The 72,089-nt window shown below is 34.7% G+C and overlaps 3 protein-coding genes and 1 long non-coding RNA gene across 7 annotated transcripts in view; 3 read left to right on the forward strand and 1 right to left on the reverse strand.

Annotated features, from left to right (window-relative positions):
* LOC115217458 (glutaminyl-peptide cyclotransferase) overlaps positions 1-14,155 on the forward strand; it is an 84,251-nt gene extending 70,096 nt beyond the window's left edge. Inside the window, exons 5-7 of the mRNA XM_029787163.2 lie at positions 583-685; positions 3,075-3,206; positions 13,851-14,155. Of these exons, the coding sequence (XP_029643023.1) occupies positions 583-685; positions 3,075-3,206; positions 13,851-14,035 (420 nt within the window). The 3' untranslated portion in view covers positions 14,036-14,155. The remainder of the gene's footprint in view (positions 1-582; positions 686-3,074; positions 3,207-13,850) is intronic.
* Positions 14,156-23,066: 8,911 nt separating this feature from the next.
* On the reverse strand, positions 23,067-42,939 carry LOC118765435. The gene is made up of 4 exons (XR_005001298.1): positions 42,926-42,939; positions 39,734-39,746; positions 32,835-32,841; positions 23,067-23,216 (listed from the first exon to the last, which is right to left on the reverse strand). It is a non-coding gene; the product is annotated as an uncharacterized LOC118765435 (long non-coding RNA).
* LOC115217257 (rRNA-processing protein UTP23 homolog) lies at positions 40,226-49,983 on the forward strand. 4 transcript variants are annotated; one of them, XM_029786898.2, is made up of 4 exons: positions 40,240-40,582; positions 44,497-44,729; positions 46,561-46,706; positions 49,565-49,983. In XM_029786898.2, the coding sequence occupies exons 2-4, from the start codon at positions 44,513-44,515 to the stop codon at positions 49,940-49,942; spliced, it is 741 nt and encodes a 246-aa protein (XP_029642758.1). In that variant the 5' UTR covers positions 40,240-40,582; positions 44,497-44,512; the 3' UTR covers positions 49,943-49,983. The 4 variants fall into 4 exon arrangements, with proteins under 4 accessions (XP_036363398.1, XP_029642758.1, XP_036363396.1 ...); XM_036507503.1 differs by having other exon boundaries at positions 40,493-40,618; XM_036507504.1 differs by lacking the exon at positions 40,240-40,582 and adding an exon at positions 40,631-40,831.
* Positions 49,984-59,485: 9,502 nt separating this feature from the next.
* Positions 59,486-72,089, forward strand: part of LOC115217369 (nuclear export mediator factor NEMF) — a 139,622-nt gene continuing 127,018 nt past the window's right edge. The window contains exon 1 of the mRNA XM_029787042.2: positions 59,486-59,656. Coding sequence (XP_029642902.1) covers positions 59,601-59,656 — 56 coding nt within the window. The 5' untranslated portion in view covers positions 59,486-59,600. The remainder of the gene's footprint in view (positions 59,657-72,089) is intronic.

Below are 72,089 nucleotides of genomic sequence, written 5' to 3' on the forward strand. Positions count from 1 at the left end.
ATTGAGAGCTTTTGACTGGGTCAGTCAAAAGCTCTCAATTCTCAAGAGTTGGAAGCGGTTATTACAGCAAAAGTCTAAGCTGAAGTTACTACTTCAAAAATGGGAAAATCACTTTCTCTAATTTTTTTTCATTCACTACATCATCTCCATAATTGCTCTGAATGTATTTTGCTGCTGCACTCACATTGACACCTTTATCAAACTTGTAGAGTAGAGCATGTCTAATGTGTTCTTTAGTTGGGATGAATATCGAAGAAGATTGTGAATAATATTCTTTTAACATGGAAGAAAATATAAATTACTCATTGTTTCAGTCTATGATTGATAACAAGAGGCATTATTTTAATAAATGTTGTCTAAAATTTCATCTGATATTTCATAAATTCACTTCTGTTCAGTCTACATCTTTAAATCATATCTTTATTTGCTTATTTCTTGTTTAACTTATTCATGTTAACGGATCCACTTCTCATCTTTTTAGTTTTAAAAAGTGTTTCCAAATTCTTATTAACATTGATGAGTTTATCTAATACTGAATTGAACTGAAGTACTTCACTTTTCTGTTTTATTCTCTATTTTTAGACACACTTCATTCTTTTGGATTTGATTGGCAGTTCCAATATAGTTTTCCATAACTATTTCCCTCAAGAAACAGACAGACTATTTCAAAATCTTGTAAAAATTGGCAAGTACATCAGTTATTAAATTGATTTGGTTATTTATATCAATTTGGCCATACCATTTTATTAAATTTTAAAAATCTTTTAATTTTATGTAATTTGTTCATAAAGAACTTTTAAAATCACATGTGGACTAACTGGCACACTACGTTTACAACTGTACTGTGTATATGTGACCTTAACATTCAGTTTAATTATTGGTCCAGATTTTAGTACAAGGCCAGCTATCTGGAATGCAGTGGGTATTCAATTACATCAGCCTCTGTATTTTACTGATACTTTATTTTATTAACCCTGAAAGGATGAAAGGTAAAGTTAATCTCAGGAGTGTTTGAGCTTAGCACATAAAGAGCCAGAAGAAATTCGGTAAGAATTTTGTCTGATGCGCTAACAATTCTGCCAGCTCATTGCCTTGACCTTCAGTAGGCACATCTTGGTACTTCACATAATCATCAATCTAGACATGGTTGAGTGAACAGATGTTTACACTACATTTGGTGGTTTGTCATAGTTTGAACAACAAAGCATTTAGAAGAGCAGTGTGTTTGTGTGAAATTCTGTTACAAATTGGAAAAAACTTTTAGAGACTTTTCTAATGTTACAACAGCTGTCAGATTGAGAAGGGTATACACCGAAAATGGTCCCAAATCTAACAGCCTTCTGCAGTAACTGATGACTTTTCTTCCTTAATAGAACAGAGTTCTGAAAGTGTTATGTTTCAGGCTCTTACCCCCACCACTGCCTTTCTGCTCTTACAGACTATCCAACCATGTCATTTTACTCTCTTGACCCTCCTCCTGACAACTGTATCATACATGTATCTTACTACTCTGGCTGCCCCTTCCCAACTCTCTTCTGCATATCTCTATCTTCCCCCGCTCATTTTTTTTTTTATTCACTCACCCTTTAACCCTACCCATTTTAGAAGTTTGCCCCCATTCCTTCTTCTTCCTGTTAGTACACAACAATGTTGGTCCTTCATCATCTCTATTTTGAGGTGCAGCATCTTAAGATCATTTTCACTACTTTTTTCCAAATCTTCCTTGATCTTCTTTTTACTCATAATCTATCCACTTTGAGTGTTTGGCACTTCTTTACAGATGCCATCCTTGATAGGCCTCACTTTCTTGTATAAGCACAGTCTTTGAATTTATTTGTATTCATTCATACACATTAATCTTTGTGCACACTCTTTCACACCCACTTCTACCTTGCGGGGCCACCTGGACCATTATCACCATTATCTCTTGCAGCTCCTATTGATCATTTTCACTTCTTCTCTCGCTTTCTTCTGCTAGATGTGAGTAGCCATATAGATCTCTACAAGATCCCGCTCTGTACTCCACTTCTTACAGTAATCCTTCATCTTCTAGCATAAAGCTTCCCCCTCCCCTTGAATTTGTACTCTTGCAAACTGCATGGCAACTTCAGTAGTGCTGGTGACATGAAAAAAGTACCTGGTCCATGCTGTAAAGTCGTTGGTGTTTGGAAAGGCATCCAGCTGTGGAAACCATGCCAAAGCAGACATTAAAGTATGATGCAATCCTGCAATACAGCAGATCCTGTCAAACTGTCCAAACCATGCCAGCATGGAACATGGATATTAAATGGTGGTGGTGGTGACCGCGGTTGCTGCTGACCGCGGTTGCTGCTGCTGTTATTGTAACCTATGAAAATCTTTAACTGTTTTGGTAAAGTAGTCTTCTTCAGTACTGCTTGTTACCAGTAATTCTGGCCCTTCATCATCTCATTTTTGTGGTACATCTTGAGATCATTTTTCACTCATTACTTTATTCCATATCTTCCTTGATCTTCTTTCACAGATTCTATCCACTTAGAGTGTTTGGCACTTCTTTACAAATGTTATCCTCCATAAGCATCACTTTCTTGTATAAACAGTCTTCTGTCTTTCACATTACATCAATTTTTCTTATATTGAAGTTGTTTGTGCTCTGTCATTCATACACACTAATTACACATCCAGCAAAGTATGTTTGCCTTATTTCTTTCTAATCTTCACAAATCCTCTGCTTTCAAAGTCAGTGTCTCAATACCACATAGCATCATACTTCATACATGAGCATCTTACAATCTACCCTTTACTGTGAGAGAGATACCCTTTGCACCCAGCAGATGTAATAATCCCCTGAACTTTCTCCAGCCTGTCCCTACTCTTGCTGGTATGCTGCTGATATACTTACATCTAATGATAATTAGATCACTGAGGTAACAAAAACTGTTGACTACTTCTAATGATTCTCTGAATACTAGAGGGTGTTATCTTGAGTCTATTTATGTGTTGGGGATTAAATTAAGAAATGTGAACTTTTAATAGTAATCTTGTAATTCTTTTCTTTTAATTACAATATATTATGATTTTCATCTAAATTTTAGAGCACTTGCTTTTAAGACGAAATCTTCAATACCGTGACCACTACAATATGTATAAGTCAATGTTCTCAACTGAACTATTACAATTCCCTCTGTATGGCATACAAGATGATCATGTGCCCTTTGCTAAGAAAGGTAAGTAGATAAAAGTTATAGACTAAATTTATAATAATAATAATAGTTTCAAATTTTGCCACAGGGGCAGCAATTTTGGGGAAGGGGTTAAGTTGATTACATCAACCCCAGTCTACAACTGGTATTTATTTCATCAACCCCAAAAGGATGAAAGACAATGTCGACTTCAACAAAATTTGAACTCAGAACATGGAGATGAAATGACATTAAGCATCTTGCCTGGCATGCTAACAGTTCTGCCAGCTCACTGTCATCATCATCATCATCATCGTCATCATTCTTTAGTTTTTAATTCAGTTTACTTTAGTTTATCATTGTATTCTGCTACAAGGAATAATGATAGATTGACTCCAGAATTAAAATAAATCATATTCATTCTTTCAAACGAAATTTCCTTTTTTAACAAAATAAACTCTGGTACAACTAGTGAAAGGTTTGTTTTGTTTCTCTAATTATATTTGTTTCTAAAAGTTTATAAATTCACTTATTGCGTACAAAATTAGGGTGTCCGATCAATTCTTCATCATTTAATTTGACCTGGGTCAATTCATTGTCAGTCAATTCGAGATCCTAGGAAAAATGGAAGAACAAATATCTGAATTAAAAAACGTTTATGTTAAGGTTTGCTGTTTTACATATTTAAGATTGTGTGCAATTGCTTTTAGCAAAATAACTTTTTTGGCTTGGATCATGTTTTTCCACATTCTTTTATACGCTCCAGAAATCCATTATGGGCTGCTTTTTCAAAATCCATAATTATATTATCAGGTCCCTCATTCTGCAGTAGTTCATTTATTTTGGCAAAAAGTCTACTATATGTGTCTTGACTTTTGTCAGAGAGCAATGCTAACAATCGTGGGGCATTAAAATTTATCATTTTGAATGTGAAGTATATATAACTGAAAAAATATACTAGAGCAGAACTTAAATGTTCCATCTGCCACTCAGTTCTTGTGCTGTTTTAACTGTCGAAGTGCTTCGTCACTAGCAAATATTACTATTCGTTTTGAATCTTTCATCCTGCTGTCATACTGTAAAAACATTTCACCATTGTCAAGGTAGGAGTATTCACTTGGAATGGAAAATCCAACATTTGTAAGTGCTGTGGCAGGTTAGTTGGAATCAGCTTGCCTCCAACGTCTATTATTCCTATTAAGCTGTGCAGATGGAGGTATTTGCAACAATGTACAGTCGTTTAAATTCTGAACTTAACTAGCGATAATTGAGCGAGGAGATCATGAGATGAAATCGATTTTACTTTAATATTTGAAACTATTGTCCTTACATTTACCTCTGCAGCAGTTGAAGCATGATTATAGATCCCAGTCTTCTTAAGCGCGTTATAATTTTCATCTGTATGAACTCTCGCTTTGCACACTTGTGTATATCTTCGCACCTCCAGTATATCTTCAATCCATCTGCATTCTGCTTATTTTTTGTGTATATATAATTTTCTTGATCGACCACTTAGATTTTGCCTTTTTCTGAAGTTATGATCTTGCAAGTAGTCATGTTCTGGACAATTGTATTGAATAAATTTAATTCGATTTGCTTGAAAATATTTGTTCGTAAACTGTTCAGTGCAGATAATACTTAAGAGAGAGTGGGGGTGGAGTTAAAGAAAGGGAAAAATAATATCTAAAACTGTCCAACAAATTTAATTCTAAAATGATTGTTCTAAACTTTCTCTTGAAAATCACATTTAAGATTATTTGGGGATGAATTGATTAACGAGAAATTGACTGGGGACCAATTAACTGACGACAAAATAACCAGGGATGAATTGTCCTAGTACTCAAAATTAGTACGCTTGTTAAAAAGGGAAATATATATATATATATATATATATATATATATATATATATGTATGTATGTATATGTATGTGTGTGTGTGTATGTATATATATATATATATATATATATCATCATCATATGTCTGCTTTCCATGCTGGAATGGGTTGGACAGTTTGACTGAGGATTGGTAAGCCAGAAGGCTGTACCAGGCTCCAGTCTGATCTGGCAAGATTTCTACAGCTGGATACCCTTCCTAATGCCAGCCACTCTGAGAGTGTGTTTTTACATGCCACCAGCATGAGAGCCAGTCAGGTGGTACTGGCATTGACCACTCTTGAATGGTGCTTTTTACATGCCACTGGAATAGGAGCCAGTCAGGCAGTTCTGGCAATAATCATATATGCATATATATATATATATATATATATATATGTAATAATAAATATTAGGGAATAAATCCAAAATTACAGGGAAAAAAAATCAGATTTAGGATTAAATCCAATTTTATAGTAAAATATTATATAATATTAATTCGAGACAAAACCACTATTTTGCAAAACAAACAAGGAAAGACTTAATCAATACATAAAAAATTTTAATATAAAGTAAATAAATCGCCACTACAATTGTTTCATGTCTTCAAATGACATTCGTCAGGTGGATTTCCGATCTAAAAATATCAATATTTTAAAATATAAAATTAAAATAATATAAATTTATCAATGAAAGAATATAAATATATATAATCTATATGTAATATAATCAACATATAATCTAAAACAAACCCTATAAACAATTGAATATAAAGATACCTATTATTAAAGTTCTCATATTTAAAGATGTACAAAAAAACAAAAAACAAAATAAACTATATATACACACATGCAATGGAATTTGTTGAACATCAATGGAATTTGTTGAACATCAATGGAATTTGTATCCTTGTGGTACCAGTGCCGGTGGCACGTGGCACACAAGAAAACCATCCGAACATGGCCGTAGCCAGTACCGCATCGACTGGCCTCCGTGCTGTGGGCACGTAACAAGCACCATCCGATCGTGGCCGTTTTGCCAGCCTCATCTGGCACCTGTGTCGGTGGCACATAAAAACACCATCCGAGCGTGGCCGTCTGCCAGCCTCGTCTGGCACCTGTGTCGGTGGCACACATAAAAACACCATCCGAGCGTGGCCGTTTTGCCAGCCTCGTCTGGCACTGTGTCGGTGGCACATAAAATCACCCACTACACTCTCGGAGTGGTTGGCGTTAGGAAGGGCATCCAGCTGTAGAAACACTGCCAGATCTGACTGGACTGGTGCAGCTTTCGGGCTCCCCAGACCCCAGTTGAACCGTCCAACCCATGCTAGCATGGAAAGCGGACGTTAAATGATGATGATGATGATGATGATGATGCTCATACACATATATCTAAGTATAAATAACCATATCTAAATACATACACTAACTCACACACCTATATATATAACTCTATACATACACATAAAAAACATCTAGGCAACGATAAATTAATAAAATAGCCAAATACTTCAACACATTACTTATTCATACTCCCTCACACACACATACAACCCACATTCATAAACAATATACATATACCCTCTCACACATACATATACATACGTACAGAACTCGATATATACACCAATATATTCACACCCACACCCATACAGATAAATAAATTACACAAACAAACACACACACACATTCACACATACATAGACACTCAAAGGAAAACAAAAAATTCATTGCGCGTGGTAAGCGAACATTATTTAAAAATTATGAATGGAATATTATGGAATAATATTTTAATCAACGTAAATAGACAGAATTTACTCCAAAAATCATTAATAAACCAACCATGATAAATGAATCCCTTATATACATATAATGATAAAACTCCCTTTACCATACACAATAATACCTATATAGCAATCCCCATAAACCTATACATTCACACACAGACACACACGTAAAACACACACCCACAACATATACATATACCCACTCACACATACATATACATACATACAAAACTCGATATATACAACAATATATTCACACCCACACTCATACAGATAAATAAATTACGCAAACAAATACACACACACATACACATTCACACATACATAAACACTCAAAAGAAAAACAACATTTCTACACATAACACGATATATAGAACACTCCATAAGTAACCAGATTAACATAAGTAACAATATTAACATAAGGAGAAAAAAATACATACCTTCTAGTCAGTTTTAATTTATGAAGTGAATTTAAACTCTAACCGTTATAACGTTTACAAAATTACGTTACCATAGAAACCGAACATATTTATAAAAATTCTTTGCGCTTGGTGAACGAACGTTATTTAAAAATTATGAATGGAATTATAAAAATTCTTTGCGCGTGGTGAAAGAACGTTATTTAAAAATTATGAAATGGAATAGAATGGAATAATATTTTAATCAACGTAAAAGACAGAATTTACTACAAATTCTTTAATAAAACAACCATGATAAATGAAACTCAAATATACATATAATGATAAAACCTCCCTTTACCAAACACTATAACATACCTATATAGCAATCCCCCTAATCTATACATTCACACACAAATACACACACGTAAAACACACACCCACTACTTATACATATACCCACTCCACTCACACCTACATATACATACGTACAAACCCGATATATACACCAAAATATACACACCCACACCCATACAGATAAATAAATATATATATCCATAAAAATGGGTGCAATCCCACACACATCAATCATGCATGTATACAAGTGCATACACAAGCACACACTTTTACATAGCAATCATGCACTCCCTCATCTACACATGCACTTATACACGCGCACATGCACACACACCCATGCACATGCATATTCACGGACACTCTCCTAAACATCTAAATATACATATAAATGGCTACAAACAATACCCAATAAAAAACTACCATGATCAACATACCAAGCTATAATACATGGGGACTAAATATACTAAAAAATTCTTTAATAAAACAATCATGATAAACGAAATCCATACATACAAATATAAAGATAAAACCCCCTTACCAAATACACAATACACACAAATACACACACATATATACACACACCCACAAACATAACCATATACACACTCACACATACAAATACATACGTACAAAACTCGATATATACACCATATACATTCCCACACCAATAGATTATTAAATAAATACATATACAAACATAAATATATATATATATATAAAATATATATATATATATATATATATACATTCACACATATCATCACATACACAAATATATAAAATACTCTCTCTCACAAAAGTAAACAAATATTTAATAAATGTATATATGAGTGTGTACACGCAGACGGGTGCAATCACACGCACATACAAACATGCATGTATACAAGTGCATAAATAATCACACTCAATTACATAGCACTCATACACTCCCGCATCTACACTTGCACTTGTACACATGCACACATGCATACACACCCATACCTACATATTCACGGACACTCTCCTAAATATCTATATAAACGTATATTGCAACAAACAATACCCAAATAAAACTGCCATATCAACATACCAAAAATAATACAAGGGGATTGTAAACATTCACACATACATACAAAACTCAATATATACACCACTAAATACGCCCAAATCATCCATAAATAATATATATCCACGTATATACATATAACATATACATAATAAAATAAATAAATAAATAAATAAGTAAATAAAATAAAAGAAATCTAATATAAATAAATAAAGTTTTAACTTACCAAACTCAATATACCATAAACTGTTATATATTAATATACATTAATAATAAATTAATGAAAACAAAGAAATACCAATTAAAGACTAACTATAATTAAAGCCTAAACTACATAACTAAAAATATATGGTACTCTAAACTAAAATTAATATTAAACTAAAGTAACCTATAATAGGGAGCTATTAATTATTTATCATGAAACTTATTATATAGGTAAAGTAACCTATGTCTGCATTTTATTTTGCACTCTTCACCTGTATTAAGTAAATTATCATACTTATAAAATAAAATTTCTTTAAACTCATTAGAGCATAAATAACAACAATTCGCTCCTATAGTATATGATTTAGTTTTACAAATTATTTCCCATGTTAAACTATAATTAATATTTTGTGATTTAAGTCTCCAAATGTACTTACTAAGTCCAATGGAGTTGATTAAGTTTTTATTTTTAAAAGAATTCAGATGTTGTGCGATTCTTAATTTTATTTTAGAGGAAGTAGACCCTATATAAACCGCTTTTGGGTAATTATTATTCTTAAAGTTATTATCATGTAATGTAACTATACATTTATACACTACATCGTTAATATCACATTTATTATTTAATTTACATTTAGATTTATCTCTACAAGTACAATTAATATATGTCTTATCTTTATTATTATTATCAAATAATTTATTTTTATAAAAATTATTCAATTTAAATTTATTAAATGAAGAAATAATGTTACCTACATTATTAGTAGTGGAACAACCTACTCCAAAATTATTACTAGAGAAAATGTTTTTATATTTACGATTATCTCTAATAAAAAGTTCTATAATATCTAAAATCTCTTTGATAATATTCGTTTTTACTTGATCACCATAAGGAACTATTAACCAAATTTTATTCTTATTAACCTTATTACTATCATTGTCATTATTATAATTATTATATTTATAATTCTTTATCTTATTAAAATTATTAACAGAATTATATCTATGTACAGCATTTAAGGAATTATTAATATTATTAATTTTATCAATATTATTATTATTATTATTAAATTTATTTTTATTATTCTTATTTTTATTTTTATAATTTCTAATATTTTTACCACTAATACTAACAAAATTATAATTATTATTATTATAATTATCTCGAAAATAATTAGTTATATCTTTATCTTTAATATTATAAAATTTAATATTCCTATTATAACCAGCCCCTCTAAGGGCCTCATTATAATAAGTAGCATGTTTATTAAAAATCTCTATATCATAAGAGAGTAATGAAATACGTTTACTTATATTATTAATCAAAGATTTTTTAATAGAATGTGGGTGATTACTATTAACATTTATATATCTAAGGTTCTCATTAATTTTATGAAATGGTTGTGTTTTACCTGTAATTAGATTAAAATTAACATCTAAATAATTAACATTATAATTCTCCTTATATATAGTAATACTTAAACCATATCTTTTAAAGAAACTATATAGTTTTTTCTTATATACTTCTAGATTCCTATTAGTACAATTCTTTGTAATTAGTAGAAGATCATCTCTATATAAACCACCCTCTATCTTAAGATTTTCTAATTGGAGTTCAGATAAAAGAAAAATACCTACTAAATCAGTAGCTTGTGCAGAATCTGGTGCTCCCATAGGTATATCAAAACAATCTCTAGTATCATTCCTAGCCCATAACTTATTTTTATATTTAATGAGCGATTTCCTAGCCATTTTAATTACATTAACTTCTTCAAGTGACATTCCCACTTTATTCATTGCGAAAATAAGGGCTTTATTAAACACAATTTCATTAATAGAAGAATAATAATTATCTATATCTATTTGAATAAATTTATAACGATTTTTATCTTTAATATTATTAAACCATTTCAATGTATTGTTATTACTAAACCATAATTTTAAATAATTAAGTTTATTTAATTTATTAATATATTTATCTAAAATAAATTTACTTAATTTACCTAGGTCAGATTTACATGGGCAAATTAATCTAACTTTAGGGTCTGAATAAAAATTATCTTTATGGTCTTTAAGAGTAATTCTGGGGTGTAAAGGTACATAAGGTTCAGTTTTATTATCCAATTCATATTTTAACATTACTAATTTAGAGGCCTTATTAATATTATAAAGTATATTATCTGGAACAATTTTATATTTTTTATTATTTCTTTCCCTAAGAGTTTATCATATAATTTAACATCTAATTTATATAAATTCCTAGTTTTATCAGATGTACTATAATACCATCCATATTTCTCATATCTTTAATTCTAATTGCTAAGTTTCTTAAATATTCATTATTTCTATTGGGTATTTATGAATTCAATATTTTTTACTACCTTCCATATATTATCTTCTAGTAATTGTAATTCTTTATTAAATGGAGGTTCCTTTCTAGATTTAAATTTAGAGGTAAAATTATCATTCCTACTATCATTATCATTAAATAAATAAAAATTATAGTAATAAGCTTTCCATTTAATTCTAGAAATAAAACCTTTAACATTATTAATAAGTTTCAAAATAAATTCCTTTCTAGAAGGTATAGGAATATCTTTCAAAGATGAATCCCAAAATAGCGGTTCTATCTTACCTGTAAATTCCATAATTTACGAAATTGAGGTATTACACTCAATATACAAAATTATCAATATATTAAATAATAATAAATATTAGGGAATAAATCCAAAATTACAGGGAAAAAAAATCAGATTTAGGAATAAATCCAATTTTATAGTAAAATATTATATAATATTAATTCGAGACAAAACCACTATTTTGCAAAACAAACAAGGAAAGACTTAATCAATACATAAAAAATTTTAATATAAAGTAAATAAATCGCCACTACAATTGTTTCATGTCTTCAAATGACATTCGTCAGGTGGATTTCCGATCTAAAAATATCAATATTTTAAAATATAAAATCAAAATAATATAAATTTATCAATGAAAGAATATAAATATATATAATCTATATATAATATAATCAACATATAATCTAAAACAAACCCTATAAACAATTGAATATAAAGATACCTATTATTAAAGTTCTCATATTTAAAGATGTACAAAAAAACAAAAAACAAAATAAACTATATATACACACATGCTCATACACATATATCTAAGTATAAATAACCATATCTAAATACATACACTAACTCACACACCTATATATATAACTCTATACATACACATAAAAAACATCTAGGCAACGATAAATTAATAAAATAGCCAAATACTTCAACACATTACTTATTCATACTCCCTCTCACACACATACAACCCACATTCATAAACAATATACATATACCCTCTCACACATACATATACATACGTACAGAACTCGATATATACACCAATATATTCACACCCACACCCATACAGATAAATAAATTACACAAACAAACACACACACACATTCACACATACATAAACACTCAAAGGAAAACAAAAAATTCATTGCGCGTGGTAAGCGAACGTTATTTAAAAATTATGAATGGAATATTATGGAATAATATTTTAATCAACGTAAATAGACAGAATTTACTCCAAAAATCATTAATAAACCAACCATGATAAATGAATCCCTTATATACATATAATGATAAAACTCCCTTTACCATACACAATAATACCTATATAGCAATCCCCATAAACCTATACATTCACACACAAAGACACACACGTAAAACACACACCCACAACATATACATATACCCACTCACACATACATATACATACGTACAAAACTCGATATATACAACAATATATTCACACCCACACCCATACAGATAAATAAATTACGCAAACAAATACACACACACATACACATTCACACATACATAAACACTCAAAAGAAAAACAACATTTCTACACAACACGATATATAGAACACTCCATAAGTAACCAGATTAACATAAGTAACAATATTAACATAAGGAGAAAAAAAATACATACCTTCTAGTCAAAGAAATTAAAAAAGGAAAATACGCACTCTTTACATAGTTTTAATATAATTTTTAATATATCGACCGGTTTCGCTATCGCTATTCATGATATTATGTTTTACTTATTTGAATATTTATTTTCTTACGAAGAAATTTTGTCCATGTCGTGTGTGATGATATTTATGAGTGAATGACTTCACAAGTAGAAAAATAAGGGGTGGGGTAATTGGTTATCATTATTATTGTTATTGTTGTGGGTAAGTGAGATAACTGTTCAGCTTTCGGTAATGGGAGGGGAATATATATGTACAGACAAAAACAGGTTTTGAAAAACTTGTTTAGTGAGGGGATTTATGCACAGTGATGTAATTGTGAATTGAAATATGTAAAAAGATAAAAGTTGGTTATGCATGCATATTAAGACATGTTCTGTATTTTTCAATGAAAAAAGTTTCTTTATTTAAACATTCTTGTAGAGAGATTGTGTCTTTGCACTGGTAGAAGAGGAATACTGAAATTTGGTTTGATGCTATCTGCACATTTTTCTATATGTTCACTGAGAGGAATTTGCCTGTATGGCAAGAAACAGATTTGCTCTTTATGTAGAGTGGTTCTCTTTCTCAAGGTCATACTCGTCTGTCCAATATAGTTGTATCCGCAACCCGAGCAGGTTATTACATAAATTAGGTTCTAAGAGGTACAAGTGAAACTAGTTTTAACCATGAACCTCTGTCCTTGTTTGAAAAGGAAATCCGAGCCTTCAGGTAGGTTGGGGCAGGTTCCACAGTTTGGGCGTCCACATTTTTCAACTGTTGGGTTTGTGGTTGTTTTATAAAGCTTCGCATTTGTTAGTAGTCTCTTTAGCAATTTGTCTTGCTTTTTACATTTGATGAGTTTGTGTGTTTTCAGGATGTCGTTCATTTTTGGATCTCTAGTTAGTAAAGGAAGATTTTGCACAATAGTGTTGAATGCCTCACTGTTTCACATGACTCAGCTCTTTTATAATATTGTTTTTTTATTGTTTTTCAGGTGTGAAAATCCTCCATTTGATTCCATATCCATTTCCAAGTATCTGGCATCAACCAGGTGACATTGAGAGGAATCTAGATAAAAGATCTATTGCAAACTTTAAAAATGTATTGACTGTATTTGTTGCTCATTACTTGAAACTTCCTTCCTGGCACAGAGAATGTTCATCCAGGTTTGAAAAGTGACTATTCAAACAACCTATAGCAACCAATGGCAAACGGACAATGCACACATCATTCATCAATGTCTAAATTCAAATTTGATCAGTCAGAAGATCTGAGTAAATGTGAGTGACAAAACAAGAGCCCTGTAGCATACATCTTTGGTTATATGTTCATTTTCAGTCCTTTCATAAGTATTTGTTGAGTTTGTAAAAATGTTATAACTACTTTTTTTATTAGAGGTTTTCTCTCAAATTATTTCCATATAATTTCTTTAATCCTTTTGAGACCAACCCACTTGAAACTGCCTCTGGCTCTGTCTTGTTTCCAAAAGTTCTAAATTAAAATTTACCACCACACCTTAGTCACAATTTATGTTCCTAACACTAGCTTAATGATAACTAAGTTATTTTATTAAATTCTTTGTTATATTTAAAATTAATTGAAAGAAACACAGAGTATCTCAACAGAAATATGGTAACAAAAGGGTTAAGCAATATTTTAATCTAGAAATATTTTTATAAATACTTTCTTATTTTATTTTTCCCTTTGATTTTTAATTCTTCATCTGTCAGAAAAAAGAAAAAAAATTGAAGTTTGGGCTCAGTTGTACAAGACAAATTCATTTCTCTAGTCAAAGTAGAAAACAAAAATGAAACACAACTAGAATATTTATTTCATTACATTTGTCAGTAGAATTAAATGAGTTTTGATTCTCTTAAAAACAAAATAGATGGATCCAACCTACATTTATATTACTGTAATAAAATATTTTTATGCCAAGCAATATAAATTTTAAATATTATTAAATTTTATCTTCATTTTTTTTCTCTCTTTTATTAATGTTTATGTTGATTAGAAATGGTGGAAGGTAGAATTGTTTCAGCAGCAGATAAAAATAAATACAGAGGAACAGCAACTTTCATTTTTTGAATCAGTTCCTCCAGCTTATCCACCTCCACAGTAGCCACCAACAAAGTCAACAAATGTATGGAAATAGGCTGGATGATTGAGAAAGTACGTGTGTAAAGGCAACACTGCACCTTATACTATTTCCCACTGTATGTCAAAGTATGCAGTATAGTACATAAAAGTCAGGTTATATTTAATACAGTAGATCTGTTAGTCATGTCTTGTCAGAGTTATTGACAAGAAGAAAGTGATGATAAGTAGCAGAAATGGATATGTAGCAAGAGGTGAAGGGTGACAAATAGAAGTGGTTCAGAGGAGAGAGTGATGGATGTGTGTATAGGTAAAGTGTGTATGTGTGTGTGTGTATATATATATATAAAGTTAATCCAAACATGAAAACACAACAACGCGAGGATGTGGAACAAATATAGTATTATTGGACACTCAGGAAGGAAGGGAAGAAGGAGGGTTTAACGTTTCAAGCGGAGCTCTTCATCGGAAACATAGGGAAGACAGAGGAAAAAAATCGCCAACGAATGGTAAGGCAACAAAAGAATGAAAGAGACCTCGATATTATGTAAATAGAGGAATTCATCTGTAAATATATGTGACAATTATTCGGTAGCCATGATAAATCTCCAAGTTTCGAATGTTGGGGCGGAAACCAACGCCGGCATCTCTTCAGCTATCGGGCCATCGGAAAAACTGCTATGAAAATGACCGTTAAACAAAGGGAGATTACTGTGTGATTGACCGTTATTAAGACAAAAGAGCTAGCTATTAGAATGACTGCTAAGTGAGGGGAAGGAGTAAAGGTAAGGGAGTAAAAATGTTCATAGTATTTGTGTAAGTGCACATGTCCATACATACACATGTGTGTCCACATGCCCATGTACATGCGCCTTTTAAGTATATACTCATCCACCCACATGCTCACCCACACATTTGCCAAAAAATATATACATACCCACGTACACGCTCACACACATGCGCGCACAAAAAAGGTTCATATACACTTCTATATACGCACATGCACAAGAAAAAACAGAGCTAAAGGCAAAATACAGAAAAATGTGTAAAAAATAAGCACATACCCATATATGCACATACCCGTGCACACACATCCACACGTGCATGCAAAAGATTCCATATACACGTCTATATAGGCACAGGAAAAATGCAGGATGGAAGGTAGAATACAAAAAAAACGTGTAAAAAGTATATGAGCAATAAGCCTATAAAACAAAAAAGTATAGAGAGATGAAAAGCTTGTACATGGATACAATATAGAAAGCAAGTCTTATCTGTGATCTTGTGGGGACCAAAAGCGTAACAAATATACAGCTACAGACATATGCGATCTTATTGGATTATTCCTACTCGATACATTTGGCAAGACTTTTCCTGACGTATACTTCGCCATTTACAAAGATGATGCCCTCGCCTTAACTGCAAATACCAATGGACCAGCACAGGTTCGGTTTTGGAAGGACATTATCCATTTGATGAAAAATTTCGGTCTTAGCATAACTGCAGACACCAACCTGACAGTTGTCCATTTCCTAGACATATCCTTAGATCTAAATAAGAACATTTATAAGCCTTATAGGAAGCCCAACGATAGACTTAGTTATATTAATGTGGGTTCCTGCCATCCCCCCATAGTGTTTAAAAATTTAGTAAAAAACATTAGCAAAAGAATTTCTAGCCTCCCCTTCGAAAGGGACATTTTTGATAGCATTGCCCCAGTATATAATAAGGCTCTAAAAGATAGAGGATTTAGCGAGGAAATAACCTATACACCTGCCACCAGTCCACTAATTAAGAAGAGGAAACATAGGAATAGGAAAACTATCTGGTTTACACACCCCTACTCACCCGAAATGACCATCAATATAGGCAAGTATTTCTTAGCACTGATAGATAGACATTTTCCAGTCAACCATAGTTACAGGAAGCTCTTCAATAGACATAACTTAAAAATCAGTTTCAGCTCAACTACTAATTTTAAAAATATAATCGCACATGACACACAAAAACCACAATATAAAACCAACTGTTCATGCAGGGGTAAAAATTTGTGCCCACTAAATGGAACTTGCATGTCTGAGACCATCATTTATGAAGCCACCGTGGACTCTATATCCAATAAGGACACGGTTTCGACGAAGAAATACGTGGGCCTTACAGAGGGTAATTTCAAGGCCAGGTTCAATAATCACACCTTGAGCTTCAGGCACTAGGATAAAAGGAAAACGACCAAATTATCCAGTCATATATAGTCTTTAAAAGATAAGGTGTCAGTTACAACATCCATTGGAAGATCTTAGCCAAGTGTAAGCCCTACACCAACGGCAGTGGAAAGTGCGCTCTTTGTGATATGGAAAGATGGCTCATCTGGAAAAGCAGCTTAGACCCCCACCACATGTCTGAATTCAAGAACTGAACTTTTTGGATCATGTCCATATGTGGCTAAATGTTTGTTACATTTTTGATCCCTCTAAGATCACAGATAGGACTTGCTTTCTATATTATGTCCATGTACAAGCTTTTTATCTCTCTATACTTTTTACTTATATTTCTTATATATTTTATATATATTTATAGAGATATTGTTTTATAGGTGTATTGCTCATATATTTTTTACACATGTTTTTTTCTGTATTCTACCTTCCATCCTGCATTTTTCCTGTGTGTATATAGACGGGTATATGGATGTATGCGGGTATGTGCTTGCATGAGAGTATGTGCGTATATAGACGTGTGAACCTTTCTTGTGCATGTGTATGTGTGTGCCTATATGGATGTGTGCGGGTATGTGCATATATAGACGTGTTTTACTCTTATTGCTTATTTTTTACACATTTTTCTGTATTTTGCCTTTAGCCCTGTTTTTTCTTGTGCATGTGCGTATATAGACGTGTATATGAACCTTTTTTGTGTGCATGTGTGTGAGCGTGTACGCGGGTATGTATATATTTTTTGGCAAATGTGTGGGTGAGCATGTGTGTGTTTCAAGTGAGGGTAGATGAGTATATACATATAGGCACATGTACGTGAGTGTGCAGGCGTGCATGTGTATGTATAGACATGCGCACTTATGCGAATACTATGACCATTTTTACTCCCTTACCTTTACTCCTTCTCCCTCACTTAGCGGTCATTCTAATAGCTCTTTCGTCTTAATAGCGGTCAGTCACACAGTAATTTCCCTTTGTTTATTATTGTTCACATTTCATCTTATGTCTATTGTCTAGAAGTCAGAGGACACACATGGGATGGAAGAGTTACTGAAAAGGTCGTCACAGGTGTGTGACAAAAGATTTCCAGACAATGTACGTATAGGCGCAGGAGTGGCTGTGGTAAGCAGCTTGCTAACTAACCACATGGTTCCGGGTTCAGTTCCACTGCGTGGCATCTTGGGCAAGTGTCTTCTGCTATAGCCTCGGGCTGACCAAAGCCTTGTGAGTGGATTTGGTAGACGGAAACTGAAAGAAGTCTGTCGTATATATATATATGTATGTATGTGTATATGTTTGTGTGTCTGTGTTTGTCCCTCTAGCATTGCTTGACAACCGATGCTGGGGTGTTTACGTCACCGTCACTTAGCGGTTCGGCAAAAGAGACCGATAGAATAAGTACTGGGCTTACAAAGAATAAGTCCCGGGGTCGATTTGCTCGACTAAAGGCGGTGCTCCAGCATGGCCACAGTCAAATGACTGAAACAAGTAAAAGAGTAAGATGAAATAAGAACACTAATAAATGAGTGACGAATAAATATATAGTGCATGTGTTTATTTGGCAGGAAAAAAATGACCATTCCAAAATATATTAATATCTGTTTCAACATGATTTCACATCAGGAATCTTGCAAAACAACCTCATAAATGTGTGTATATATAGAAGTGGTTCAGAGGAGAGAGTGCTGGATGTGTGTACAGGTAAAGTGTGTATACATACATATATGTAACCAAGAAAAAAGCAACAAGAATGGATTAGTAGTTTAGTACAATTGTTTCATACTAAGAACAATTTTATTTGAAGCTGCAAATACAAATGGAAAACCCTTCGGTAAGGCTTATTTGTCCAACTAAGTCAGACGTTGGCCGACTTAGTAAATCTATCTTGGATACTGTTTTACCCCAAATAACCCGGATCCTTCCCTTAAGTCTATGGCTAAATACTGATGAAGTATTAATATGGTTCAATTCTCTAGCTAACACTAGTTGTCTATCTTTTATTCAATTTGATATCAATAATTATTATTCTAGCATTTCCCCCATTTTGCTAAATAAATCGCTTATTTTTGCCATGAATCGCTCCCTCATATCTAGAGAAGAAATCGACATAGTACTATTAGCTAGGAAAACTATTATAGAATTTGAAGGAAAATTATGGACTAGAGCAGATACCCCTAACAATTTTGATATACCTATAGGTTCTAGTGATTCGGCTGAGATAACTAATTTGGTAGGTGCATATCTATTAAAGTGCATAAAAAGGGAAATCCCAGAATTACAAGGTGGTCTATATAGGGATGATGCTCTGTTTGTTATTCCTAGTAATAATAAATCTAGCATTGAACAGATTAGAAAGAAAATTAACAGGTTTTTTAAAGATTTTAACCTTAGCATAACCTATGAACCTAGCACTAAGATAGTCAATTTCCTGGATATTACATTAGACCTTAACTCTAAGCTGCATTACCTATTTAGAAAGGAAGGTAAAATCACTAGATACATAAATAAATTATCTAATCATCCCCCAAATATAATAAAATCTTTGATTAGAAATATTTCCTTAAGAATTTCCAAATTGTCATCTAATAATGATATATTTAACTCTCACTCTAAGCATTATAATATAGCATTATCTAAAGCAGGATATAACCAAGAGATTACCTTTATTGACAAGGCGAGCTTATATATTCCTAATAATGGGGTGAACATTAACTACGTAAACAAAAATATAGATCGTGCCCGTAATAATAATAAAAATAAAAATAGATTTACGGTAGCAACAAACCCAGCGTCCAAATCAAATCATAAGAATAAAAATATAGACCAGAGCATAGGTAATTTTGATAAAACTAATTTAGATAAATCTAAAAAGCATACAAATAATAGTAATAAGAATAATGATTATGGTGGGATCAAAAATTATTCAACTAACTCTAACTCTAATTTAAGAAAATATAATAAGGAAGATATAATCTGGTTGAATATTCCTTTTAACTGCTCGATATATGCGGCAAATTCAAAGTAATATTAGAAAAAAAATTTCCAGCCTCTCATAAGTATCATAGAATAATTTCTAAGAGAACGGTTAGGATTTCTTACTCAACCCTCCCAAATATATCCACTATAATAGCTAGAATTAATAATAAAAACATTAAGTTAGTCAGGAATAATAAGACTAATACCAACATGAATACCAATAATAATTGTAATAATATTATCATAAATAAAAATAATAACAACAATAATAATAATTATCAAAATAAGTGCAGCATCAACAGCAATGGAATAACTAATAATGATATTGATATTAATAGGAATAATAATAATGATAATAATATGAGCAATACAAATGGAAATAATATCGGGAATGAAGATAACAATGATATCTATAGCAGTAATAAGCATTCGGATATTAATACAAACAATAATAATAGCAATACCAATAATGTTGATAATTATGATATCGCTATAGTAGATCTAAATGATAGTATAAACGGATCGATAAATGGTAACACAACTTCAGATAACAATATTATCTATAATAACGAAAATAACACTCATAATAATTTGAATAGCAGCAATATGAGAGATCTATCCTTAAATAATTCTAAATCTGAAAATTATCCCCCTAGTTGCAATTGTAGGATTAAGTCAAAATGCCCTGGTCTGTGTGGGGCCCATAATGTAATCTATAAATGTACTATAACTACTGCGAATAGCAAATTTTTTTGTCTGGGTTGTACTATAAAATTTAAGCAAAGAATTAGCAATCATCTTTCCTCCTTTAAGTTACGTCATAAAGCTGGCTGTACCACACTTTCCAGTAAGATCTGGGAACTCAAAACTAATAATATTAAATATAACCTAAAATGGGAAATAGTTAGAAAGGCAATGCCTTATAAAAATAATAGGGTAGGTTGCCAACTCTGCTCCATGGAGACAAATGAAATTCTAAAGCATAGAAAAAATAAAAACCTATTGAATAACCGTATAGAGTTAGATTTGTCTTGCATTCATTCAAAAATCAAAACTCTAAAATATTTTAAATAGAAATCGTATAGAATAACCGTATAATCACTCAAAAATCAAAACTCTAAAATATTTTAAATTGAAATCTATAGGCTCTTCCACTGGTGTTCTTTCTTTCTAACTGTACCTTTTTAATTATAAAAATAAATAGTATTTGTACGATGCTAATTTGATTGTCTATATAGTCAATTTGATTAACCTAACTTAAATCATATAAATTTTGATAATATTTCCTAATTCTATTCTAAATTTAATAAATAATACTATTCCCTTAAGGATACAAGCAATTTTCTCTATATACTTTGAATAAGCAAAATTCTCCCACCATTTACTATTGAACTTATTTGACCTCTAGATGTTGACCAAAATTCTTTCTTACAATATGTGAGGGTCTCAGTTCTTAGCAGGTGGTGGTCAAACTTAATGTTCCTTTATAAATCTAAGATTCCTTCAACACTGACCTAGATTTTCTGTCACCACAGAAATAAACTAACCTTTGTCTATGGTATATTTATGTCTTCTTACTCCTCTATTCCCTTCCTCCCATTATGTCCTTTATTTGGGCTGAATCTGCTTCACTAACTTTTCTTGCTACTACAACCAAATTCTATTTACAACAGCTTAGTTGTGAAATGAACTGGTGTGTGACCAGCAGCTTTCCTCATGTCTCCGGAAATTATATCTGCATTTTTATGGATGGATTCACCTTCTCTGGGAAGTTAACAATCTTTTTAAAAACTTTTTATAAAACTGTGCATCATTAGAAAGCATTTTAAGTCTGCTTATAATTTGACTTTAAATTTCATAGAACTCACTCCTAATAACTTCATGAGGATAATCAAACCCTCTAGGATGTCTGGAAAGCATATATGTGATTTAGCTGATGAATACTGGACATTTGTATTTGCAGCTTCAAATAAAATTGTTCTTAGTATGAAACAATTGTACTAAATTACTAATCCATTCTTGTTGCTTTTTTCTTGGTTATAATCACCCCACATTATTTTATGGTTAATACCATAAAGTATTCTGGTGCATCTAAGTTAAGTACCATATTCATTGGAATTCACTTGAATCTTAATTGTTTTTGCATACACATATATATATATATATATATATATATACCAATTAAGGACTGAACACGAAAAGTGGACAGTCAACATGCTAGATATAGACGTCAAATCGCCATTCTCCACAAAAGATTATGTTCTCAAATCAAACTCATCACAAACCCAAGCAATAAACAAGTGAAAATATACGAAATACAATACTTATCCATGTACTGATTCAGTTTCGGCTATTATCCGCAAGGATACCTGTAGCCTTTGTCAACATGGCCCGATATATATGCAATTTGCTGAACTAGATGCAAAAACGATACCGGAGTATCATGTGCGTGGAGTTCAACCTATTACATTCGAATGTATTTTTCAAATGCCTTTACTTTGGCGCGTTGAGACCCGAAGAAAATAGCCTGCAGCTAATAATTAGCAGCAGTCAATTTATCGGTTAGAGAACATATTTATTTATATAAAATATAAAATTAATTAGGGTAGAAATCAATATTTATCAATTAAAACCAGTGGTCTAGCATATTAAAAAAGAATCCGAAGATTAAATATTTACATATACCAATTAAGGACTGAACACGAAAAGTGGACAGTCAACATGCTAGATATAGACGTCAAATCGCCATTCTCCACAAAAGATTATGTTCTCAAATCAAACTCATCACAAACCCAAGCAATAAACAAGTGAAAATATACGAAATACAATACTTATCCATGTACTGATTCAGTTTCGGTATATATATATTGTTATATTCGGGATGGTAATTTCTTTTTCCTGCCAAATAAACACATGCACTAATTTTCAAGAGGAGACTGCCAAATCATTTGAGTTCATTTAGAGATGAAAATAAAAGATTCCAAACAAGTCTTAGTAAATTAATCTGGTCTATTAAAGACAGAAACAAAGACATACTATCAATTGGGAATTAATCTGTACTGCAAAACCATACAGACCTGGAACTAAAAATATGGCCTATGTTTAGAAGAATTATACCAAATTTTTACATCTAAAAGTAATATGATAAATTCTAGACAGGAGCAAGCTTTGAGATGCTTGCACATGAGGAAATTCACATTGTCCAGTATAGATGAATAATAAACATTTAAACAACGGAATGCTTTGAAATAAAGGATTGTACATGATTATCAATCATGTCTACAATGCAGAGTAGATAAACGAAAAACTTTAAATGGTTAAATCAAAGGATATTAAAGTAAAGACCCTGAAAAAACTGCACCCATATAATTGTAGGGATGCAGTTGCAATGGTTACTAATCGGTGCAGTTGAAACAGGTGTAGGTCTATGTAAAGCGGTATATATAAAAAGAATTAAAGGTAATGCTATGCCACTTCATAATAATCCTCATTATTGTTGTTATTGGTTTTTTTAGGTGAAAATCAAAACAAAGTAAACAATTGTGAAAAATGTATTTAATCAATACAATAGTTACCATTTGCTTCTATAACCTTTCGCCACCTGTTGGGTAGATCTTTAATCCCCTGTTCGAAGAATTTAGGTTCTTTATTAGCAAAAAAAGTTTCCAAGAAAGTTTTCACGTCTTCATCAGAATTAAAATTTTTTCCATTCAATGAATTTTGCAGTGACCGAAACAGATGGAAATCTGATGGGCCCAGATCTGGAGAGTATGGAGGGTGAAGCAAAACTTCACACTCAAGCTGCAGCAACTTCTGCCAAGTAATCAAAGCAGTGTGTAGCCTTGCGTTGTCATGGTGGAAAACAACCCCTTTGTGATTCACCAGTTCTGGCCGTTTTTGATGAAGAGCTGTGTTTAATTTATCCAGTTGTTCACAATAAACTTCTGAATTGATAGTTTTATTCAAGGGAAGACGTTAAAAAAAGATAACACCCTTCCAATCCCACCATATCGATAACAGAACTTTCTATGGGTGAAGACCTGCGTTGGATGTTCGTTTTGGAGAATCCCCTGCTTTTTTCCATGATCTTCGTTTCACATTATTGTAAAGTACCCACTTTTCATCTCCAGTAACAATTGTTCTCAAAAAGGGTTTGTTGTTTTCCCTTTTCAGTAATGAATCACAAATGGAAACCCTCTGGACAAGATTTGCTTCTGTTAATTTATGGAGAACCCAAACATCAAGTTTAGAAACATAACCAAGTTTATGCAATTCATTTTCCACACTTGTTTTGGATATGTTAATATCTGCAATTTGTCTGGTCGTAAGACAGCAGTCTTGTTTGACTACAGCTTTCAGTTGGTCGATGTCTATTTCTTTTTGCCAGCCAGAGTGAGGTGCGTCTCTTACTGAAAAATTCCCATATCGAAATCGAACAAACCATTTCTGGCACACCTGTTCTGAAACAGCATTCTCTCCATACATATTGCATAACTTTCGGCAAGTTTCTGTTGCTTTCTTTCCTTTTCTGAAGTAAAAAAGCATAAGATGCCGATAGTGCTCTGCCCGGTCTTCCATGTCTAGGCTCAAATGCAATCAAACAAGTTGCAATCTCTCTCCTTTGAGGCTTGTTACACACTGATGTAACCTTGGTCGTTAGACCGAATACAGTTTCTAAAGAAAAAGAATATCGGAACAGTGATTAGAAGACCGAACAGTTGATACTAAAAAAATTAAACGGAGTTTTTGGCCAACCCAATATATATATATATATATATATAATTGAGTAATTGAATAAATTATCTTATTAAGGATAATTCGAAAGATAACCGATACCTGGGTAGCAAATTCACATCAGAAAGAACACGGTTGAAGCTACGTCCCTAGGGCATAGACTATGTGTCTTCGTGCGGAAATTTGTATGTTTATTTTAAAATTATAAGTATATGAAAGAATGGAGTTGAACGACTAGTTAACAAATATCCTTTATTCTTGACATATGTTTCCCGATTCTTTCGCTATCTACTTTCCTTTCCCTACAGTAAACATAATCGAACACACAGATACAGACCTTTCAACTCACAGCTGTCAGTTTTCTGACATCTACCCATCCACAAACACAATCACGCATTCAGTCACACACATACACACATTAAGACAGTCACACACACAGGCACTCATTCACAAAAGAAATCATTTAAACCCACCATTCTTTTGACCTGCACTCTCTCACCTTATTATTCTTATACCTCCCTCCTCCTACTTCGTTTGAACTCTTGAACCTTTAGAAACTTCTAGATTCTTCTACATTCAGCCACTCTGACGTCACTCATTATCACCATGGGCTCCTTGAGAGCGGTCAGCTAAAAGTTTTTTGTGCATTTTGATGTCGACATAAGTTCCTTGATTTTCCTGATGAGAAATCTGCATGATGTACTCCTTATTCCTTCGGAATTAGGAATATGCAGCCTTCGAAACATATGTCGAGAATAAAGGATATTTGTTAACTAGTCGTTCAACTCCATTCTTTAGAAACTGTATTCGGTCTAACGACCAAGGTTACATCAGTGTGTAACAAGCCTCAAAGGAGAGAGATTGCAACTTGTTTGATTGCATTTGAGCCTAGACATGGAAGACCGGGCAGAGCACTATCGGCATCTTATGCTTTTTTACTTCAGAAAAGGAAAGAAAGCAACAGAAACTTGCCGAAAGTTATGCAATATGTATGGAGAGAATGCTGTTCAGAACAGGTGTGCCAGAAATGGTTTGTTCGATTTCGATATGGGAATTTTTCAGTAAGAGACGCACCTCACTCTGGCTGGCAAAAAGAAATAGACATCGACCAACTGAAAGCTGTAGTCAAACAAGACTGCTGTCTTACGACCAGACAAATTGCAGATATTAACATATCCAAAACAAGTGTGGAAAATGAATTGCATAAACTTGGTTATGTTTCTAAACTTGATGTTTGGGTTCTCCATAAATTAACAGAAGCAAATCTTGTCCAGAGGGTTTCCATTTGTGATTCATTACTGAAAAGGGAAAACAACAAACCCTTTTTGAGAACAATTGTTACTGGAGATGAAAAGTGGGTACTTTACAATAATGTGAAACGAAGAAGATCATGGAAAAAAGCAGGGGATTCTCCAAAACGAACATCCAACGCAGGTCTTCACCCATAGAAAGTTCTGTTATCGATATGGTGGGATTGGAAGGGTGTTATCTTTTTTTAACGTCTTCCCTTGAATAAAACTATCAATTCAGAAGTTTATTGTGAACAACTGGATAAATTAAACACAGCTCTTCATCAAAAACGGCCAGAACTGGTGAATCACAAAGGGGTTGTTTTCCACCATGACAACGCAAGGCTACACACTGCTTTGATTACTTGGCAGAAGTTGCTGCAGCTTGAGTGTGAAGTTTTGCTTCACCCTCCATACTCTCCAGATCTGGGCCCATCAGATTTCCATCTGTTTCGGTCACTGCAAAATTCATTGAATGGAAAAAATTTTAATTCTGATGAAGACGTGAAAACTTTCTTGGAAACTTTTTTTGCTAATAAAGAACCTAAATTCTTCGAACAGGGGATTAAAGATCTACCCAACAGGTGGCGAAAGGTTATAGAAGCAAATGGTAACTATTGTATTGATTAAATACATTTTTCACAATTGTTTACTTTGTTTTGATTTTCACCTAAAAAAACCAATAACAACAATAATGAGGATTATTATGAAGTGGCATAGCATTACCTTTAATTCTTTTTATATATACCGCTTTACATAGACCTACACCTGTTTCAACTGCACCGATTAGTAACCATTGCAACTGCATCCCTACAATTATATGGGTGCAGTTTTTTCAGGGTCTTTACTTTAATATCCTTTGATTTAACCATTTAAAGTTTTTCGTTTATCTACTCTGCATTGTAGACATGATTGATAATCATGTACAATCCTTTATTTCAAAGCATTCCGTTGTTTAAATGTTTATTATTCATCTATACTGGACAAATGTGAATTTCCTCATGTGCAAGCATCTCAAAGCTTGCTCCTGTCTAGAATTTATCATATTACTTTTAGATGTAAAAATTTGGTATAATTCTTCTAAACATAGGCCATATTTTTAGTTCCAGGTCTGTATGGTTTTGCAGTACAGATTAATTCCCAATTGATAGTATGGTCTTTGTTTCTGTCTTTAATAGACCAGATTAATTTACTAAGACTTGTTTGGAATCTTTTATTTTCATCTCTAAATGAACTCAAATGATTTGGCAGTCTCCTCTTGAAAATTAGTGCATGTGTTTATTTGGCAGGAAAAAGAAATTACCATCCCGAAATATAACAATATATATATACCGAAACTGAATCAGTACATGGATAAGTATTGTATTTCGTATATTTTCACTTGTTTATTGCTTGGGTTTGTGATGAGTTTGATTTGAGAACATAATCTTTTGTGGAGAATGGCGATTTGACGTCTATATCTAGCATGTTGACTGTCCACTTTTCGTGTTCAGTCCTTAATTGGTATATGTAAATATTTAATCTTCGGATTCTTTTTTTAATATGCTAGACCACTGGTTTTAATTGATAAATATTGATTTCTACCCTAATTAATTTTATATTTTATATAAATAAATATGTTCTCTAACCGATAAATTGACTGCTGCTAATTATTAGCTGCAGGCTATTTTCTTCGGGTCTCAACGCGCCAAAGTAAAGGCATTTGAAAAATACATTCGAATGTAATAGGTTGAACTCCACGCACATGATACTCCGGTATCGTTTTTGCATCTAGTTCAGCAAATTGCATATATATCGGGCCATGTTGACAAAGGCTACAGGTATCCTTGCGGATAATAGCCGAAACTGAATCAGTACATGGATAAGTATTGTATTTCGTATATTTTCACTTGTTTATTGCTTGGGTTTGTGATGAGTTTGATTTGAGAACATAATCTTTTGTGGAGAATGGCGATTTGACGTCTATATCTAGCATGTTGGCTGTCCACTTTTCGTGTTCAGTCCTTAATTGGTATATATATATATATATATATATGTATGCAAAAACAATTAAGATTCAAGTGAATTCCAATGAATATGGTACTTAACTTAGATGCACCAGAATACTTTATGGTATTAACCATAAAATAATGTGGGGTGATTATAACCAAGAAAAAAGCAACAAGAATGGATTAGTAATTTAGTACAATTGTTTCATACTAAGAACAATTTTATTTGAAGCTGCAAATACAAATGTCCAGTATTCATCAGCTAAATCACATATATGCTTTCCAGACATCCTAGAGGGTTTGATTATCCTCATGAAGTTATTAGGAGTGAGTTCTATGAAATTTAAAGTCAAATTAAGGAAAGTAGATAGCGAAAGAATCGGGAAACATATGTCAAGAATAAAGGATATTTGTTAACTAGTCGTTCAACTCCATTCTTTCATATACTTATAATTTTAAAATAAACATACAAATTTCCGCACGAAGACACATAGTCTATGCCCTAGGGACGTAGCTTCAACCGTGTTCTTTCTGATGTGAATTTGCTACCCAGGTATCGGTTATCTTTCGAATTATCCTTAATAAGATAATTATTCAATTACTCAATTATATATATATATATATATATTGGGTTGGCCAAAAACTCGTTTAATTTTTTTAGTATCAACTGTTCGGTCTTCTAATCACTGTTCCGATATTCTTTTTCTTTAGAAACTGTATTCGGTCTAACGACCAAGGTTACATCAGTGTGTAACAAGCCTCAAAGGAGAGAGATTGCAACTTGTTTGATTGCATTTGAGCCTAGACATGGAAGACCGGGCAGAGCACTATCGGCATCTTATGCTTTTTTACTTCAGAAAAGGAAAGAAAGCAACAGAAACTTGCCGAAAGTTATGCAATATGTATGGAGAGAATGCTGTTTCAGAACAGATGTGCCAGAAATGGTTTGTTCGATTTCGATATGGGAATTTTTCAGTAAGAGACGCACCTCGCTCTGGCTGGCAAAAAGAATGGAGGACACCACTTGTATAATGGTGATGTTCATTTACAACCATTATATGATGTCAAGGATAGGACACACTCACACACACTTTGGGCTTCTTTCAGTTTCTATCTACTAAATCCACTTGATCAGAGTGTCACACTGTGGGACTGGACTTGAAACCACATGGCTGGGAAGCAAACTTCTTAACCACACAGCCTTGCCTATATCATCATCATCATCATCATTGTTTAACGTCCACTTTCCATGCTGGCATGGGTTGGACGATTTTGACTGAGGACTGGCACGCCAGATGGCTGCACCAGGCTCCAATCTGGTCTGGCAGAGTTTCCACAGCTGGATGTCCTTCCTAACGCCAACCACTCCAAGAGTGTAGTGGGTGCTTTTACGTGCCACCGGCATGAGGGCCAGTCAGGCAGTACTGGTGATGGCCATGCTCAAATGGTGTTTTTTTTATGTACCACTTGCACAGGTGCCAACAATTTGGTTATCTTCACTTCTTACAGCTGTTTTGATTAATACTCAGTAATTTAATTACAAATTTGTACATTAAATTTACATTTATGTGACATGAGTATAATTTCATCAGAGAAAAAATGATGTACCTTTGAATGTTGTAACTTCAGTAGTCTGCCAAAATAAATTGATAGGCCCACATATAACATCCAAAGGTACATCTATTTTTCTCTGATGAAATTATACTCATATCACATAAATGTAAATTTAATGTACAAATTTGTATTTTAACTATTGAGTATTAATTGAAATGGCAGTAAGAAGTGAAGATGACCAATTTGTTAATAATAAACAATTATTAACTTCCTAATCTCTATTTCCTTTTCTTCCTTTAAATGGATATAAACTATATGTTTGATATATACCTATTGTTTTAAGTGAATTTCATCTCCCAATAATACTAGGTATTGAACCAGTATTTCCTCGGATGTAACCATCTCTTCATGAGGTAAATATATCCCCTGATTAAATTTATATATATATATATATATATATATATAACGGGAAGGTTTACGAAAATAAACAAAAGACGAAGGCAGGTTTACAAAAATAAACAAAAGATGAAGGCAGGTGGAGTACAAACAAACAATGTATTAGTATGGCGCTCAGGAATAGAAATAAAACAAGTCTTTTACGTTTTGAGCCTACGCTCTTCGACAGAAAGATACACAGAAAAGAAACAAGGAGAGAAAAAAATTGCGTGTAGGGGCTAACGATCCAACATGGCGTTAACTATTCTTATACATTGGTCTAGTGAAAGATAAGGGAACCAGAGAGTAATGATAATGGCAGAGATGTTGGTAGGATTAAATGCAGATACCCACCAGTGTATCATTTGTCATTTGTGAGCAAAAGGAAGATAAAGTTACCAGGTCAGGGATGTGAGGTTTGGCATTATACTAATATATACATATATATATATATATTATATATATATATATATATATATAATATATATATATATATATTATATATATATATATATATGTATGTATATGTATATAGGGGACTGCAAAGAGACACTGAAGTATTGTGAAAACGGGTAGCTTGAGACAGATAAGTTTAGAAATTTTAAGACTTTCAATTGTTCACATGTTTTTTTGTGATTGACCTCAAAAACCCATGCCACTCCTAGACATTCATATGCTAATCACACTTGTACAAGTGTGATTGGCCAATAGAAAATATGCAGGTATATACACTCACGTGATTCACCTCCCCGCTATTGCAATCCACACATTTGCATGTCTCTCGCTATCATTATCTTCATCGGTGCATGTTCCCACATGACCTTGCCCTTTGCCAGACACCCATTCTCATCCTGCGTGCATTTTTAAGGCATGGTTGTTTTTCATGACAATGTGTTTCAACAGAACTGTCTTCCCAACGTTATCAATTCACAAAGGCTTACCTCCAGACAAAACAATGCTCATACACACTTTGATCTTCTTCCACAATTAATAGTGAGAGGTAAGCTTTATTGCTAATTAGTACACCAAAACCTGGCTGCACTAAGGCATATATGCACATCCGTAATATATGATAAATTCGAAATAAATATACAATGTAGTTAAAGTAAATTGGTTTACTGAACTTTTTTTTATAATGCCTCCAATAAAGAAAATGAGATATGACAAATCTTATTTGAAATTCAGTTTTACTGTGATAAAGCCTAGTGGGGAAGGAAACCACAGTGTGTTTTGTGCTCCAAGGTTTTGGTGTCTACTTCACTAAAGCCCACCAGAAACTTCTGTACATTTTGGGATGTTATTACAATTTTTCTGCTGAAAATAGCTAAATTGGTTGAAATGCACCTCTTGGATAATCAATATGAGGAATGACCTGATAATGGGGAGGAATAGCATCCCAAACATTGTGAAAGAGGAAGATGATGCCAAAGTTCAAAACCGCTGTCGTGTACATGTGTATATATATATATATATCATCATCATCATCATTTAACGTCCGCTTTCCATGCTAGCATGGGTTGGACGGTTCGACTGGGGTCTGGGAAGCCAGGAGGCTGCACCAGGCCCAGTCTGATCTGGCAGTGTTTCTACAGCTGGATGTCCTTCCTAACGCCAACCACTCCATGAGTGTAGTGGGTGCTTTTTTTACGTGCCAGGTGAGGCTGGCAACGGCCACAATCGGTTGGTACTTTTTATGTGCCACCGGCACAGGAGGGTAGTCGGGGCGGCACTGGCAATGGCCACGTTCGGATTTTTCTTGTGCCACCAGCACTGGTATCACAACTACAATTTCCATTGATTTTTGAGTGATTTCAATTTCAATTTCACTCGCCTCAACAGGTCTTTGCAAGCAGAGTTTTGTGTCCCAAGAAGGAAAGGTATGCATAAGTGAGCTGGCTACATCCCAGGTAGAGGCCACTGGTTATGGTCTCATTTGTCCTGCCAGGTCTTCTCATGCACAGCATACTTCCAAAGGTCTCGGTCACTAGTCATTGCCTCGGTGAGACCTAATGTTCGAAGGTTGTGCTTCACCACCTCGTCCCAGGTTTTCCTGGGTCTACCTCTTCCACAGGTTCCCTCAACCGCTAGGGTGTGGCACTTTTTCACATAACTATCTTCATCCATTCTTGCTACATGACCATACCAGTGCAATCGTCTCTCTTGCACACCACAACTGATGCTTCTTAGGTCCAACTTTTCTCTGAAGGTACTTACACTCTGTATACACTACAGTGTTTGGTGTATGATCCCGGTTTCTTTCTGCCAAATGGACTGAAATGGGTCTTATGAAGTTGCCAATACTGGGTGCTTGGGGTATTTTCAGATTGTTTTCATTTCTAATTTGTTTTGTAACCAATTGATCAACTGGCTCCCCATATTTTCATGTATATTTATTGTATCCCAATGGGGCATTGCATGGATTAAGTTGTGGTTTTCAAGGTTGTGGGTCAATGGACAGTGCAGTTCATAGTCCGGAAATTATGGTACATGAATGTATGTTATGTTTCCATGTTAATTATCCTGCATTTTATAGGGGACTGCACATCATTGAAAAGACTGTAAGGGGACCAGCACGTAAAATTTTTGGAAAAATTTGAGAACCACTGTATTAGACTGCTCTTTACAACAATTCCAACATCTGCATCTAGTCCGTGGTTTTCCAACCCAGATGAAGCTTCTGTGTAATGGTCTTCACCAGAAACCTGGGGTTCTGAAACTGCTGCTATATCTATTTTGAGACATTGCAGTTTTTTTTAGTGGCAAGTACAATATGGCATTTAAGATGATGTGCATGATCTAGAAGTGTTCTTACATTCTAACCATAGATGTTTAAAAAATGTGTATCGTTAGAATAAATCCTGTGTTAAAATCTTTGTTCTTTGTTCATTCCTACTTTTGGAGAACTGTCATTAGTTGCAGTAAACTAACTGGCATATGTGGGAGGGTAATATTTAGTGCATCTTTTCTAGCAACTTCCCAGTCACACTGCTTTCCTAAGTTGCTCAGAGACTGGAAACCTTGCTGAAGCAATTTCTGTCCAAGAGAATAATGTTAGGATAAGTTTTCTGCTGCTTTGTATGTAGATTTGTGGTTGTGCCTCCTACTTGTTAAGTCTGCACACATTACCACTTTAATGGAAAAACAAGATGAACCAGATGGATTGAGGCAGTTGTACATCACTGGGATTACACTAACATACAACATGTATTCCACTCTCTAGCTATCAGTAATTGGAATCCCATAACAAACATTGCAAGATGACTAGCAGCTACATCAACTACATGTTTAACTTTAGAGTGCCTTCTCTCAGACTTTACCCACCAAATGATACCTGTGAGCTAACAGGGATTTGAAAGAAGCAAATTTACTCACAATGGATGGCTGTTAACTCATAAGTTCATCCACCCTTTCACAGCTCTCTTTTTTATCCCACAATATGTCCAAATGTACACACATATACATCAAACTTGTACACACACACACACATTTTGATAAGCTTTAATAATCTCAAGAATCTCACATGTATGTAGCTGGTAGATGTTTTGCCACCTTAATATGACTTTGCAGATTTTATGATGGACCATTCCAAATCATAAGCAATGTTTTCAAACTATTCATCAAGGAATATTGAGTTTTTTAGGATGTCCTTAAAAAATGAATGGAAATGTAATAGCTGGTACCTGCGAAAACTCTTCATCCCTTACTGAATATGTACTCAATTTGAAAACTAAAAACATTTTTTTACAATTTGAAATCATACACCATTTGTAAATTCTTATATATATTAGGAATGCTTGTCAGTTGGTTCAGTTTACTTTGTTGGTAATTAAAGATATTCAGCAGGATTCTCAATTTAAAAAATTTTAATTTTAAATTATATAATAATAGCATGCAGTGCTGAAATGTAGCAAAATTGACTGCTTGTAACTCAATCTAAAACTCTGATTGTAACAATTTAGCAGTTAATGATGGAATTTGAACAGCAGGTATTAGTTGAATTTTTTACTATGGCCTTAAATTTAAATTGTAATAATTAATTGAAAGGAAATTATCTGTACATTACTAGTGAGTGATTATAATATATAATAAAACATAGTGTTCACAACTTGGTAACATTAGTAGAGGGAAACTAAAATGACAAACAGTGTAGGAATGAGAGATAGAGATACTAAATGTAGGTGAGCTGTGGTAGAGGTTTTGCTGTTTGGAGTAGCTAGTGTTTTAATGAAAATGAAACTGCAAATTTCTGTAAATTTTAATTTATTAATTTCACAGACACACACACACACACATGTGTATATGTATATATATATATATACGTGTGTATGTATATATACATATAAATGTGTGTGTGCATATATACATGAGTGAAGGAATGGAGTAGATAAGATCTGGGCTACATATGTAAGTGGTAAATATCCAAGCTAGGTGTATACTGCAGGCTACTCTTCAAGCCCAGGATACCTTGATTAAATGAAGGTTTACATTGTTGCAAGGAGGTATATGTTAACACATGGAAGATTCAAGCAGAATGTGTAGAGATCACAGTAGGAGTGGAGAATATAATTGTAGAGAGAAATTAGGACTAAAAGAAGGAAAAAAGAAAAAATCATAGGAGTGAGAAAAATGAGGAATTTAAGCAAAGTCATTTGACTGGTTGTATCCAAAAGAACTATTTTGGCCGAGTCACAGAAATTAGCAAGGGAAGTGGTATTTGGAAAAAAAAGATAATGTGTAGGGGAGAGGGTGGGGAAATATTTTTAGTCAAGGGGTAGAAAAATATGCTTGAAGAAAGCAAGAGAGAATGGGCAAGAATCATGATGGCTACTACTAGCTTTCAATTAAGAAATGTATATTGTGAGTGTGTTTACAGTATGAAGTAGTAGAGGTGTATGTACTTGTAAGTTTACAGGGGTGGGGTTAAGGGGGGTCAATTGATGTTGGAGCTGGGGATTATGTTGAGTTAAGTTATTAGGGTGGAAGTTAGCTGGTTGTAGATTTCTGAGTTTCTTGTTAAGATGTCAGATAACTCCGGCAATGTTGGTGGTGGTGGAATAGGACAGTTTTATAAATTGGGGTGGGGGGACTTAAATGTTTTTTTAAGGAGGCTGGATTTAGGGAAATGTTTTTCAAGTAGAGCAAAGAAGAGTTTAGATACACGAGTCTGAACATTAATGACAAAGGAGTAGGTGGAACCAGATAACGTCCTGGGTTCTTGTTCATTTAATCCAATTGGGCAGGGGGAGGGTTAACTGGGAGGATAGATGTTTGGAGGTGCACACTGGTGTCTGTTTTGGTGAGTTGCAATGTATATAGGATTTGGGGTCATCTAGCAGGAGGGTTGTTTATTAGATCACCTGTTACTTTGAAATTTGGACAGGTATTGGAGTGAGGGGATGGGGGGGGATTTTATGTTCATTATGTGGTGGGGGCAGAACTGGTTTTAGTGGAGGGAGGGATATTCCACATGGGGATATATTTGATCAAGTTTTTTCTGTTTTCCTTTTTTTAATCCTAATTTCTCTCTACATTTATATTCTCCACTCCTACTGTGCTCTCTACACATTCTAATTGAATTTTTCATGGGTTAACATGCACTTCCTTGCGAGAATGTAAACTTTCATTCAATCAAGATATCCTTGGCCTGAAGAGTAGCTTGTGGTTTACACCTAGCTTGGATATTTACTTCTGAGGTCCCACTTGCTATGAAACATATGCAGCCTGGATCTTATCTACTCCATTCCTTCACTTTTGTATTCTTATTTGCATACCTAGCAACCCTGCTCACCTATCCTTTCTTCCTTTCTAGTCAGCACCATGACTACCTTACTCTTTTCCTCTCAACTGACAGACAACCTTTTTCTATATATCAACTATTAACCAGCGAGTCATCCTTGTCCCTATCGCTAGAATTGCTACTGTCTCTGTAACAACTTGTCGGGTAAATGAATAAATATATATAAATAACATTTCTTCCTTGATGTTAATTCTTCCATGTTCACTGGTTACTCCGATGTGAGAACCTTGAAGCATTAAATCTATACGCTACATTCAGTAGTGGGCTACATCGTATCAAATTGATATGGTACACCACAACCAGCTTGGTACATATATATAATTAATAAAAAAAAATGGAAAAAAACAGGAAGAAAAGAACAATGCATGAATGTGATACATACAAAGTATTAATAGGACACTTGGGAAAGGAAAGAAATTTTTTTTACATTTTGAGCAAAGCTCTTCTTCAGAAACAGGAGACAGAGGAAAGTCAAAAAGAAAAGGAAGACGCCAACAATCCACATGTAGATACATTTTGGAATGACCAGAAGAAAATGGACAAAGAAAAAGTGCTTTCTAAGACAGGCGAGTGTAAAGAAAGGTTGGTATCTGTGTGTATGTGTGCATGAGTGTGTGTGTGTGTGTGTGTGGCAGTAACTGAGTGTGTGTGTGCATGTGGTGGAAGTGGTACGTGCGTTTGTAAGAGAGCATGTGATGGTAACTCTATGTGTGGTATTAACTGTTTATATATGTATATCTGATTGACCTTTGTTAATGTCGTAGGAAGAGGTCAACAGCTATGATAACAGGTGTGGTGGTTTTTGTGTAGTTGTGTGTTTTTGCACATGTGCATAGATAGGGTGGTCAATAGTAGGGTGTTTGAAGGGTGAGTGTGTGTAGGTATGTGTACGTAGATGGAGTGAGAATGTGCGTATGTGTGTGGACGTTTATGAGTACGTGTGTGTCCCACTCCCTGTGTCACTCTGTCTCTCTCTCTCTCTCACACTGTCTGTGTGTGTGCGTGTGGGGAAGTGTGTGTATGCACGTCTGAGTGAGTGTGGAAGTGTGTGTGTGTGTGCATGTGGTGTGTGTGTAGGGGTATATGTGTGCATGTGCATGTGTGTATGCATGTGTGTGTGTGCATGTATGTGTGTGTGGGAGATATATGTGCGTTCATGTGTATGTACATGTTTGCATGTATGTGTGTATATAAAATAAATAAAAAATAGATGAAAATAATAGAAAAATATACAAAATAAAAGATAAGATAAAAAAAATAAATATTAAAAAGATAAAAATTAGAGATTAATACAATGATAAAATAAGAGGAAAGGAGATAATAGATAAGATAAAAGGATCGAAATAAGCAAGTGCAATGGAAAAAAACGATAAAAAATCAGTAATAAATGAATAAAAGTTATGATAGGATAAAAAGTTATTTTTTAGGGAGAGTGCAGAGACAGTCATTGGAAGGAGGGGTTTGTGTTTGTAAAGTGAAAATGAAACTCTGTTCAAGGCAGAGTCAAGAGATGGTAAATCCATGGTGTAGGGCAAGGCTGAAGACAGTGATATTTGAGGGTGGAAAAGGAGAGGAAAGAGGATGCGGTGTAGGGAAGGAGAGGGCGATGGTGAAATTGATTACACGAGCATGGCCAAAGGCAGTTTAGACAAGGGTGGATGGGGGTCCGTTACGCATGAACAGGCGAGCCAGGTACCAAGACTGGGTTTCGAAATCCTGGTCCCAGCTGCACAAGTGTTGGAGGTAGAGGAACTGGGAGTAGGGGATGGCCCATTTGGTGTGGGAGCAATGGGAGGAGGAAAAGTTGAGATAGAGGTGGGAGTCCACGGGTTTGAAGAAAGCAGAGGTGGCAAGGGAGTGGGTGGGGAGGTCAATGGTGAGAGATATATCTAAGAAGTTTACAGAGGTGTCAGACATAGTAGAGGTAAGCTGAAGAGAAGGGTGAAAGTTAGAAAGGAAAGAGATGAAATTGGAGAGTTGTTCATATTCAGGGCCACAATACTTTAGACATGGCCATTAGAGCAAAGAAACAGGCTTGGAATGCCTGGAAGAGTAGGGGTAGCAGGGGAATGTATCAAATGGCCAAAAGGAAAGCTAAGAGACAGGTATATATAGCCAAAGGAGTAGCAGAAAAGAAGTTTGTCAATGTTCAGCGACGCAAGGACCAAAGACTTGAGGTGTTTCGTGTTGCAAGACAGTGTGTGAGAAAGAATCGTGATGTCATAGGAGAGAAATGTGTCCATATGGATGATGGTGCCCTTGCATTTAATGACTCTGCAAAGACAGAGGCTTGGAGAAGCCATTACAAATGACTGCTAAATGTGGAGAATATGTTAGTTTGTTATTTAATACCATAACAATCTTACAGCAACTGTGTGAGGACTGAGTTAATATACAATAGCATTGTCTTATAACAATGAATGAAACAAGTATCTCATTCCACCCACTAAATTTTTAGCCTGTGCGAAATAGCAGTTAAAACCAACTTTTCATAGCTGAAAAATGTTTCATCTGTACAAAAGATCAAAGCTGTCTGCTTGACTCTAAGAGGTCATCTTCTGGCAAGAAGTGAGGTGAGTGAATCAGTTGCCAAACAGTGTTTATAGGTGAAAAGGTGTTACCTTAAAAAAAGCATTCAAATTGTGACCATCCTATCTTTTTCTCAAGTGGCATCATGTATTGAGGACTACATTATCTTCTATGTTTTCTCCTTCTTTCCAAGATGCACAGTGTAATTTGATGGCCAAATTTAGTTGCTATTTCTAGAAGCCAAACAATCACATAGAGAGAGGCATGTGAACCATCATCCATGCGGCCACATTTCTCTATGGCATCACGATTCTCTCTCACGCACTGTCTTGCAACATGAAATACCTCAAGTCTTTGGTCCTCATGACGCAGAACATTGGCAAATATTTTCTTATCTGCTTCCCCTCTGGCTAAATAAACCTGTCTCCTAGCTTCCCTTCTGGCAGTCTGATACAATTCCCTGCTACCACTGTTCTTCCATGCCTGTTTCTTTTCCCTAATGGCCCTGTCAACTACAGTGTTCCACCATCACATTACCTTGGGTCGAGAGGGGACTTTGCACTATCCACAGATCTGGTCACTAGCCCTCAACAGGTGTCCTGTAGAAACCCCCAGTTGTCTTCCATAGCTTTAAGTAGTACATCTCTAAATCTCAGTCCATTTTCAGGATCCTTAAGCTTTCAGACCCTTCTCCACTATGCTGGTCGTCTTCTGGGCATCCATTTAGCCCTGATCCTGAAGTTGTTAACTACTAATCTATGTTGTGGGGTGCATCACCTGGGAAGGTTTTGGCATTTACAAGTAGCCATCTTTCCCGTTTCTTGGTGAGGATGTAGTCAATTTGACTAGTGCGTCTACCAGATTGGTAGGTAAATAGGTGATTGGCATGTTTCCTGAAGTTAGCATTGCAAACCAGAACATCGAGTGATTTACTGATGAAGTCTTATAATTCTAGTGCTCGCCCGAAGTTATAACTCTACTATTGAAGAACAAACCCACTGTCTTTATTTGTTTATTGTGATGGCAGCTAGCCATATAAATTACTATTTTTCTGTACTTTTAATCAAAATTTCTTGGTAAACTACATCAAATATGCTAGCCTACTTTACTAACCAAGTGAAATTTTGGCAATTTGAGTTTTTTGAGTGGTACAGTAATGTTTCCAAGAAGATACAACAAATCTATTGATCACATTTTGTTTTAAGAAGATAAATTTTCAATTCCAAAATTTAAGATAACCAGGGTTGTAAAAATAAAAATCATATAACTAATGATTTTTACCTACTTCCTGCATTTAATATGTTAACAACTAGTGCTTTTTAAGTGTAATTTATTATCTAAACAATATATGCGTTTCATGTATAAAGTTAAGTGTCTGCTTCATTTCTTTACTGTTTAACAGGTTAGAAAGAAAACAAACAAAATAACGAGTAAAGACTAAAAATAGTAGCTGAAAAACAGGAAAAAACCTAAAAGCAGTAGAAATGCACGAACGTTTATGGTGGTGTCATGAAGTAAACGTGCTTCAGATACACTCGCTTATTCATACGAACGTAACTGAGAAGAAATATGTCATAAATAACAGTGACAAACGAAATATACACCGCCGGAAGTTGTTGTTGACAAACAACAGCAGTAATTTAAGTCAGCTGAATACACGTCATTGATTGGTTGAAATGATCGAAATACGACAACTTTAACACGAAATAACTTCGAAAATAGAAACTTTTCTCAACAACGCTAATAGTAAAAGATGTTCTATATGACACATTTTACCAGTATCTGAAGTTTCAAAATGTTTAGTTAAAGAAAAATCTAACAGTACTTATAGTAAGAGAGCTCTGATCATGTACAACTATTATGCAAAGTCATTCCAGCCATGGCTATCATATCCTTTTTGTCTCAAGACTCACAGTCTTTTATGTTTGCTCTTTTTTTCCTAAAGACAACTGTATGTGGTATGAGAGAGATTTGAGTGCTGTTTTTTGCAGGTTAAACGTCTCCATGGAAGCTCTTTTAAGTCATGTTTTCACATGTAACCGGAAAATATAATACTGTAGCATTCGAAGGGACATCACTCTTGTTTCTAACATTGCGCCGCCTATCGGATCAAACAGGTAAGACGTTGTTTTGAACGACTCTCATTTCATATTGTATTTAATTCATTAACACTTTGTTCTAAACATCTAATTAATAACCATTTCTGTACACGTTTTAAATTTAAAATAGAAGAAGCTTACGTTAAATAGGTACGGGCATGGTTGTAGAGTTACCAAGTTCGCTACCACATGGTCCGAGGCACAATTCATCTGCACGTTGTCTTGAGCAAGTGTCTTCTACCAATGCCCCAGGCTAATCAATACTTCGTGAGTAAAATACAATAGACGGAAACTGTGCAGAAGTCCATTGTATACGTACAGATGGTTAATTATTATCTCGTTTGTGTATATCTTTCATCGACATAAATAAACATCGACGAAGGTTGTAAACATAAGTGAAGAAACCGATGTTTACATTATCTTTCGTTGAAAACTTTGCCATTAATTTTTAAAAAACAATCAAAACTTCGGTACTTGTCTATTGTCGTGGTCCCGGTTTCGCACACGCGAATTCGCGCGCGCGCGCGTCAGACGTAGGTACTCGATCCTACGAGGTGACTTGCGCAGTGCAGAATTCGCGCATGCGCGTTACCCCCCCCAAAAAAAAGGTGTTGGATTTCACTAAAAATATATATGTGTGTGTGTGTATATATAACATTTTCAATTTTACACAAAAAAATTACATAGTCGCTTTCCTCGCGGATTTACAGATAAATGAATTAATTACTATTTTACAGAATAAAATTAATGAATTAATTATATAAATTAAATAATTCTTGAAAATTAATTAATATTAATAATATTTTTTGAACAAAGTAAATAATTTATAAAACTTGGTTAATAATTTTTTTTACACAAACGCGAACGTATATAATTTGTGAAACTTTTTTTTTTTTTACAGACGTATATAATTTGGTAAACTTAATGAATTAATTTCTTCTCATCATCATCATCGTTTAACGTCCGTTCTCCATGCCAGCATGGGTTGGACGGTTCGACCGGGGATCTGGGAAGCCAGAAGGCTGCACCAGACTCCAGTCTTATCTGGCAATGTTTCTACAGCTGGATGCCCTTCCTAACGCCAACCACTCCGAGAGTGTAGTGGGTGCTTTTTACATGCTACCCGCACAGGTGCCAGGAGAGGCTGGCAACGGCCACGGTCGGATTGGTGCCAGTCGAGGCGGCTCTGGCATCGGCCACGATTCGGATAGTGCTTTTTACGTACCACCAGTCCAGGGGTCCTGGCATTTGCCGGGTGCCACACTTGCCCCAACATGTCTTCGCAAGCAAAGGGGGTTGGCGTGGGTGCCTGTCGTGGGATGAGGTTCGATATCAACTTCGCTTGCCTCAACAGGTCTTTGTGTATAAATGTATAAATTTTTCGCACTAAATTCTTTCCGTAGAATTTATCAAAAAACGCGCAAAATTATTCCGTAGAATTTATCAAATTAAAAAACGCAAAATTAATATATTTTTTGAAATTGCAAATTATTTAGAATATAAAACAAATGAAGTTAAATTTTAAAAATAAATGTCATATACTTATACTCTGTAAGGTGCTGTGTTCACACTTCAATTTACTATTTTCTAGAAATGTTGCTTTTCTAATTGAAACAATTTTTCTCAATCTCCATTTAAAAGTCCATAATGCCTCTTGAGCCATATCAAAATGAACAACTTTGAATTACGCGGCGGCGGTGGTGGTGGTGGTGGTGGTGGTGTGAGGTTCTAATTTTTTTTTCTGATCTCTCTTTGCCCCCTCTTTATCTCAGTTGTTCATTCCGCTAATATTTAGAAACCGGGACCACGACAATAGACAAGTACCCAAAACTTCTTAGCAATTCAGTTATATTTATTATTAGTAAGTTTGGTTAGATATTAGAAGTCGGTACTATTTAAAAAGAGTGGTCCCGGTGCGCGCATCCGCGCTAGCTAGTTGTGACTAGTCGATCCTACAACGACTACCTAGCAAAGTTAATAAAACACAAAATAAATAATTTTTGAACAGAGTAAATGAAACACAAAGTAAGGAACGACTAGCTAGCGCGAGTGCGCGCACCGGAACCACTCTTAAATAATAATAATGAAATTATTGTATACAGTGCTCGGGTGCACCACAACTTCTTAAATAGTACCGTAGAAGTCTAGGCGAAATGAAATAGAAAACTGATGTGTTGCTCCAGCGAGTTCAGATGTTATTGACATTAAGTTGATAACAAAACATTTTGAACAACGAAGGAGCCTTTGCATAGTTGCTCTCGCTGCTAGAGGTAGCAACCAAACCTCACATCAAGCCCCACTGTCTTAAGGAGTAACATTGAATTGTGTGATGCTAGATGTTCTTTATCAGTGGTTGTCCACCATTTTTTTATCTATGGACTCCTTTGATTATTATTTTATTCTGGTGGACCCCCATAGCCATTCGACGTTTAGAAACTAGTTTTATAGATACTTCTTTCGGTCAATATAAAGATCCTCACTCGGGAACAAAAACAAAAATTAACCAGTCTGGGGGTGTTAACAAGTATGAGGAAAATGAATATGAAAAAAAAAATGCGCGGTAACGACTTGGGGGATGAAGAGGGGACTTTCGGAAAATTCACAAGATCCGATTTTTCCGTCATAACCTCCGGTAAAATAGATATATATATTGATCTTGTTTTACAGAATTTGATCCTTCATAACCAAAAACGCGGGATTCCGTAAAAAAAGATCAATATATATATCCATTTTACCAGAAGTTATGACGGAAAAATCGGATCCTGTGAATTTTTCGAAAGTCCCCCCCCCCCCCGGTCGTCAGCGCACATTCTTTTTTCATATTCGTTTTCCGCATACTTGTTAACACCCCCCAGGCTGGTTAATTTTTGTTTTTGTTCCCGGATGAGGATCTTTATAATGACCCTTCTTTCAATGTTCCTATTTTGTTTTTCACACACTGTATCAGTTGAACTATGTAAAATGCTGGAGAAAGAAGCCTAGCTGTTTCTTGCAATATATACTAATGCATAAATCTAAAGCAAAATTTTTTCAGAAACCCTTAAAATACTATTGTGGACAATTTGCCATTTTGTTGTATGGACCCCGGTTGAGAACCACTGCTCTATATAAACGGTGTAGCATGGCTGGAATGATTTTGATCATGGCTTTGCTTCATTAGATACATTTAAACAGCTGATATTATACCTCTGTAAGGAATAACCACAAGTGTAATGTCATGGGCATTCAAACAATCAAGTGTAATGTCATGGGTATTCAAACAATCAAGTGTAATGTCATGGGTATTCAAACAATCAAGTGTAATGTCATGGGTATTCAAACAATCAAGTGATGGTTTTGTGGGGTTTTTTTTTTTTTTATCAGGACGAAAAATGATTTCTTTTGCTGATCATTTTCCCTGCCATTTGCAAGTTATTGACCTCAAAGCTATAACAACATAAAAATAAATGATATCTAAGCAATACAGAGCAGTAGGTAGTTGAATAGTTAGAGTATTTGCTTTTCGTTGAAAAGACACAAACACTCGGTACCAGTCTGCTTAGTTGTAAGTTAGCTGCCACATCATCAATGTAATTCATCAATAACTGACTACTATTTCCTTTGAGCAAAATCTCTGATTGACATCCTGTTCAAAAGAAGGGAGATGTCTTAACCACTTAATGGGTTAAATGTTAAAACTTGTATTTCACCATGGAATAGTTGTGGAACAAATAAAAGTGGATTAATTACAGAAAGAGAGATTTAGAAATTTATGAGAATCAATTGTTTTTCTGGGTATTAAAGCAAATTCTGCTGAGCGACTTTGTACCAATTATTTTAATCCAATGGAGTTAAATAGCCATTTACATTTGGTTTTAAGACAACTCTTAAAAGTAAGTTTAAAATGTAGAAATCATGTAATTAAACAGGTTTTTCTTTTTGTTTCGTTCCAGGAATAACTTTGTGAATATGAAGATTTTACGAGAAAAAAAAGTTAAAAAAATTTTAGCATTTTATAAGAATTATTTTCACTTCCGAACACCATACCAAGTTTTAATTGATGGGACATTTTGTTTAGCTGCACTTAACTATCATCTTGATATAAATGATGTCCTCTCTAAATATTTGCAAAGTGAAATCCGGCTTTTTACCACCTCGTGTGCAATTGCAGAGGCACATAGTTTAGGTATGGTATTTCTGATTTGTGCTATTTCGGTTTTTAGAGTTAATGGTGTTTTGTGCTATTCATCAATAAATTAATTGATGAGGTTTTTAACAGTTTGCAGTCATGGCCTCAGATCTTGCTCTAAGAATAACTAAGTAAAAGTGGAATATAATTTCAGTTTATGTTCAGAATTAAGTTATTCATTAACTTCTTGTGATTAATCAGCTAAAAGCTAGGCTTGTAAATGTTTGCGTATTGATATTGCAATAGTTCTTTGGGGGTAACAGAGAGATAAATTGTTAACTGAACTTTAATAGAAACCAGATTTTCTGTACATCTGCTTCTACAGATCTTATGTGTGTCTCCTACTTCTGAGAGATGTCCTGTAAAGTTCATGAAGTATTTTGTTGCTTTTCACAATTTATATTAAACCTTACATGGAACAATCTCTTCCTGGTTTCCACAAGTGAAATGACTTAATGAATATCTTATTGGACTGCTAACATATAAGTCTTGAGCTCAGATCTAGTTTTTTTTTTTCTTACTCTTTCATTTGTTTCAGTCATTTGACTGTGGCCATACTGGAGCACTGCCTTAAAAGGTGTTAAATAAAGAAATCGATCCCAGGACTTATTCTTTATAAGCCTTGTACTTATTCTATTGGTCTCTTTTCCTGAACCACTAATTTACAGGGACATAAACACACCAGCATTGGTTGTCAAGTGATGGTGGTGCGAAAAACACAGACACACAGATATATATATATATACATACACACACACATACACACGATAGGCTTCTTCAGTTTCCGTCTACCAAATCCACTCACAAGGCTGTGATTGGCCTGAGGCTATAGTAGAAGACACTCACCCAAAGTGCTACACAGTGGGACTGAACCCAGAACCATGTGATTGAGAAGCAAGCTTCTTACATTCTATATCAATTTATATCATCTGAGAGCGTTGCTTGAGCAAAGGAAGGCATACTGTGAAAATGGAGATACCTGTTCATAACTTGAAGGGCTGAGCCATTGATAGTTTGATTGGTTGGTCAGGAAAACAGTACTGCACCAGTTTCACTTGACTACAATACTAAAATAGCTTAGTGGATATGATATAGGAATTCCAATTCAATAATTTTGAGTTCAGATTTGTTACAGGCATTTTGTAGTGTATTTGGACAATGTTCGCAGTTCTACTTTGCCTCAGTTAATCTAGCTGTTGGAAACAGGCACCACATCATCTTGGAGTAATACCTTCAGTAGACAGGTGTTTTATCCAGTGGAAGATATACCTACCTGCTTCACACATTAAAACTGGAGTAGGGAGACATTTACATTTTTTTAATGACTTGGGAAGCTGCACCTCACGTGAAGTATGAGTAATTGACCTTTTTACATTTACTAAGCAAATAAATTAAGAAGCCTGTATGGCTGAACTTCATTGTAGTTTTTATATCATTAAAAAACCTTAAATGGTAGAAATACAAATACCAATTCTTTGGATAGAGAATGTCCTTATAATACAACAGAATAAACTGTAAAATACAGTTCTAGTGAAATACCTGCAGCCAGCTGATATGAACTCATGAGAAGAAAATAGTTAGGATAAATCTGAGATTATTAGTAATTATTGATTGAAATTAAGATAGATTAAGAGGCATGGAAAGCTATCACATTGCAGACCTGACTGATCTATGCTAATATACAAAGATGTATGCAAAGATGTAATGCTAGTTTACAAAGATACATGGAAATATTTTCAGACCTGTCTCATCTTTACTACTGTACAGAAAACAAATGTGAAAATGTGGAGACGACAATGATTTCATTTTTCTTTTCTATAATTTCTAGAAAAATTGTTTCCAGGTCTTTTACCTCAACTACGCAGTTGTCAAGTATGTTCATGTGGGCACAAAAAGAAAGCAGTATCAGTAGTTGAGTGTTTCAAGAGTATGGTCAATAATAATAATAATAACCATTATATTTTATGCACACAGGTTAGTAGTTTTCTATTTTGCTGTGTATATATACGTATGTACTCATCTGTATTTGCGGCGTGTGCGTGCACACACACACACCTGTTTATATGTATTTGTGCAAGAGTATTTTTAAAAATTCTTTTTACTGATTTCATTTAAGGGACTATGGCCCGCTGGGCACTGCCTTTAAAGATTTAGTCAACCTTATCAACCTCTATTTGTTGAATTGCGAGGTTATGAGATATAGTTCCAAGATACGTCTCACAGATACTCTGGGATGCATCATCAGTGATGTTTCTGGAGCTGCAGGGAGCTTTTAAGTCTTTCAACTCCCCTTCACTCAGTTGACCCAGCCTGAGTCAATCAAATCTCAGCTTGCATCCTAGTAGCAGTAAACCTCTCATCTACCTTCTTTATCTAAAGCCATCATGTGGCTTCCTCTGCAGTTTCATTAAGAAACTTATAGCCCTCCTCTTATAATTCCAAACCCAGTCAGCTTTGTAGAATAAATGCCCTGCTAAATCCAGGTAGCTCATTTCAGTTGCCTTGTTACATGCCTGCCAGCTCTGGTTTCTGCACTGCTTTAATCCTTTCATTACTGTATTTATTTTGAGATGCTCTGTGTTTCTTTCAGTTACTTTAAATATAATTATGAATTTAGTAAAATAACTTAGTTATCATTCAGCTAATAATAGGAACATAAATTGTGACTAAGGATTGGTGGAAGATTTTAATTCAAAACTTATGAAAACAAGACATTTGTACTCAGAGCCAGTTTCAGTCGGGTTGGTAACAAAAGCGTTAACAGCTCCTGGTATTTGGCAAGCTTCCTTTTATGAGCCTCTTCCATATGTTTTTTCCAGAGGACAGTCAGGACATGATCACCTGTTTGGTATATGGAATTTGAGAAGATCACTGTGTTTGGGCAGAGTCTTGTTTCATTCAATGTCTGTGTATACTTCTCTTTTCCTTTGATGCTTCCAATCTGGTGGATTTAGAAGTAGCCTAAGCCTGAGTTCCTTATTGCCACATTCCCAATCAGAGCCCTCTGCCTCAATTGTTTCTCAGCTACCAGCAACATCTTGGGTAGCACTCCTCTTTTGTACCTATGCAAAGTTCAATGCCAGCTCCTACTACGGTGGTCGTCTGGGAATCTCTGTACTTCTTTGGTAAGTCTTAGTAAAACTTCACCAACCTGAATTACACTTAGTAACAAAAATTTAGTCTCAAATTTTTGTAGGTAACATAACAGGTATCAAGTTAACTTTCATGAATGTTACATGTCTCAGAACTGTTCTCTATTAAACAGAGCAAGCTTAATAACTAAGAAGAGGTTAATATTTTAAAAATGAATGTTTACACAAGTAAATAGAATCAGTGATGTAATGAATAGCTGTTAATTAGAGCAATTCCAGATTCCTTTTACATCTGTTTCTTTTTTAACTTACTGTTCTAGTTTAGTAGTTGGAATATTTGGTTTGCTAGCAGCATAATTTCTCACTCTTTATGCCAGGTGTGAAATTCTAATCTTTCATTTTACTTGTTAGGTATGCTTTACTTCATAAACATTATCACTTTAATAATAAGTCTCTGAGCGAGGTATAAACAGATTTATTATTGCTTGTTTTCACTTTTTCGAGATCAGTGACTTTTCGTCACTGGAAAAAGTATATATATATATATTTGCATTGAGAACCATTTCCCATCACCAACCAGTGGTTGTCACATGCTGATGACAGGTCAATATGCAGAAACTCAGGTCCATGTGTATCATGTCAGGCTGGAGATGGGAAAATGACTTCCTTTTGCAAGTACTGATAGGGTACAGAATAAAAGACTATATGTTTGAAGTGGGACATGTACAATAATGCATTAAAGTTTTTTCAGCATTGTGGAAAAACAAAAAACAAAACAAGTATGTTGCCGAAAATAGTCAAAAAAAAAAAAAAGAAACAAAATTAAAATTAACTAGTCTCCCTTTCCCAGCAATTAAAAAGAAACTTGAATACATTTCAATTAAAAGAGAGTAATGAATGTTTCACATCACTGTCGAATTCCTTTGTAGACACACTTTTCATTTATTTGGGTTAATATTTTTATAAAAGACTTAGTTCAATAAAATAAGTAACAGAAGAATAAGTAATGGAGATGATATTATTGACTAAATAATTTCAAGGTGGTACCCCAGCATGACCACAGTCTAACACAATTTGAAAACTTAATTCTATAGATAGGGATTGTTTTTTGCATTATGTAATATGGTTAAAAATAATTTACTTGTTTTTGTTTTGTTTTTTTCGTTTTATTACATTTTTTACGAACATGAAGAAAAACTATTTGTTGACACTTAAAGCAGAAGCGAATCTTGTAATATTAAGCATTATAATTTATGGTTAATATACAAATAAACTTTATAGTTAAAAAATTTTTTTATATTAATTTCTAATTTATTCAGAGTAATATGAATTTTTTAATGTGGGAAAAAAAATAATAAACCAGACACAGTCTTGCACTTCTTCAATCATTATATTATAAATATTAGCAATCAAAGAATTTGTGCCAAGGCACCTGTAACAGTTATACTTTATTGTGGTTGGAATCATTTAGCCTTGTAGAATGTCTGCAGCTGTTTAGAGTTGAAGTACTTCTTGGTTTTAGAGAGAAAGGTAAGTCTTGGATACAAATTAGGCAGTACTAAAAGAAAATTTCTCAGATATTCAGTTCTAGCTTGCATGTATGAATTGTGAAAAAGATATGTCCATAAAAAAATAAAGATAAAAAAGCTTTTTGTGAGTTTATGAATTTCAGACTTAATCAAGTTTTTCATAGTAGATAAGATACTTGTAAAGTTTTATTTTTATTTTATGTTTTCCTAGGACAAGAAAATTCAGAAGGTTCTTCGAAAACATCCTGGTGTTCCCATCATTTTCATTGATAGAACTGTCTGTATTGAGCAACCAAGCAAAGCTTCTCAGCAAATAGCAACAGATGGTTTTGCTGGAGAAGTGGAGGAATTAAATTATGAAGACAAAGTATTAAATCAGTTAAAAGACAAGATTTTGGTTAAAAAACCTCATGTTGATTTTAAGAAGCGAAAGTCAAAAAAGGGAGCTAATCCATTGTCATGCAAGAAAAAGAAAGTTGTAAATGCTGTTCCTAGCATAGACAATGGCGTCAAAAAATCTCGCAAAAGAAGAAAAAAATATAAGGTTTCTTCTCATATTAAAGAACTTTTGAAAAATATTCATCAATGAAATACGTTCATCTCAATTTCATTAAAAATTTATAAATATTATCTCTTCAAATCTTTTTTAATGGTACATTTTTATTAGATCGCTGTAGGTAGGAAATGGAATATTGCAGTTGTTCATTTAACTGAACTATCTCCTCATGGAAGTAGTGCGTTAGTGGCTGAGTATTCTACAAATTGTTGTATCCTCAACTTAATCTTCAGGCAAAATGATTGTGATCTAATGACAAGGTTGGTACTTTGATGCATCTATAGAGCAATTCAAAGCTTCCACACAGTTCCCACGTATCCAGTTTTACTACCAAGGATAGGGACAGTTTGAGGCAATGGTAAAATATGCTGTGATTTTGCTTGTCACTGTTTTATGGGGTCAGATTTAATTTATAGACTAGTTTATCAAATCTTTGTATATCTAAGGCTAAAAGAACAAGGAGTAGTGCCTGCTAGGAAGCGGGCTGAGGGAGTTGACAGAAATCATAGTGGGTATAGTCATAAAAAACTATCAAGATTTATTTGAAGCAATATAATAAGCTTTGGTCAAGAAATTCTTAAATCAAGATGTTAGCTGACAATTAAAGGAGCAAGCCAATAGTAGACCATTGATAATGAAATAGGGGAAATCTTATGTGATGTAATGATTGCATTGTTCAATTAAATGGAGTAGCTTGAAGCGATCATACTGCATTACCTCTCTATATCCTTGTTGCTTATTTTGATTTTATATATACATATATATATATGTAGTATAGAAAACCTTTGACAGGGTCCCCCAATCCCTTATCTGGTGGTCAATGAAGAAACTAGGGATAGATTGGTTAGTGAGAGCTGTGTAAGCCATGTACAAGGATGCTGTAAGTAAGGTGAGGGTTGGCAACAAGTACAGTGAAGAATTCCAGGTAGAGGTAGGGGTTCAGTGCTCAGCCCCTTCTTATTTATCATAGTCCTCCAGGCAATAACAGAGGAATTCAAGACAGTTGCCCCTAGGAGCTCCTCTATGCTGATGACCTTTCTCTAATTGCTGAGTCACTATCAGAACTGGAGGAAAAGTTTCAGGTGTGGAAGCAAGGATTAGAATAGAAGGGCCTTAGAGTCAACCTAGCTAAAACCAAAGACCTAATAAGTAGGAAGGTAGACAAACCACAAATCCTTTCAGGTAGATGGCCCTGCTCGATCTGTAGAAAAGGCATAGGTGGAAACTATAAGATGTACCCAGTGTAAGCTATGGACACTTAAGAGGTGCAGCAATATCAAAGGAAGGCTAACTGGGAAGATAGTTTTTGTATGTGGCAGATGCTCAGGAGCAATAAACACTGAAAATGTGCAGAGAAAAACTAGAAGTAGTTGATAGCTTCCGTTACCTAGATGACCAAGTCAGTAGTGGGGGTGGGTGCACTGAAAGTGTAGCTACTAGTATAAGAATATAGATATATATATGTATATATACTTCCGACATGCTTCGAAGATATTGGTATTATTCCAAAAGAACAAAATGGTGTGAAACAATGTAGTCTTCTCTTCAAGGAAATGAAGAAATAAAACTTGTCAATAAGACATTTTAACAGAATATGATGGATATGTAAAGTGATGAAAAATACACACATGTATTTATATATACTTCATATATTTCCATATAACCTGCTAATAAAATAGTTACAGCATATGGAGTTATCTCTTATGATAAAAGGCAGATTTTCTCTGCCTGTTCCCATGTTTCTTTTTAATACAATTCTACAATATAGAATTTCTTCAATTGGAATTTACCTATGATTTTTCCAAGTAGATTCGATTGGGTCATGGCATGTAAAGTGTTTCCAATTTGACCCCCAATTAAGCAAAAATTCGAGAAAACTCAATATTTTACGATTTGCCTCTCTCATTTCAAGTCGTTTACTCCTGCTATTACCACCACACTTTCTCCTACTTTCTCTTTGCAAGTGTGAAAGTATTATATAACAGGGATGAGCCATTAATACTGGTCATCCTTTTTGCTAGAGGAAGATCCGCTATGGTCTTATATGCTACACCACTGGTTTTCAATTCATATTAATCAAATTAATATTCAATTTTTCACCCTTATTATGTGTGTGTGTGTATTAGCAATTCGTATAAAATTGCATCAATGACTTGAACTTGAATAAGTGGTTTCACATAAATGGGGATAAATTAAAAAGGTTTGTTGTTATTATTACTGTTTCACTATTGTAATCACGTTTGTTGGTTCCTCGTCAGGGAAACGTTGTGTTGCATTTGTTAAATAATTGTAAACCGTAACCCTCCCCCTTTCGGAGAAGGGGCTTTGGTTATTGTTTAAAAATTGAATTGTGTCCCTGTTTGGGGAAATTGACAATATTTTCACCGTCTTTACGGAAGCATTTTTGTTAAAATGCCTTTGATAGAAGAAAGTCCAAAAATGAATTTCGCTGCAGCCATACACTTCTATAGAAGAGGGAGGACAAGATCCAATTGATCGAAATTGCAAGAGACGGGCCTACAATTACAGTCTGTTATATATTTTGAGTATTGTTATCACTAGCGATATCAAGATATAACTTTGTATTTTGTATTTTATGTGTAGATGTATATATATATAGATGTACATGTAATATGTACACATATATATATGCATAATATATCTACCCATATGCACACACACACACACACACACATACATAGGGGCAGGTGTGGCTGTGTGGTAACAAACTACGTTCGAAGATACTGTACTTGATATGGGCGGTAGTGCCTTGCCGGTCTATGGCCTACCTTCAACAAACTGGGAAGGCACAAACACTCTGTCTTCACATTTGCTGCGTGAGACGTTTTAATGTTGACGAGCTTGCCGAGTACATAGCCGACAATGAGCCAAAGCTCCTTCCAGAACAGAAGTTCGCTTACAACTCTGTTGTTAATTAAGTCCGGGCCAAAGCTGGAGGGATTTTTTTCCTGGACGCTCCTGGGGGCACTGGGAAAACTTTTGTCAAATTAATATTGGCTGAGATTAGGTGAACACAAGGCATTGCCCTAGCTGTGGCATCATCTGGAATTGCGGATACTTTGTTGCCAGGCGGCAGGACAGCTCACTCCACTTTCAAGCTCCCGCTTGACTTAGCGAAGACTGAGACACCAACTTGCAACATCAGTAACAGCTCCGATCAGGCAGAAGTCTTCAGACAATGCAAGCTTATCGTTTGGGATGAATGCACGATGGCCCACAGAGGTGCTCTTGAGGCACTAGATAGATCTCTCAGAGACATCAAACACTCTTCAGCTCCCATGGGAGGTATAACACTTCTTCTTTCAGGGGACTTCCGGCAAACACTTCCCGTTATTCCCAAAGGGACTAGAGCTGATGCAGTAAGTGCGTGTCTTAAGTCATCCACATTGTGGCCACTGGTGAAGACTCTCAAACTTCACACCAATATGCGTGCTCATATGCGATGTGATATCACATCAGCAGCATTTTCTCACACCCTCCTTGCACTTGGCGAAGGCAAAATACCAGGGGATGAAAATGGTAATATTGCCATAGATTCCATTTGTACCATTGTTAAAACGCCTTCTGATCTCAGAGATGCAATGTTCCCAGATCTACAAGCTAATTATCAGAATATGGATTGGATTGGCCAAAGGGCTATTCTGGCCCCAAGGAATAAAACTGTTCACCATATTAATGATGAAATGCTAAAACTCATTCCTGGAGATGTCTATGTATATAAGTCTAACGATACAACTCCTGACCCAGAGGATGTCATCAACTATCCAATAGAGGTACTCAATTCCTTTGAGCCCCCCAGACTACCACCGCACATTCTCAAACTTAAAGTTGGTGCCCCTATAATGCTTATTACAAATTTGGTTCCCCCAAAACAATGCAATGGCACACGTTTGATCGTTAAGTCCTTATCTCCCAATCTGATTGAGGCCACCATTATCACAGGGTGCAGTCGAGGCAACATTGTGCTCATACCTAGGATGCATCTTTTCCCATCAGGAGCAGATCTACCTTTCATATTTCGGAGGTCCCAGTTCCCAGTAAGGCCATGTTTCGCAATGTCAAACACTGTCTGTGGTGGGAATACATTTGGGAGAGCCATGTTTCTCTCATGGTCAGCTTTATGTTGCCTGCTCGCGTGTCGGCAGTAACAGTGATGCTTTCGCATTCGTTCCACAACGAAAAACAAAAAGCATTGTGTACAAGGAGGTTTTATAGGATTACTACGTTTCATCATTTTTGAACACGTTAGTATTTCACTTACATATGACTCTCTTTTATGATGGCATTTACATTTTTAGGCGTTTCATGACATTAATTCACACTTAAACAACACCTGTCCTTCGCTCACCTCTATTTCTATCCATTCATCATCAAACCACCAGCCTCATCTTCTATATCCAACGTACATGACACATCTACCCCCTACATCTACACTCTCACTGTTAAAGTTTACATAAGCGACAACACGATCGCAACATACACTTTGGAAACTAAGCAACAGATCATTTTATACAACAACAAATTTAATCATAACGTCCATCAATGAAAACATCTCCACCACTGTGTTGTGATTCATCTATTCAGCACCACTACAGTCTTGCTGGTCTGACATATGGTGAGTAGATGCTATTGTTCTATATTTTATAAATTACCCATGCTCCATTCCCCTCTTGCCTACATAGGGCATCCATTCTCTTTTAACACAGCATGAAGTTTTGTAACAGCACATCCGCTGCCGTTCGTGGAAAATGAAGAGACCCTATTCACCTGTGAACGTTTTACACCGCCTTCCACGACTATCAAATTCTTACAATTATGAGAACAATAACATGGCTCTTTTCAAAGCAACCTCGCATTCAATTCTTACACCATTCTACGAGGGGGTAGGAACCCCTTTACACGGCTTTCTATACACTTACAAATTCATTCATTCGCCGTAAACTTATATCAATATTTGCCTGAATAATCATCATAATTCAGTGCAATCATTAACAGTACTTTCAAGCAATTCAGCCCCAACCATCGCTGGGCTATTCTGCTAGTTTAATACAAACACATCTCTTAAGGATATACACATTCCCCCAAAGAATGCTTTCCTTAAGCAACTTGTTAATAAGACAAATTCCTTTATTAACCATATCAGATGGCTCTCCTTTTTCTTCGACAGGAAGGACATTCAACAACTCACTAATGATATAACCTATGAATTTAACAAATTGTTTAAATCTAAAAATAATCCTCCACCTAACCCAAGATTGAAATAGTTTGAAGATGATCTTGGGTCCATTGTGTGAAATTTAAAATTTCACCGATCACTGCTAAGGAATAAACATCTGAGGTATCTTCACAATATCACCAAGGAAATTAATACCATGGATAGTATGCTGGTTCAATTGAATAAAATGTGAAACCTGTACAAACTTAACAAGGACTACTACTTGGAACTGCTTAAAAAAGAAATAAAAAAACAACTATAGAATTACCAATAAAAGTGTACTCAAGAAAGCCAACCTTGAGTACACGTTTATCTCTAAGTTATAGATGATGAAGACAGAACCACTTGATCCTAAGCAACCTAATTTTATTTTGAAAGATCATAAATATAATTTTTTTAATAAATCATCCTTAAGACTTACCTGTCCTAGCTCTGACATCAGTGTACTTAGTAAAAATATTCAAGATAAATATATTCCTACATTAATTTAAAAATTAAAGCTTAGTTTATGGTCCAACTCATTCCAAGTCGTTGACTGGTTTAGTTCTATTACTACTAAGAGAAGTACTAAGTTTATCCAGTTTGACATTTCTAATTTTTATTCCTCCATCAACACAATAGTACTTAATAAGGCACTTTGGCTTGTTCATAACAAAGCTGGTCTCACCAAGGAAGAAATTAATGTTGTGTTGGTCACCAGAAAATCTATCATAAAGTTTGACAATAAGATGTGGGTCTGTAAAGACACACCTGATGGTTTTGATGTCACGATGGGAAGTTCTGATTCAGCACAAGTAGCTGATTTAGTCTGTATATATATAAACTTTTTGAAGTGGCAGAACAGTTCCCAAGCATCAATGGAGGTCTATATCGTGATAATTGTTTACTTTACCTTCAAAATGTTTCTGACCAAAAAGTTAAGAATAGTTTAATTAAGTTTTTCCATAGAATGGGCTTGGGCATCATTTCTAATGATGATGAAACAAAAGCCAACTTTTTAGATATTACATTTAACTTACACAATAATTCGTACTTCCCATACCACAAACCATCGACCAATCTTAAGTATATTAGCCAATTCAGTAACCATTCTAGGGCAATCACTAGGAACTTAGTTTTCGCTCAATAAACACTCACAACGCCCAGCCTGGGAATCGAAACTGCGATCCTATGACCGCGAGTCCGCTGCCCTAACCACTGGGCCATTGCGCCTTCACACATTTACTAATACTAACATTAATTTAGCTAATACCCTTAGAAATATTTCTACCCTTAGAAATATTAATAACAGGGTTATTGTCTCTGAAGTCAATTCCAACAGAATTAAGTTTATGTCAAGTAATTCTAAAATTAAAAATTCTATATACTCGTGTAAAATTACTTCAAGTACCAATGTCTTTTTTATTATATAGGTAGTTCTTCTTGTCAGTTATCCAAAAGAATTTCTAATCATTACTCTACATTTAGGAATAGGAATAAACGTAACAGTACAGGGCTTAGTAAATTAATTTGGTATCTAAAAGACCATAATAAACAATTTAATTTAGATTGGTTGAATCTCTCATTTTTGTTTCCTTATGATAAAGGCAAGGAATTCTGTCTTCTCTGTAATTCTGAACTATTTTTTATTATTTTTTCTAAAAATCCCCTTATAAACACAGTTACAGAGCATGCTTACCAATGTAAACATCAGCAGAAACACACCTTTAGTTCATATAAGTGATATCTATCATTATATATAATTTAAAAAATTGATTTTCTTCTTACATTTCACTTTCACAAGATATATCTTTTTCTAGAACTTTAGGGTTTCATTTAATTTACATATAGTTCTATACTTCTCATTTATTTGATTTCTGATTTTTTTCCTCTTTACCCTTCCTCTTTCTATAGGCTAGCTTTGACGTTATATCCTCTAACGTTTTTTTAAAAAAATCTTAATAACGTTCAGTTCATCACTTTACATATACATCATATTCTGTTAAAATGTCTGATTGACGAGTTTTATTTCTTCATTTCTCTGAAGAGAAGATTACATTATTTTACATCATTTTACTCCTTTGGAATAATACCAATGATATCTTCGAAACATGTGTCGGAAGTAAAGGAATTTGAGTAATACCTGCGTTTAACTCCATTTATTTATTTATATATATTATACAAAATATTTCAATTAAACCCGGAGTTTCTACCTTTAAAAACAAAGTGTTATGCCCCTTTTACTTGTGTGATTTTTGTCACCCTGGTAACTATTTATCTATTTTTTCTGTATTAATTGTAAACAAGGGAAAAATACACACATCTATATATATTAATGGATGAATGAATTATCCTTTGTTTACCGTTAACATGGAAAATTCAATAAACAGTTACCAGGGTAGCAAAATTCATGCAAGTAACAAGGATGTAGCGACCTATTCAAAGGTAGAAACTGTGCAATAATTTGCGTAGTATAAGTAAATAAATGGAGTTGAATGCAGAAGCTATTCAAATTCTTTTACTTTTGACATATGTTTCAAAGACAACATTGGTTTTATTCCAAAGGAATAAACGGTGTAAAATGCAATCTTCTCATCAGGAAAGAAAGAGAACCTATCTCAACAACAAGACATTATAACAATTTTGATGACTGCATAAATGATAAACCGGACGCTATTAAGTATTTTTTAAAAGCCATTAGTAGATTCAACGTCAAAGGCAGACACTAGGAAGAGAAGGGGTAAAGAAATAATAAGTAGAGAACAAATAAAGAGGGATATATTGGTTGAAAAAACGTTCTGCCTTTGACGTCGAATCTGCTAACGGTTTTTTTAAAATACTTAATAGCGTTCTGTTTATCATTTACTCAGTCATCAAAATTGTTATAATGTCTTGTTGTTGAGATAGGTTCTCTTTCTTTCCTGATGAGAAGATTACATTTTACAACGTTTATTCCTTTGGAATAAAACCAATGTTGTCTTTGAAACATATGTCGAAAGTAAAAGAATTTGAATAGCTTCTGTGTTCAACTCCATTTATTTACTTATATATATATACACACACACACACATATATATATATATATATTGGTCCAAGGTCACGTAAAAAGCACCCACTACACTCTCAGAGTGGTTGGCATTAGGAAGGGCATCCAGTTGTAGAAACTCTGCTAAATCAGGATTAGAGTCTGGTGCAGCCATCTGGTTCACCAGCCCTCAGCCAAAATCGTCCAACCCATACTAGCATGGAAAACGGACGTTAAATGATGGTGATGATGATAATGATATATATAGATATATAAGTCCATGTTGAGAAGAAAGATGAAGTGAACTATTGACCAAATTTGAAATTACTGGAACGTCAAGTGAAGCAAGTACGTTATTATAAGCCCCATCTACTGTTTCTGGAAATTCGGGCATGAAATAATCCATTCTACTACAGCCACAAGGCCTGAATTTTGGTGGGGAGGTTTAGTGAAGTACACTGATCTCAGTATTTAACTGGTATTTATTTCATTCTGAAAGATGAAAAGCAGTCAACCTCAGTGGAAAGTAAAGACAGATGAAATACTACTAAGCATTTTGTCCAGCATGGTATTGGTTCTAAGGCGGCAAGCTAGCAGAAACGTTAGCACGCCGGGCGAAATGCTTAGCGGTATTTCGTCTGCCGTTACGTCGTGAGTTCAAATTCCGCCGAGGCCGACTTTGCCTTTCATCTTTTCGGGGTCGATAAATTAAGTACCAGTTACGTACTGGAGTCGATGTAATCGACTTAATACCTATGTCTGCCCTTGTTTGTCCCCTCTGTGTTTAGCCCCTTGTGGGTAATAAAGAAATAGGTATTGGTTCTACCAGCTTGCCACCTTATATAAAGAAATAATAAGTATAACATTAAAGCAGTTTGCTGGTAAACGTGCTAGCATGCTGACCAGAATACTTAGAGACATTTTTATCTGTCAAATTCTGCCGAGGCTGACTTTGCCTTTCATCCTTTCAGTACCAGTTGTGCACCGAGGCTCATGTAATTGACTTTCCCATCCCTACGAACTTCCTGACCTTGGACCAAAATCTGAAACCAATATTTAGTATAACATTTATATTCCTTTTTAAAAATAGTAGACCGAAATACTAAAAAAAAAATTTCAATCTAATATTATTATGTAGTTTTGGTTTATTACGATATTTATTTTGCAGACAGCCATCAAAAGTCTTTTTAAAGAGAATTACATTCAGTTTTATATACTCAAGATATTTAAAGCAAATATCGTAACAGAGTTACCCTTCGTGGCAGCAGCTGCAGAGCAGTGATTGGCTGCAGACTTTGTTGTTTTTACCAATTAAAATCTCATCTAGAATTAATGTGAGTTGTCTTTCATAACCGGTGTATTTCACCCGCTAGAAATTTACTTGGATTGTTTTGGTATTTTTAAAACAATTTATATAATTATAATAAGAACAACATCATCCTAAATACAACATGAAGGGTCGATTTAGCACCATTGATGTGAATGTTGTTGTTAAAGACCTTCAAAAGTAAGTTTTTCTTGTTTATCAATTTCTGCTGGTGAATAGTGATTGATCAGTATTGACATCTGACTAGCACATCTGTTATTCTCTGTTGTAAATAAGAACAATATCACACATGATGAGATTAATTGTCCGATTAATTAATTACGGCAAAAATAATCGTAACTCGCCCTCCACCGTACCTTTTTTTCCTTAGAGTGCACCAGGAACACATCGAATGTGTCGATTTTCTGAACGGTTGATGCGATTTGATTGCTATTTCTAGCAAGCTTGATGACTCTTATAGACACCCTCTGATTAGTGTGGTGACAATTTCTAATATAATTCTATGTAATTTTGTTTACTTTTCTGTATATTTTAGACATAGTTTGTTGTCGCAATTGACTACTGTGTGGGGGTGGTGTAATTACAGTAACGCTTTTTAGAGCAGTATAAAGGAGGCACACACGTGTGTGTATTTACTCGTGTATAAGTCACACCCTAATTTAGTGTTAAACCTTGGTACAAATGTTTTTCCTTCATAGTTTTAGCTTTACTCTCGAGTATAAGTTATAGCCTAGTTTTTCAGTTAAAATCCTGTATAAATACAGCGACTTGTATGACGTGCAGAGTTACAACATAATTTTAATGAAATGAGGAATGTTTAAAAACATGGCTTTTTCCAGAAATACCGAAACGAAAAAGAAATATTGTCGTAGAACAGGAGCTACGAAAGTTGCCAATCTGGCGGAATTCTGGTTTAAACACCCCATATAATCCCTCATAGCTTATTTATTTTTGAAACTTTGTGTTCTACACACGGGAATTCATACGATTATGAAAAAAAATTTTGTGTGATTTAAGTGCGATTTAGCTGTTATTTTTTAACACAACTCACGACCACCCGATACCTTCCTTGTTTCATTGTCACTCTGACATATATTGATGCTTTTCAATATTTTCCTTTCCGTAAACACATTTAATGGAATGATGATGCGTCTAGGGGTTTTCAGATATTTCAGAAAATTTTTGCGAATTTCTGTTGTACATGGGAATTCATACCATTATGAAAACAATTTCTTTTTGAATTTTTTAAGGCCTCCACCTCATAAATCCTAATTGTTCCACTCTTTTTCAAAATTTTTTTAAAAATCAGAGTTTAAAATACGGACAGTATTTTTTGCTTAAATCCCAGCAATGGACGACTCTTGGGTACATCATCATTCCATTAAATGTGCTTCGGCCACACGAATTTGAATATGTAAAATAACAAGACAAGTGCCATTGCACAAATCTACCAGAAGCTGAATTTTATTTCCAGTTGTCTTACAAAAAAATTGTCAGTTCAAAGGAAATGGAAGAGATGAAAGTAGGAGGATAAGTATCTTCATTAGAAGTATTCAAAGAGAGAATATCAGTAATACCATGTGAAATTGCCATTTTTAAACACAAATTAGTTGGAACCACACATATGAAAGGATATGAAAAGATGAACTGCAATGAACTCAGAAAGTTTCTGGATAAAATTTGCTTTGGAATCATTCATTTGAGAGAAGAAACTTTCCTCAATGTTGAAAGTTATTTTGCACAGACGAAAGATATGCCTAAGCTGTTAAAAGTCATGCTAACAACCTTACAATATCATAGCTTCAACAGGTAGGAGTTGTGGTGGTAAAATTAATAAGCAGCAATGTCTGCCCCCTCTGATCTTCCCTCACTGATGTAGAGGTGATGAGTTGCGTCTGTTGTTGCAGTTTTTGCTGGCTTTTTCCTGAGTTGAATATCACCAAATATTCCTAGGTGAAGATGTATGCTTGAGTGTCACCATTTTTGTGACTTTACTGGCCTGTTTTTGAGTCAAGGGTCACCAATGTTGCTGGTGAAGATGATCATCCTGTGTCAGTAATGTTACTGGAGTGCTTGTCACTCAAGTTATGTTGGCCAATGAAGATATTTATTTATGAAGTTCAATCTGTCATTGCCTACAGGCATAGCTGAGTTCAATCCCAGGCAAGTCACTATGGTGAACCACAAGGCACCTGAAGAAGGCTGCAGCATACAACTGCTGAAACATAGTGAAAGCGACAATGAAGATGAGGATACCAGTCTGACAGTAAACAGTGTACATAATATAAGCTCATCACCTCAAAAATATAGAATGTTATTATTATTATTAGATCCATTTTCATCATCCTCATTTAACATCTGCTTTCCATGCTGGCATGGATTACACTATTTGACTGGAGCTCATGAGCTGGAGAGCTGCACCAGATTCCAGTTTAATCTGGCATGGTTTCTACAGCTGGATGCCCTTCCTAACACCAAGGCGTGTAATGGGTGCTGTTATGTGCCACTGGCATGGATGACATTTACATGACACCAGCGATGACTATGACTACAATTCATGGGTGCCATTTACATGGCACTGGCAATGACCACAACTACGATTCATGGGTGCCATTTACATGGCATCAGCAATGACCATGATTCATGGGTGCTATTTACATGGTACTGTTGATGAGCATGCTCACGGGCGCCATTTACATGGATCTGCCAATGACCACAATTCCTGGGTGCCATTTATATGGCACTGTGATTCACAGGTGCCATTTACATGACACTGGCACGACTGCAACTACGATTTCACTTGGCCTGATGAGTCTTCTCATGCACAACATATTGGCAGAGGTCTTAATCACTTGTCATAACCTCCGTGAGGCTCAACGTTCAACGATCATGCTTCACCATCATTTTCATAATTATTATGATCATTATTATTATTCAAGTTGCTACCGTTATGAATATTCATCATCATAATCTATTATTATTATTATTAGTAGTAGTATTTAGAATAGAAGTGGTATTCATCTTATTTCTATTATTGTTATTATTATTAGTATAATAATTATTAATGATATTTATTTTTTTATAGTTTAAGAAAAATATAATATCACTTAAGTTAGATGTTGCAGAATAAGAGAATTTTATTATGTGTCTTTTGAATATTTTATGGTATTATTAGGAGGAAAATGTTTCTTTAATGCATGAAAGATTAAAGAAGGCAATTTAGTAGATACATGAATGCTAATGGGAGCTTTATACTATATAATTTTCCTATTGAATCATTTACTTGATTTGTAATTATTTTCATTTTTATTATTGTACTTGGTTATAATTTTTAAAAGATAATATATGTTTTAATTTTTAACATATATTATCTTTTAAAAGATAATATATGTTATCAGGCGGTGAAGCATGATCTGTTATAATTTTTAAAAGATAATATATACTCTTTTCTCTTTTTTTTTACTCTTTTTACTTGTTTCAGTCATTTGACTGCGGCCATGCTGGAGCACCGCCTTTAGTCAAGCAAATCGACCCCGGGACTTGTTCTTTGTAAGCCCAGTACTTATTCTATCGGTCTCTTTTGCCGAACCGCTAAGTTACGGGGACGTAAACACACCAGCATCGGTTGTCAAGCAATGCTAGGGGAACAAACACAGACACACAAACATATTCACACACACTTATATATATATACATATATACGACAGGCTTCTTTCAGTTTCCGTCTACCAAATCCACTCACAAGGCATTGGTCGGCCCGGGGCTATAGCAGAAGACACATGCCCAAGATGCCATGCAGTGGGACTGAACCCGGAACCATGTGGTTGGTTAGCAAGCTACTTACCAAACAGCCACTCCTGCGCCTATGTTGAATTTTATTGTCAAATTTATTAATATTAACAATTATTGCTGTTATTATGGCAACAAATTTTTTATTATAACTAAATATGTTATTGTTAATTTTATGCTCATCATTATTATTCCTACTATCATCAAGGGTCCTAGACACTTTGGAAAATGTCCATAGAGCTGTCACGAAGTGGATGGAGCACTACAAGTGCATTGAAGTTAGTGGATTCCACTTTGAAGGAGATTAGAATTTAGTATTTCTATGAAGTAAATAAATGTCTCTCCTGAAAATGTTTGAAAACTTCAGGAATGGACCTTGTCTATATATTTGGCAATGACAAATGACTGAGACCTTCAGCAATATGCTGTGCTTGAGTTGAAGACCCATCAAGTGAAATCATAGTCGTGACAGATACTGATGTCACACAACTGGCATGTGTACCGGCAGCATGTAAAAGCACCCATTACACTCTCAGAGTGGTTGGTATTAGGAAGGGCATCCAGCCATAGAAATCATGCCAAATCAGATTGGAGACTGATGCAGCCCCTCAGCTTACCAGTCCTGGTCAAACTATCCAATCCATGCCAGCATGGACAATGGATGTTAAATGATGATAATGATATATATATAGTGAGAGGCAGACTGTATGATACCTGTCTGCAAACAGCTATGCTACATGGCAGTGAAACATGGGCTGTGACTGCTGAGAACCTGTGTAGGCTTGAAAGAAATTAAGCTAGCATGCTTCACTGTATTTGCAATTTCAGTGTGCATGTACAACAAAGTATAAGCATCTGAGAGAAAAGTTGGGCATAAGAGGCATCAGATGTAGTGTGCAAAAGAGATGACTGTGTTGGTATGGTCATGTGATGCATATGGATGAAGACAGCTGTGTAAAGATGTGCTGATTGCTAACTGTGGAGGGGACCTGTGAAAGAGGTTCACCTAGGAAGACATGGGATGAGGTGGTGAAACATGATTTTTGAATGTTGGATCTTATGGAGGTAATGACTAGTGACTGAGACTTTTGCGATATACTGTGCTCGAGAAGACCCGTCAAGCCAAGTGAAATTGAAGTTGTGGCTGATGCCGGTGTCATGTAACTGGCACCCATGCTGGTGGCATGTAAAAAGCACCTTTTGAGTGTTGGGCCTCACAGAAGGAAGGGCATCCAACTGTAGAAACCATGCCAAATCATACTGGTGTCTGTGCAGCTCCTCAGCTTGTCAACCCTGGTCAAACTGTCCAACCCATGCCAGTATGGACAATGGACGTTAAATGATGATGATGATATATATATATGTATATATATCAAAGAAAATAAGATGATGAAGGAATAAATGATTATCTTATGAATTTCAATAACTTAGTTGTTTCTGTTATAAGATGCAGTGGATTCATATATGCATAAATGTTATTCTTTTCCAAAATACACTGTACTTCATATTCGAGGCTTTGATGAAGCTATAAGGTGTTATTCAAGCACTCAGTTAAGTTCTACACTAGGTTATTAGTCTTGCAATGCTTAAGCGAAATATATATAAATATAGATTATCACAACTGTCTGATGAGTAAGTAACAGTTTGTGGAGATTTTTTCAGCTTTAATAAAATAGCATATGTGTGTGTGTGTGTGTCTGTATATTTGTGTGCATTTATATATGTATATATTTTAATATATGTGCAGGTGCATGTGTAGTAAGGAGCTTGCTTCCCATCTTAATGGTTCTGGGTTCAGGCCCATCGAGTGGTACCTTAGGATCGACCAAAGCCTTGTGAGTGGATTTTGTAGAAAGAAGCCTGTCATATGTGTGTGTATATATATATATATATATGTGTGTGTGTGTAACTTTGTGTTTGTTCCCACTACTGCTTGACAACTGATGTTGGTGTTTTTATTGGTAACTTAGTGGTTTCCTGAAAGTGATCGATAGGCTTAAAAAGTAAAAATAAATACTGGTGTTGATTCATTTGACTTAAAATTCTTCAAGTATCTAAATAATACTTAATGCATCTGCTAACACGAATAGGTTAAATTCTAGTATCCAAAACATTCAGTCCGAATCACTAGTCCAGGTAAGGTCAGTTCCACAAAATATAAGTCCCTGTTATATGCATATTAGATTTCACAGTGTTTACATTCCTAGAAAATGCTCATTATGCATTAATGAGATTTTCTTTTTAATTAAGGCTAATTTACCTATTATTAACAATCTTAAGGAACAAAATGTTTTATGCCTTCATAGACTAGCGTATACTTTCTCTAGATACAAATAATACTTAGTTCTAAATACCATTCAAAATAGACATAATTAGTTGTTAAAGGCTTATTTACTTTATTTATTTAAGAATACTAAATGGTAATGAGTTATGGGCATATTATTTTTGTACATCTATGTATAAGTGTATAATATGTATAATATAAGTATTTGTATATGAATATTTGTGTATTTATATATTTTGATATAAAGTTTTTTTTTTGGTGTGCATATTGGTATTTTTATACTGGTCTTTATTTTTATGTATATTGATATGTATTTACTTTTGGATTTCAGTATATTGTTATGTACATAGTATGAGTCAATGTACTAAACATATTGTGGTCACTATTGGATTTGTATATGTGTGGATACATGCGTATATATATATATATTTTTATTTATTCATGTAGGTTTATTTGTGTGCATGCATGTGGTGGTCTTTAGTATTATTGTGTTTTTCTGTATGTACATATTTGTATTTTTTATATGCTGGTACTTGTTCGTAATTATACCTTTATATTGATGTATATTGAGTCGTATTCAATTTTGGTTTTCAGTATATGGTTATACACTTAGTATGAGTCAATGTACTGAACATATTGTGGTTACTAATAGATTTGTATATGTGTGGATGCATGTGTATATATTTATTTTATTTTATTATTTTATTTTATCTAGTTTCAGCTCACGAGCTGTGGCCATGCTGGGGCACTGCCATTATATATATATATATATTTTATATTTATTTATTTATTTTTTTATATATTCATGTATGTCTATTTGTGTACATGCATGTGATAGTTTTAAGTATTATTTTATGTTATCTTCTTGTATATTGGATATTATATATGGACTTCAGTAAACTTTTGTATAGGTGATGTTTGTACTGGTCTGTAAGTATGTAGGAATATATGTGTGTATATATCAATGTATGTATGTGTGTTTATATGTAAGTGTATATATGTATGTGTGTGTGTGTATATATATGTATATATATATATGTATAGGCCTGACGAGGCCTTTGGTTATTTAAACAGACAAATATAATCTTTAATGCCTAGGACTATATTACAATGGCATCTATAGGCAATTTAAGTTGGATTGTCTCTTGACCATAGGCTGAAACAGCTGTAAGGAGCAGTTTATTTGTATTATTTTATTTTATTATTAATTTGCATATTGATGTATATTGTTTTGTTTGATTTTCATGTTCCTATTTGTATAATTAATAAAAATGTGAAATTGTAATATCCGTAAGTTGATGATCGAAATGAATTTGTTTCTCCATTATCTTATCTGTATTATGAATTAACGGTAAAATATTTTTACCTTCACCCATTCAATACAATAAATGAAATAATTGCATTGCAATTATAAGCATTTTTTTTTCGAATTTAAAGTTCTTTTTATCATTTCCAAATTAAAGTTTTCACAATAACTTTTCTTTTATATATACTCCATTATCTCTACCAAATCTTGGTAAATTTCCATCGTTCGTGGCCACCTTGTAAGTCGGCATTTCATATGTTTTGACACGTTCTTGCCAGCTGCCTCGATGAACGCCTCAGCGTTGTTCTCGTGGACAAGTGTACCTGTTTCTTTCCATTCGGTGCCCATCCTGACCCACGTATATCCATCTGATTGGTTTATTAAATCTTCCATCTCCTCACAATGCCTGTGATGGATCAACGTTCCATAGTATTTGAATTTTCTATTCGTACCTGCATTTTCTCTAGTTTTTCTCTTAGGACTTACTTCCTCTTTTTTCTCCTCTCTCGGTTTCTCTCTTTCTCTCTTTTTGCTTTCTCTTCTTTCTTTTTCCTTCTCTTGTCTTTTTGGCTCTTTGTCTGTCGTCTCTCTACCCTGTGCCTTATGTTCCTTTCCTGTTGTTTCTTTTCCTTTTTGCATACCATCTTTTCCTTTCTCTTGGTTCTGTTCCTTCTCTTGTTCTTTTCCTGTTTTTTCTCTTTCCTTTAATTTACTTTCCTTTTCTTTCTCTTGCTTCTGCCTTGGCTCCTTCTCCACTACTTCTCCACCCTGTGAATTTTGCTCCTTTTCTACTATCTTCTTCCCTTTGTTTTCATTTTCCTTCAGTGCACTGTTACTTCCCTTCTCTTGTTGTTTCTCCGTTATTTCCTTTTCCTTGTTCTTTCCTTCATGTTCTTTTTCCTTCTTTTTTTTGTTCTCTCCACTTTGTATCTCTTTTTGCTCCATTTCCCTCTCCGCTGTGAATTCATATAGCGGACATTCCTTTTTTATGTGCCCTCTTGACCCGCACAAGTAGCAATTCGGTTTTCTCCCCTCCACAATTACACTAATTGTTTTCTTGTTTTCTATTTCTATTTGGAAGGGAAACCGGTCGATGTCTTCCATTGTGGCCATCAGCCATAACTCCACTCCGAATCCCTTCCAATTTACAACGTTGGTCTCCTTGATTGACCCTATCTCTACTTCCTCCTTTGCTGACCCTAAAATGGCTGTTACCAGCATTTCTGTTTTTATTTCTGGGGGCACCTTTGGGACTCTTACCCGTACCCCTCGTCTTCCTTTATAAGTCAGCTACATAGTGAAATTTTTGTCTTTCAGTACAGTGGAAGCTAACGAGGCTGCCACTTCCTTTGTTGCGCATCTTACCTCCACCGTACCATATTTCTTTCCTCTGTCTACAAAAGTTGCTTTTTTCATAATGTCCCCCAGACATTTCTCTATTTCTTCAATCGTCACTCTCACCAGTTTTCTCGTGTTCCTATCTTGCGTTCTATACATTATTGTCTTGTTATTTCTCTCTTCTATTGTTTCCACAGGCGGAACCAGCTTTACGCTGTCACCCTCCCTTTTGACGAACTTCTTGTATTCCTTCAATTGTTCTTTTCTAAAGAACACTTCTCTTATTCTAAGAGACTCATCACTTTTTGTTGTGGCGACCCCCGCGTAAGTCTCCATGACTTGAGGGTCGACACACCTTCTATAAAAGGTTCAAACACGCAGTGGCAAACGCCTCGCGCGATTCAATTTTTGACAATTTTTTAACAGTTTTTTTCCAAATTTTTCACATACAAAATAACTAACCAACACACTCAATGAAGACTGGAATTATTTTATTATTACCCACAAGGGGCGAACATAGAGGGGACAGTACAATCGGGGAAAAAAAATAGAATAATGAAATATGTATAAATGTGGTGTAATGCACCACCCGATCCCCGAAATCAGGTGGTTACATTTCGTCATTTTTAATTACATTTTATAATGTTTTCAAAAGTAACAAATTCATTTTTCAGCATTTCGCAATACATTTCAATACATTTCAAAATAGAATTTCAAAATACATTATCAATTACAGAAAAATTGTTTTCACAAATTCACATATAAATCTTCCGCAATACATCTTTAAGATTTCAAAATACATTTAAAATAAACAAAAGTCTTTCCAAATTCTCTTTTTTTTTTCCTTATAATTTTAAATTAGTTCCATTACCTTTGTCAGGTCATTGTAATTTTCCATCTCTCGTGGGTACCTTAGCAGTCGGCACTTTGTGTGTCTTGTTACGTTCATACCAGCGGCCTCGATAAACGCATCGGCGTTGTCTTCATGGACCAGTGCACCCGTTTCCTTCCACTCCGTGCCCATCCTGACCCATGAATATCCCTCCATTTCACTTATTAATTCCTCCATCTCCCCACAGTGTCTGTATTGAACCAATGTTCCGTAAAATTTGTACCTTCTATTTGACCCTATGTTTTCTTTAGTTTTCCTCTTCGGACTTACTTCTTCTTTACCTTCCTCTCTCGGTTTTTCTCTTTCTCTCTTTTTGCTTTCCTTTTCTTTTTCCTTCTCTTGTCTTTTTGGTTCTTTGTCTGTTGTATGTTCTTTTCCTGTTTTTTCTTTTTCTTTTTGTGTAACAGCCTTTCCTTTCTCTTGATTCTGTTCCTTCTCTTGTTTTTTTCCTGTTTTTTCTCTTTCCTTTATTTTACTTTCTTTTTCTTTCTCTATTACCTGTGACTTTTGTTCTTTTTCTATTAATTTCTTCCCTTTGCTTTCATTTTCCTTCTGTGTATTGTTATTTCCTTTTACCGTTGTTTCCTTTTCCTTGCTTTCTTTCTCCTTTAGAGTATTGTTCCCTTCTTCGGGTTCTTTTTCTTTCTCTTTTTTGTTTTCCTCTGCTTTTTCACACTCCGCCACGAATTCGTATAGCGGACATTCTTTTTTAATGTGACCTCTTGTCCCACATAAATAACAATTGGGTTTCCTCCCCTCAACGATTACGCAGAGGGTTCTTCCATCTTCTACTTCTATTTGGAAGGGAATTCGTTCTATATCGCTGTTTGTGGCCGTCAGCCACATCTCTACTCCGAATCCCTTCCATTTCACTATGCTAGTCTCCTTTATCGATCCAATTTCTATATCTTCCTCTGCTGATCCTAGGATGGCTGTTACCAGCCATTCTGTTTTTAAATCTGGGGGTATATTTGGGATTTTAACCCGTACCCCTCTTTTCCCTTTGTAGGTAGGCCACATGACGAAGCTTTCGGCTCTGAGTACGGTGGTAGCTAGCGAGGCCGCAACTTTTGTTGCGTGCTTCACCTCCACCGTACCATATTTCTTGCCTCTGCACACAAAGGTAGCCTTTTTCATAACGTCGTCCAGACATTTTTCTATGTCTTCTATTGCTATTCTTGATAGCTTTCTTGTGGTCGTGTCCTGTGTTCTATAAATTATAGTTTTGTCCTCTTTTTCCTCCTTTGCTTCAGCAGGGGGGACCAGCTTCACTCTGTCACCTTCCCTTTCAATGAATTTCTCAAATTCCTCTAGCTGTTCTTTTTTAAAGAACACCTCTCTTACTGTCAGCGGCGTATCGCTTTTCATTTCGGCGACCCCCGCGTAAGTCTCCATGACTTGAGGGTCGGCGCACCTTCTACAAAAAGTTTTCAATGCGCAGCGGCAAATGCCTCGCATGATTCAAATTTCGATTTCTATATACAAAAATTACCAATTACTTAACACACTCAATGAAGACTGGAATTGTTTTATTCCTACCCACAAGGGGCAACATAGAGGGGACAATACAATCGGGAAAAATAAAATAATGAGTTATGAAGTTTGTACAATGTGGTGTAAATCGAGCAGTTACATTTCGTCATTTTTTTATTACGTCAACAATATTTTCCAAATAAAAACATTTTACACATTTTCTACATACATTTCAAAAATTTTACAAAGTTCAACATTTATTTTTCCAGAATTTAAAGTTCTTTTTATCATTTCCAAATTAAAGTTTTCACAATACCTTTTCTTTTATATATACTCCATTATCTCTAACAAATCTTGGTAAATTTCCATCGTTTGTGGCCACCTTGTAAGTCGGCATTTCATATGTTTTGTCACGTTCTTGCCAGCTGCCTCGATGAACGCCTCAGCGTCATTCTCGTGGACGAGTGTACCTGTTTCTTTCCATTCGGTGCCCATCCTGACCCACGTATATCCATCTGTTTGGTTTATTAAATCTTCCATCTCCTCACAATGCCTGTGATGGATCAACGTTCCATAGTATTTGAATTTTCTATTCGTACCTGCATTTTCTCTAGTTTTTCTCTTAGGACTTACTTCCTCTTTTTTCTCCTCTCGGTTTCTCTCTTTCTCTCTTTTTGCTTTCTCTTCTTTCTTTTTCCTTCTCTTGTCTTTTTGGCTCTTTGTCTGTCGTCTCTCTACCCTGTGCCTTATGTTCCTTTCCTGTTGTTTCTTTTCCTTTTTGCATACCATCTTTTCCTTTCTCTTGGTTCTGTTCCTTCTCTTGTTCTTTTCCTGTTTTTTCTCTTTCCTTTAATGTACTTTCCTTTTCTTTCTCTTGCTTCTGCCTTGGCTCCTTCTCCACTACTTCTCCACCCTGTGAATTTTGCTCCTTTTCTACTATCTTCTTCCCTTTGTTTTCATTTTCCTTCAGTGCGCTGTTACTTCCCTTCTCTTGTTGTTTCTCCGTTATTTCCTTTTCCTTGTTTTCGGTGTTCTTTCCTTCGTATTCGTTTTCCTTCTCTCCACTTTGTGTCTCTTTTTGCTCTGCTGTGAATTCATACAGTGGACATTCCTTTTTTATGTGCCCTCTTGACCCGCACAAGTAGCAATTCGGTTTTCTCCCCTCCACAATTACACTAATTGTTTTCTCATTTTCTATTTCTATTTGGAAGGGAAACCTTTCGATGTCTTCCATTGTGGCCATCAGCCACAACTCTACTCCGAATCCCTTCCAATTTACAACGTTGGTCTCCTTTATTGACCCTATTTCTACTTCCTCCTTTGCTGACCCTAGAATGGCTGTTACCAGCATTTCTGTTTTTATTTCTGGGGGCACCTTTGGGACTCTTACCCGTACCCCTCGTCTTCCTTTATACGTCGGCCACATAGTGAAATTTTTGGCTTTCAGGACAGTGGAAGCTAATGAGGCCGCCACTTCCTTTGTTGCGCATCTCACCTCCACCGTACCATATTTCTTTCCTCTGTCTACAAA

The sequence above is a fragment of the Octopus sinensis genome, linkage group LG11 (genome assembly GCF_006345805.1).
Source record: "Octopus sinensis linkage group LG11, ASM634580v1, whole genome shotgun sequence".
Lineage (NCBI taxonomy): Eukaryota > Metazoa > Mollusca > Cephalopoda > Octopoda > Octopodidae > Octopus > Octopus sinensis.

Coding starts and splice junctions, on each gene's coding strand:
- LOC115217257 (XM_029786898.2), top strand. CDS start 44,513: ATGAAGATTTTACGAGAAAAAAAAGTTAAAAAAATTTTAGCATTTTAT. Junction 44,730..46,560: donor TGCAGAGGCACATAGTTTAG/GTATGGTATTTC, acceptor TATAATTTCTAG/AAAAATTGTTTCCAGGTCTT. Junction 46,707..49,564: donor ATTATATTTTATGCACACAG/GTTAGTAGTTTT, acceptor ATGTTTTCCTAG/GACAAGAAAATTCAGAAGGT.